Raw genomic sequence first — 54,650 nt, forward strand, 5'->3', positions numbered from 1 at the left:
TTGAATATGGTGTATTCACTTTCGGAGTTAAAAGGACAAACGATATCGGACGGCTGTTCAATCATGAGTACTTGCTCAGTGTGCAAATAGAGTCCAACACAAAGTTGCATCCAAAGTGACCTTCCAACGGGCATTGATTGCGCAGCAGTCCACAATTTCAAGATCAGGTCGTTGTTCTTATATTTATTTTATAATAAAAATAATTTTTCACTCTTAATATATTACATTAAATCATTAAAATTATATAAAATAAGATATTACACAATTATATAAAATAAGATATTACACACTAAGCTGCCGTTTAAATAGTAAAATAAAATGAGATGATTTTAAATAAAAATTAAAAATTAAATAAAATATTATTTTTTAATATTATTATTATTTTGAGATTTAAAAAATAATTATTTATTATATTTTATGTGAGAATTTGAAAAAATTATATTGATAAAATGAGATAAGTTGAGATGATTTTTAAATCTAAACCAGACGTAAAGATGATAACAACAAAATGATAAAACTAGAGTACGCAGCAAGCCGAAACAGTAATATTCATGTAACTTTAAATAAATTGGAAGCACACTGATTTGCATATTATTTTGTGCAAAGCCGAGACAGTAATATTCGTGTAACTTTAACTTGTGCATATAATATATGACATTCATACACAATATTGGCCATTGATCTTAGTTTCCTTGACATCATCATGTTATTGATCAGTTTGAAGGAACTTTGGTATTGAGGGACGAGTTATTGTTTGAATTTGCATATATACGGACGTCAGGTGCCAAGGCATGGTGTACGTCTCGTTTGGATTCATAGACTCAATTGAGATCATTTAATTCAGTTTAATTTTAAATTGAATCTAACAATTAAATATTAAACTCTCAAATTTATATTAAACTCATCTCAACTTAAAATTTATTTACACGTAGGATCCATAATCATTTTCAATTTAACACTTCATTATATGTGGGACTCACAATTTTTTTTAACTTTCTATAGATATATCTAAACTCATCTTAACATCCAAACACATTTTATCTTAAGTGGATTCTGTGAAATCACCATTTGTCCCAAAAACTTAAGTTAATTGGAATAGATAGATTTTATTATTTATTTTATATCTTAACACTCCCCATCACGTGTGGACTAGACTCTCCCTTAATGGGTGGCCCAACACGTAAAATATTTAATTAAATGAGATAGAGTGTAGAGTTAGGATTCGAACTTAGGACCTCTACTCTGATACTATGTGAAATCATCATTTGTCCCAAAAGTTTAAACTAACGGAAAGATGTAGATTTTATTATTTATTTTATATCTTAACAAACCCTATAAAATTTATTCTACCATCTCAACTCACTTTTATTCATAGATAACTCAACTCAATCTCTAAACAGAGCCTAATGGTCAAGATTTCTTTTCTACAAGAAATATATATATAAGGGGTGCCGGACGACAGTCATTCATTGGATCAAGATCCGTATATTATTCATTGGATGATCAATACCTCTACAAATTTAAATTTTGAAAATTTAGATGGAAAACAAATAATATATAAATATTTAATATTTATTTTTTAGGTAACGTTTAACATTGTTAAGAACTTTAAAACTCTACTTTTACAGTACTAATAAATATAACAAGCTTTTATATTGAACTCTCACTTAAATCTAGTAATTTACGAATTTTATGCAGAATTAATGTTTAGAAAGTCAAGAGTCTTTTTCCTCAATGGTCCAATATATACTCTTAATTTTTAATTTTTTGTTAGAAAATGATTTATATAATCTTAGAATATACAATTTTCACACACTTTTTTTTTTTAAAAAAAATATAAGAAATCTGGAACTTACATATTTTTTTTTTTAATAATGGACTCCACTTTTTTAAATAAAATTTGTAAGATTTTCACACTTCAAAAATGTTTCTAACATTATTATTATTATTATTATTATTATTATTAATATCTCGTGTCATCTAATTTAGAAAAGTGAGAAATATTGACTATTCCTGAAAAGTATACAAAAAGAATAGTATTATAGTTATAAAGAGATTTTACAAAAGAATAATGTTACTATACCGCCTCATTTTGTTTCTTATTTTGATTGCTCATATATTGATTTTTTTTTAATTTTTTCTTTTACTTATTGATTAAGGAAGTGATTATTAGTATATTAATATATATTTTTTTATTTTTTAAAAATATTTAAATATGTTAAAAAAATGTAAAGGAAAACAAATAAAAAGAAATTTGTATTTAATAATAAGGTGGTGCTACTCCCACAGAGGGAGTCCACCGAAACAACTACTGAATAGGCAAAAACAATTTTTATCTTTTTTTTTTCCGAACACTTATTTAAATTCATTAAATTTAAAAAAAAATTATTTTAAAATAATTACTTAATAATTAAGGTTGTGTTTGGATGTTGAACTGAGTTAAGTTGAGTTGAGATGATAAAATATTGTTAGAATATTATTTTTTAATATTATTATTATTTTAGAATTTGAAAAAGTTGAATTGTTTATTATATTTTGTGTTAAAATTTAAAAAAATTATAATAATGAGTTGAGATGAGTTGAAATGATTTTAGTTACCAAACAAAGTAAGTAAAAAGATCAAAATTAAAAAATTAAAAAAATGCAATCGGTGGACACAATCTTATGTGTGAGAGAAGCATTTTCCTAAAATAATAATATTTTTTGAGAGTATGAGATAAGTAATTCGAGCAAAAGAAGACATGACTTGCGTTGTACTTACGTTAGTGCTGACACGTACGAGACATCGGGTTCACTTTCCACGTTCTCACCTTTCCCTGTGTACTCCCTTCTCTTTGGCCATGTTTCTACTCAAACTCTTCCTTGTTCCTAACGCTTCCAACTCTTCCAGCACTGATCTCATCTTCTTCATGATTATGATCTGTTTGTGATTCACAAAAATAAACCAGGAGCCGTTTACCCAAGAAGAGGAAATTTAGAAATCATGGATGCTAGCTATACTCGTACCAGTGTCCTAATGCTTCCATGGCTAGCTCATGGCCACATATCGCCAATTCTAGAGCTTGCAAAGAAGCTCGCAAAGAGAAACTTTCACGTCTATTTCTGTTCTACACGCATAAAAACCTCCATCCCATCATAGAAAAGCTCTGTGAAAATTATCCACTTTCAGTAGAACTTGTGGAACTCCATCTTCCATCGTTGCCGGAGCTTCCTCCACACTTCCACACAACAAATAGCCTGTCACCCCATCTCATGTCAACTCTAAAAAACGCCTTTGACATGGCCTCCCTAAAATTCTCCACCATCCTAAAGAATTCGAGCCCTGATTTGCTTGTTTATGATTTTCTTCCGCATTGGGCATCATCTCTAGCTGATCTGGCCGTAGTGTTCTTACCTACTAATGCTACAGTGGCATCTTTTGCTATGCACATTACTTTGAACCCTGGTGTCGGATTTGCCTTTCCAAAAATTCGTCTTCAGGACGATGAGTTTCGTATGTCCACGAATTTGCTCGAATCGTCTGCAAATGATCGAGCACAAGAATGCTTAGAACAATCTTATAAAATCGTTTTGATAAAAACTTTCAGAGAGATTGAAGCACAATACATTGACTATCTCTCGATTCTGATGGGAAAGAAGATTGTGCCGGTCGGTCCACTTGTTGAAGACCCTGTCCATGAACATGAGAAAACGGGAATCATGGAATGGTTGAACAACCAAAAACGATCATCGGCTGTGTTTGTTTCATTTGGCAGCGAGTATTTTCTGTCCAAGGGGGAAATATAAGAAATAGCTTTTGGGCTTGAACTTAAGAGGGCACCTTTCATATGGGTAGTCAGATTCCTCTCAGGTGCCAAAGACACTACACTTGTAATGGCACTTCCAAAAAGTTTTCTTGATAGGGTTGGAGATGAAGGAATGGAGTAAGTGTGGGTGTGGAAGTCAAGAGAGATATGAATGGGAGGCTTGAAAGAGAGGAAGTGGCAAAAGTGGTCAGACGGTTGTGGAGAAATCTGGAGAGGGTGTGAGGCGAAAGGCAAAAGAATTAAAGGAGAAAATAAGAAATAAGGGTGATGAAGAGATTGACGAAGTTGTGCAGGAGCTGGTGCAACTCTGTAGGAAGAAAAACAAGGCTGATCTATGTTGAAATTCCTGCCCAAGCAAGCAGTCCACAATGGTTGCTTGCTACTCAACGCTCAGCGCTCAGCTACCAAATGAATGCAAAATTAAATGCATTCATATATGATTCTCGCCCATAAATTGAGGCTCCCAGCGAGAGTTTCAAACACACTCAAGAAGAAAAGAAAAGAGAGAGCCCGGAGAGTTCTGAGAGAAAAAAAGAGAGTTGAGTTGAGGAGTTTTGTTGATTGGAGTGTGTGATTCTCCTCCTTTATAATATTTTATTGGGTTCCATTATTTATTAGTAAAGCTCTTTTCTGTGGATGTAAGCAGTTGCTGAACCACGTTAAATTTTTGGTGTCACTGAGTGCATAGGTGTACTATTTTATTTCTGCTTTTATTGCTTCCACTATGTTGATTTCCCCAACAAGTGGTATCAGAGCGATTGTTGGAAGGAGTTTTTTTTACAAAAAAACTTGTTTTTAGTGCGTAGCTTAGTCTGAAGATCGGAGAGTGAGCCCACTCTCGACACGAGCCACACGCGCCCAAGAGAGGCTCGAGTGCGAGATCCCCAATCTCGACAAGCGCCACACGCGCCCAGGGAGGCTCGAGTGCGTGACCCCCACTCTCACCATGCACCGCACGCACTCCAGAGAAGTTCTTGCGCATGAATTACATGCGCCATTGATCGACAGATGGCATGTGAGTTACACACGCCTATGCGTTCCACGCTCACTAGTGATGTTTCTGCTCGTGAAGAACACGTGCCTATGTGTTGTTTGCTCATTCTTTGTGCTATCTGAGTCCGATTTTGACGAAACAAGACTCGTTTCCAACAAAATCAGACGTTCCGGACACAACGGTGCTATCCGTTTTGTGATATTCCACCTCGAAAATCTTGTACTTGTATTTAGTATTTAGAATCAGTCTAAATCCATGGAGGATTCAGCATCAGGCGTCATGATAAAGCTGACTGCCTCAAACTATAGTCTTTGGAGACCTCGGATGGAGGATCTCTTGAACTGTCAAAATTTGTCTGATCCCTTAGAAGATGAGGGGAAGAAGCTAGATGAAGTTACAGATTAAGTGTGGAAAAAGATGCATAAGAAGACTATCGGTCAAATCATGCAATGGATCGACCATATTGTCTCTCACCACGTGGCCCAGGAGAGATGCATATAACATCTGGAAAAAGTTAGAGGATATGTATCAAGCTAAAACTGCTCGAAACAAGGCCCTATTGATGAGACGGCTTGTTAACTTGAAGTTGAAGAGCGACACCTCTGTTGCTGAGCACACTAGCGAGTTTTAAAACCTAGTTAACCAGCTTAGGTCCGTCAAGCTGAATCTTGGCGATGAAGAACAAGCCCTGCTACTTCTTAGTTCGTTACCAGACAGTTGGGAGACGCTGGTGGTCTACCTAAGTAACTCTACTCCAGATGACAAACTTACCATGACGATGGTTAATGATGTCCTGTTTAATGAGGAGGCTAGACGAAAAGAGACGAGCATGAATCAAAGTCATGTCCTTGTCACCGAGAGTAGAGAAAGGCCTCAAGGTACTGATAGAAGGAGAAGTAGAGGCAGAAACAGAGGGAAGTCTCAATCACGTGGAAGGTCCAGCAGTAGTAGGAACCAACAGACGGGTAACATGAAGTGTTACCATTGTGGCAAAGAAGGCCACATGAGGAAAAACTGCTACAAGTTTTTAAGGGAGCAAAGTCAAAGCAGTAAGCTGAAAAAAGAAGATGGTGAAACTCTTGTCACTCTTTCGGGAGATGTGACAATACTCTCCACCAGTGACAAGACATGTCTGCATGTTGCAAGCCACGATATTGAGTGGGTGGTAGACACAGCAGCATCATACCATGCCACTTCCCATAATGAATTTTTCACTATGTACAAAGTAGGAGACTTTGGTATGGTAAGGATGGGGAACGCCAGTTCCTCGAAAATCGTGGGAGTTGGCGAAGTGCAGATAAAAATCAACGTTGGTTGCACCATGATGTTGAAAGATGTTCGAAACATTCCTGACCTTCGGCTTAACCTGATTTTGGGAACAACCTTTGATCGACAGGGCTATGATAGCTACTTCAGCAATGACACTTGGAAGCTGTCACAAGGTGTCATGGTTGTTGCCCAATGATATATTTGCGGTATGTTGTACAAAATCCATATGAAGATTGGTTTTGATAGCCTCAATGCAGCGGAAGACGTTGCTTCATCGAATCTGTGGCATAAGAGACTCGGATACATGGGTGAGAAATGGTTGGATACGCTTGTGAAGAAGACACTCATCAAAGTTGCCAAAGGAACAACGTTAAACCCTTGTGAGTACTGTTTGTTTGGCAAACAACACAGGGTCTCGTTCAATTCCTCTACGAAGAGAATATTAGAGTTGTTGAGTCTGGTACACTCTGATGTATGTGGTCCCATGGAAGAAGATTCATTGGGAGGTAACAAATATTTCATGACATTCATTGATGATGCTTCACGAAAGGTCTGAGTATATTTTGTGAAATCAAAGGATCAGGTCTTCGAGTACTTCAAGAATTTCCACACCCTAGTGGAAAGAGAGATGTGAAAGAAGTTGAAGTGCCTGTGAACGGACAATGGAGGAGAATATATCTCCAAAAGGTTCGTTGCATACTGCGCTGATTGCGGTATTTGACATGAGAAGACTATCCCATATACCCCTCAGCATAATTGTGTAGCCGAAAGAATGAATTGAATCATTATTGAAAGAACAAGATGCATGCTCAGTATGGCCAAGTTACCAAAGCTATTCTGAGATGAAGATGTTCGTGCTGTCTGTTACCTGATCAACAGATCACCTTTTGCACCACTGAAATTTGATGTTCCTGAGAAGGTTTGGTCTGGAAAAGATGTCTTTTACTCTCACCTGAGAGTATTTGGGTGCAAAGCCTTTGCACACGTATCCAAGGAGTTGAGACGGAAGCTCGATGTCAAGTCAACTCCATGTATCTTTGTTGGATATGAAGATGAAGAATTCGGATACAAGCTATGGGATCCAGCGACAAAGAGAATTGTTAGAAGTGGGGACGTTGTGTTCCATGAAAACCAATATATAGGAACTGAAGCTTCCTCGATGTCAGTAGAGCTTAGTTCCTATACTCCACATCCTGCACCATTACAATTTGCCATAGATAATGAGGATATGCAGGATCGAGATCCAGAAGCAGAAGAAGAAACTTAAGGTGTCGAGCAGGGGGAGCAAGAAAACCTCTCCACCAGAAGTTGGTGTACCACCACAAGAGTTAGATGGTGATGAACTTCCTTTGATTGATGAAGCTAGACCAAGAAGATCGGCAAGAGGCCGCCTACTGATTTCGTCAAGGAGATATTCGGATTCAAACTATATTCTGCTTATTGATGAGGGGGAGCCAGAGAGCTTCTAGGAAGTTCAAACTCATGCTGATAGAAGCTTATAGGTGCAGGCAATGCAAGAAGAGATGAGTGTTTTACAAAAAAATCAGACCTATGAGTTGGTGAAACTTTCTGAAGGAAAGAAAGCCTTAAAGAACAAATGAGTGTTCAAGCTAAAAAAAGATGGCTAAGGAAGGCTGATAAAGCACAAGGCCAGATTAGTTGTCAAAGGATTCCAGCACAAGAAGGGAATCGACTTTGATGAGATATTTTCCCCTCAGATTGGTAGCTAGCTTGAATTTGAAACTCGAATAAATGGATGTGAAGATAGACTTTCTCCATGGAGATTTGGAGGAGGAAATCTATATGGAGCAACCATAAGGGTTTGAAGCTCTAGGGAAAGATCACTTAGTCTGCAAGCTAAAAAAGAGTCTCTATGGCCTCAAGCAAGAGCCGAGGCAATGGTATAAGAAGTTCGACTCATTCATGATGAGTCATGGTTACAAGAAACTTGTTGCAGATCAGTGTGTCTATGTTCGAAGGTTCTAGGATGACAAGTTTGTCATATTCCTTCTTTATGTTGATGATATGTTAATCATTGGTGATGATAGGTCCATGATTAACAAACTAAAGAATGAACTATCCAAGTCCTTTGACATGAAGGATTTAGGCCCAGCACATCAAATTTTGGACATGAAGATTGTTCGTGATAGGAAAGCCAAAAGGGTGTGACTATCACAACAAAAATATGTTGAACGGGTCATTAGACGTTTCAACATGGGAGATGCTAAGCCAGTCAATACTCCACTTGCTAACCACTTCAAGTTGAGCAAGAGCTCGTATCCTTCTTCAAAGAAAGAGATTGAAGAAATGGAAGTAGTCCCCTACTCTTCAGCAGTAGGAAGCCTGATGTATGCAATGGTTTGTAACAGACCAGATATTGCTCATGCTGTAGGCATGGTGAGCAGATTCCTTTCAAATCTAAGAAATGATCATTGCGAAGCAGTCAAGTGGATTCTCAGGTACCTAAAAGGTACATCAAAGATGTGCTTGTGTTTTGGGGGAGCTGAACCAGTTTTGGAAGGCTATACAGATTCAGATATGGCAGGAGATCTGGATAGCAGGAAATCTATTTCGGGATTTCTCTTCACTTTTGCAGGAGGAGCTGTCTCTTGGCAGTCCAAATTGCAGAAGTGTGTTGCTTTATCTACAACTGAGGCAGAGTACATTACCGCAGTGGAAGCTGGGAAAGAGATGTTGTGGATGAAGCGTTTTCTCCAAGAACTAGGGGTTAGTCAAGAAGACTACAAGATACATTGTGATAGTCAAAGTGCTTTAGATTTGAGCAAGAACTCAATGTACCATTCCTGCACCAAGTATATTGATATTCGCTATCATTGGATACGCGAAGCGATGGAACAACTGCTGTTGAAGCTTGTGAAGATCCATACGAAAGAGAATCCAGCGGACATGCTGATGAAGGTGGTTATAAATGAGAAGCTTGAGTTATGCAGAGACATAGCTGGGATGGATAGCATCTAGTTAAATGGGCATGGAGGGGAGAATTGTTGAAATCCCTGCCCAAGCAAGCAGTCCATAATGGCTGCTTGCTGCTCAATGCTCAATGCTAAGCTACCAAATGAATGCAAAATTAAATGCATTCATACACCATCCTCGCCTATAAATTGAGGCTCCCAACGAGAGTCTCAAACACACACAAGAAGGAAAGAAAAGAGAGAGAGCCTGGAGAACTCCGAGAGAAAAGAAGAGAGTTGAGTTGAGTGGAGTGTGATCCTCCTCTTTTGTAATATTTTTCTGTGTTCCACTATTTATTAATGAAGCTCTTTTCTGTGGATCGAATCACGTTAAATTCTTGGTGTCACTGAGTGCATAGGTGTCTTTTTTTTTTTAATTTCTGCTGTGCTGATTTTCTCAACAATCTAGCTGGAAACTCTACTCCAAATTTTGCCTTAGGCTAGAATACTGAAGAATCTATTTACCGGTTTAATGTCTAGTGCAACCCACTTCCCGGAAGATATTTTTTTCAAGGCATTCTCTAAAATTTATTTAACAAGGATTTGGGATATGGAGACTTTTCCAGATATAGATGAAGAAGTAAATGCAATTAGTATGTGTGTATATATATATATATATATATATATATATATATATATATATATATATATATATATATGGGCATTGATCAAATAATACTTTAGTATCTAGATATGTTTAAAGGAGATCAAGACCGTACGGGATTATTGAACACCTACAATACTAATACATATATTTGAGAACAATCTCACAAGCCAAGCAACTGACAAATGCTGGAGATTTCATTTTATGGATTCTATATATGCCTGCTCAGCTCCTCGAGTTTCTTCATCCTCTGTCTCTCACTCTGGGTTAGCAACTGGAAATAATATCCCAAATAAGATATTAGAGAGGAAAAATGAGATGAGATAACAAGGGAAAGAATGTTGGTGTTTTAGGGGATAATATACTTTCAGAACTAACCTCCATTAATGTGGCTATTAGCTGAGTTTTTTCTTTGTTCTTTTCATTGAAAGCGTCTAAGGCTTCTTTGTATTCCTTCTCCTGTAGCCAAGCAAACAGAGAATAACTTTGCAGTGATAATCCAATTTCACTTCTCTACCAATCATTTGATGCCAGATCAAGGGGTATTGGGACAATGATGATTAAAGGGATGATGAATAAAACATTGATCTTCGTATGTACAAGTTCTTAGAGAAGACCAATGGAGACATCAGCAAAACTAGCAAATACCTTCTTCTGGCAGCTCTGTCCTAATGGCTTTAGATCTCGGCTAGCCATATCAATCTTCTTACGTACAGCTGCAACTTCCTTTCTCATTGGATCTGTGAGTACTTCTAGCTCCTAGCAGATTATATCAGTAGGAGGTTAAAACAAACGAATAACATTTCTGTCAAGAACTAAGAACAACAGTTTTGCATAATTCAGTGAGATACGATCATTTTCTTTCTTCCTTTCCATGAATAAGTCAGAACTTAATTCGCAATAGATTGAAATTCGATCATGAGCCCATGACCATGAGTCATGAAAAAGTGCGATAGAAAGTAGACATGCTCTGAGATGAGTTATTTTCTGGAGGTACCTCCCAAATATGTGCTAAACGCCTAGATTCTTCTTCAGCACGGCCCAACTGAAGTTCAACTTTCTCCTTAACCTCCATCTTCTTCCTCTCAATTTCTTCCTCTCTGGCTTGGAATGTAGATATGGTTAACCTTGAGATCTCCTCCTCATCATTCTCCTGATCAGTTAGTTGTCCCCCAGTACTATTGCCAATGCTCCCAAGGCTTTTCATTTTCTGCATTGGTCGACTCAATTACCGGTCACTCGGCTTCTCTGCTAGTGCTAGCCACAAAATCCACCTCTACCTATTCTTTTGTAATCCTGATCTCAAACTCCCACTCAATTGCTTTTGCTTTAAATCTCTCTCTCTCTCTCTCTCTCTCACACAAATATGCTTGCTTTGTGTAGAAAACATTTCAAAGAAAGCAAGAACAGACAGGCCTACACAACAGGATTGAGAGATTTATATATATTGTTTCTATCAAACATTGGAAACCGATTATGCACGCAAAATGATCTACATGATTGGAGTGTTGCTTGAAGCAAAATATAATAGGGAGTACTGCAGTCGCATGAAATCATGCATGCATGCATGCACATGATGATCATGACTGGGGGTAGTGCTGATTCATGCTTTATATTCATGGCTCACTTCTGCATGGGGCCGCGTATTTGTGCCTATCACAACCAGTACTGGTCCAGGCCAGCGAGGAGTTGTTTTTCTGTAAACCACGTCATTGATATGTTTTGCAAGGCTCAGAAACGTTCATCCTCGATGTAGCTGTGGGCCGACTTTTATATAGGAATTTTCAGATCTCATAATTAATGCTTGCGGTCAACTTTGATGGGTTACATAAATAATTGGAAGCAGGTAGGGAGACTTTGATTGGTATATGATTATTTTGTTTATCCTAGATTTATTTATTCTGAAAGATAAAATTGGTAGGTATATATACTATGGATTAACTAAAAAGTAATGTTAGGTACAGTTTTTAAATAGAGACTGTATTATAAATTTAGTTAATTTTATTTTGAAAATTTTTTTAAAATTACGATAATATTCTTATTAAAATAATACTTTTTTTATTTAATAAAGTGCTTGTACGTGCAATATCTATTTGGAGATTGTAAATATAATTTCTCTTAACTAAATATTTACCATTGTTTTATAGTAGTAATAAAGTTAGGTTATAAATAAGATAATTTGAATGAATATATTATGTTCTTGAAATCTTCGGACAAAAACATATATTTTCCATCCATAAAATTTTAAATTAGAGTTATTTTTTTAAATGGATAATATTAAATAAAATATTGTTAAAATATTATTTTTTAATATTATTATTATTTTAAAATTTATAAAAATTGAATTGAAATTTAAAAAATTGAATTGTTTATTATATTTTATATAAAAATATTAAAAAATTATAATAATGAAATGATAAGATGAGTTGAGATGATCAAACGGACCTGAATTGTTTTTCAAAATATTTACAACTATAATATCAAATATTATTACGGACTTTATTTTAATTAATATTACGAAAATTCTAAAAAATGCTCGATCTCTTTCGGCGCATGCTATACGCCATACACCCACCAGTAGGCAGAGTAATTGGTGCGTGCCAAAGAAGCCGCGCGGTATAAGGACAGCAACACCGGTGAAAAAAAGTTGAAGCCCCAACTGTCACTCGGTTTCGTTCCCAGAATTGTTGGCAAAACACTATCAGATACATATAAGAAAGATTTCTCAATTCTCCGATATATGAATTGTGAGAAACCGAAGCGTTAGAGGCCACCCAGAGAGAAAAAGAAAAATTTGATACAAAATTTACCAGGGATTCTAACAACTCGCGACAGAAGGTTTGAAAATCTCTCTGATCCTTGGACTTTTAATGCAATTGAAGTCGGAACCCATTTTCTTTCTTGGATCTGTAGTTGCAATTTTTGCGTGTATTTCTAGAGTTAGGGTTTTGGTTGACATTCTGCAGTGCTTGAATCATTTTGACTGTTGTGTCTTTGGATTTAGGTTTTGTAAGTCACTTATAAAAAAAAAAGGATTTAGGTTTTGTAAGTTCTTCGGGATTTGATCCCAAGCTTTGGCTAAACTTACTCGATTTTAAAAATCGAAACTTCATATTTTAAAGGATTTAGCAGTGTGTCGATTAGTGTAACCAAGGATGCAATCAAGAAAGCATGGAGATTATTCTACGCTATCTTCAGGTTCAAAGTTACGTGCCCAACACCGATTAAAATTGGGTTCTGACCCGTACACTGGTATTCTCCGTGATGCTCTGGATCGGTCTCCAGTCACCGGGCAGAGTTTGAATCCTCATAGGTTAGATGGATCCAGATGGGTTGCGGGTGCAAGTCTAAGGAGTGGTTCTACTGAAAGGAGGGACTATTCTTGGCGTTTGGGTGATGGTGGTGGTGGAGGTAGGAGTGACAGGATGAGATCAAAGTCGCCCCCTTTTGAGAAAGTTAAAAAAAGGGCTCAGTTCGACGAGGGTGGTGTTACCATGCATAGGGATTATGCACTGCCTATGGAGTTGCAGCGGACATACGAGTTGTCTGACTACACAAAGGTCGGTGATGATAGCTCGAATTCAACAAATATTTATGGATATCATCATGGTAATTCTGGGATGGGTAAAGAGAAGGACTTTAGTGAAAGCAGATTGTCAACTGGTGGTGGACATGGGATGTTGGGACAGAATTCAATGTCAATGGAAGATAAAATAGCCCGTGGTTCATATCAGCTGCCTCAAGATCTAGGTCCCACCTCAAATTATGGAGAAGCTGGTGGGCATCTATCATCCTCATCACAAAATATAGTTATACGCAGGATTGAGCATGAAAGGCTTCAGTATCAGGACCCTATAACTGTGGATAAGTTACCAATCATGGGATCCTTCAAAGATGGAGAGAAACCCACGTTTCAATCAAGGGAGGCATCGTATCCTGTTGGGTCAGCATCTCACTCCAAAGATTTTGCAATCAAACCTCCTCTAAAGGATTTGGCAAGCTCCTCTTCTAGGATGATGAGGAATGAGTATTTGGGCTCTTATCAGGATGACATTCGTTTGCCTCCTACATATGAATCTTCAAGAAGCAGTGCAAAACTTATAGATCCCATAGGTTTTGATGCATATGGACAAAGTCCACTTATAGAGTCCTCTGGAGACCCTGAAACTGGACATAGGAATCTGACATATTACCAGAGAGGTGCATATGGTCCCACCAGGGCTAAGGGTGAGGATCATCCATACCAAAAACCTTGGGGAACTGCAGATGATGAACGTGGATATCAATCTGATGACTTGTACGGAATGGTTCCACCGCGTGATCTGCTGGACTATGATCAAGAACAAATCAATTATGATCATAGACATTTGTCAAGACCTATTATAATGCATCCCGTTGCAAACAGGGTTGATGATAATACCGAAGATTCTTATGGAAATGCTCGGAAGGGAATAACATCGGACCATCCTACTTTACAAAAGCAGGCTGTTTCGGACTACCCTCATATGAATAGGACATCAAATGCATCAAAGCGAAGTGGGGAGTATGGATATAATCATGTTGAATTTGGAAGTAGAGTGTCTCGAAATTACAAAATCTCACATTTGAGTGCATCACAGAAACAGCAGGTAATGCACTCGAGACCAGATTATATGTTTGGAAAAGATGCAGGACCAAAGTTTGTAAAGGATAGGCTGCAGAGTCCTCCTATTGATAAATATGATTCGGATATGCATAGACATGCTGTAAGAATGAAGAGAATGGAGGAGCTTGGCTTACGTGAACCATTAGATAGGATGCTTAAAGGAAAGAACAGTGCTGAGGAAGAATTAGGTGGGCATGATTCTAGAAGGTTCCTGTCAAAACGGAATGCACCAGGGGAGCTTCAGGATCAATATGATAGAGGCGAAGAGTGGATTGATGAAGATGTGAGTGGTTTGTATTCATCCAATGCTGTGGGAAATGACTATAATGAATACAGAGAGTCTAAGCGGAGATATGTTAGGCTAGAACATTATCAAGACTTTGTATCTGATGAATGGTTGTCATCTCAAGATTCTCTGGCACTCGTGCAAAGGCATTCAAGTAGATTGTATATACATGGTGGTCGATTTACAAAGGCTCATCCAAGAGCTGGTTCTTTGAGCTCTAATGACTTACACCATTTTGATAGAAGAATTGGTCTTCACAAACAGCCCAAAGTTTGGAAAAGAAATGCTGATCATTATAAGGATGTACATGAAGATTATGATGACCCTTCAGAAGATTGGGTAAGTGTCTCAGACTCTGAGCCCGCTGAGGACTCTTTGGAGTTCAAGCAACTGGTACATGAAGCCTTCCTAAAGTTCTCTAAAGTTTTGAATGGGAGCCCAGCTGTTCAAAGACGATACAAGGAGCAAGGAAAAGGTGGTAGTTTGTTCTGCATCGTATGTGGCAGAAGGTTTGTTTTCTTTTGAGTTTATCCTTTCTAAATATGGACCACCTGTTTTCATATTTTGATTCAGGAGTTCCCCATTACTTCAGCCAATGCAGTAAAGTGAGTATCTTCTAACCTTTTAGATTTTATGGTTTGGGATTTGTTCGAATTTCAAGTTTTTAACTTGGCTCCCCGCTATTTTAAGGCCTAGATTATTTTTATCATTTAGATCTATGCATGGCGGTTGGAGCTGGATGCCGGATGGTTTAGCGGTATCAATTCCATATTCCAAGACCTTTTGATGAACTCGCCTTTTATAGAAGTGCCTTCATAGAGCTCATTCGAGTGCTTTTTTATGTTCTTGAACTATGGTGAAAATCAGTTAAATGATTGCTACTTTCCATTTTCCATTGTTGCTGTTCCATTGAGTGAAGGGATATTAATTGGAATAGGGTACTGATTGGAAATAGGGAGCTGATCAGAACTAACTCTCCCTGGATATTAGTGGGAACCAAGGGTGTAGGGCAAAGGAATCTGAGAAACGGCAGATTTGGTTTACGGGAGAACAAGCTTTGTCATGTACACTTTGATGTGGATCGTGATGGGTGTGCTCTACATTTTGAGTCACGCAAGAGGTGGTTAGCCTTGCTAATGATCGAGAAAAAAATAGACACTTGAGTTTGAAGATTAGCATGTGACATGGGACACAATAGCAGCAGCAGTAGCAAGGATACTAGTAAAAGACACTTAGGTGGATGAATTGTTCGTATGGTCTGATTTCATTGCATCTAGGTGTAATTTCTAACTTTCATCATTAACTCTTTGCCGAGGGCCTATGCACTTCCGAGATTAGTTGAGACTTGTTCTCAGATACCCGGAGCCAATTAAAAAAAAAAATATAACTTTCATTATGCATGGTATTTATTGTCAAAGCCATTCTAACATGGCCATAAATATAGGTACTAGTAGAATTTGTATCCAAAGCCATTATGAGTCTTGCTAGATGTATATCTATGTTTTGTTTGCATGTATCCTACTATACTTCCAATTGTTTTGTATATTTAATTAGGGAAATGGTCTTCATTGAATTCCTCGATAACAACTGCGGGTAATATGATCAATCTTGCAGATATTATGTTAATGCCAAAGAATGGATGAGTTTATTAACCCCCCTTCCCCCTTCCCACTTCCCAGGGCATCCATTTTTTTTGGTTTTTGGATTTCTCTGGGGTGTTAATAGATAATATATTTCTCTTGGGTTGGGTTCACTCACTGAATGTGCATTTTAAAGAGTATGATCTGAAGTGTTGTACTCATGGATGTGGCTACACATGGAAGACTTGTGTTTTCTCAAAGAATTAGTGTCATGGACTGAGGATTTGATAAAGCCTGATTAACCAGCTCAAATCATCATGGCGTTTTTTAAAGCTCCATGGCATTTATGTACTGATTGGAGATTGTTGTGGAACAACTTTAACCTTCAGATCCAATTGTATGACTGAACAAGCAGAAAATGAATGTCAGTGATCAAAGGTATAAGTCTGAGGATCAGTAGATAAGTTGCCTATGCAATAACCAAGCTTGCTCAGCTTGTACTGCCTAAAAGGCGCAAGGAATTTTCTAGTTACTTGATTATTGATCAACTGTTGATCTTACTGTCCGAAGCTTACCTGCAATGCTCTGTGTCCAGGCTTCTTGCAGTTACGAGAGAGAGCTGCACACATGAGAAGAGGTGTGATATTACATAAATTATGTCTGCATTTGCAGATATTTTGCCCGCGCGATCTTCAAAAAAGATTTTTTTTTGATAGAATAAAAAAAGAAAAAAGAATTTTTAGTTTGGGACTCTATGATGTCATAGATCTTTTTTGAAGTGGTAGTATAGGTGTCGACAGATAAGAGAAGGTAAGATTGCAAAGAGGCAGCAGGCAGGAATGGGCCAAAATAGTCTTTGGGTGTCCGAAGTTTCTGTTGGATATGGGATACGAGACCTGCACTTATTAATAGACAGTGTTTCGTGATTGAGGTAGATTTGGTCGATCCAAATATGGAAATAATGGTTCTTGAATTACCAATGTGTATTTTCTATTTATTGAAAAATTGTTAGTAGAATTTTTAGTTACCATCATTGGTTTACTTCTGCAAGCTCCCTTGGCAGTGGGATTATTTGTTAATTTTTATCTGCCAGCCTGTTTGAAGATTTTGAGTGGTATCTTTTTTCTTTCTTTCTTGAATACTATAAAACATAAAAGCGTCTAGTCTCATTGTATAGCCATTGAATTTTTGTTTTCATTATTAATAGCTGCTCTGAACTCACTTGTTGACGTAGATATACTGCTTGTTTGTTCTCTATTACATACTTAATCTCACGATAATAATATGGAAACATATATACAGTAGGCAATTATAACAATTATCTAATGGTATTTATAGAAGGCATACCCATAATGTATTTGGTGTTCTTTGTAGTTGTTGGCTAAAATGTATTTGGTGCATCATATTTGTCTTTTCAATGCTGTAATTAATAATGCTAACACAGTGCACTTTTTTGTTTATATAATCTGTTCTGTTACAGCGTCTCAAAGGAGTTCATGGACACTCAACGCTTGGTAACACATGCCTTTATGTCTCGCAAGGTTGGGCTGAGAGCACAACACCTGGGTCTTCACAAAGCAATATGTGTGTTGTTGGGGTGGAATACCGTTGTTCCCCATGATACAATAACATGGGTTCCTCAGGTCTTACCCAATGCAGAAGCTTTGGCTCAGAAAGAGGATTTGATACTCTGGCCTCCTGTGATTATCATCCACAACATATCTTTGTCAGACAATAATCCAGGAAAGTGGAAGGTTATCACCGTCGAGGAGATTGAGTCTTTTCTAAGAAGTGAGTGATTCGTAGGATTTATCCTTTAATATAAAATTGGTCGAAAATCAAATTTGAGTAGATTAAAAGCTATGCCTTAGGATTGTCTATTTTGTCTAAGTTTGACCATAAAAAATAAATCAAATAAAATCGAGAGATATACTTAAATACAAGGCCAGTAGCCATTTGTTGTATTGAATTGTTAATATACTTAATTTCAATGACTCTCCTTCTTGTGGCAGGGAAAGGTTTTGTAACGGGAAGAATCAAGATGTGCCTGGGAAAGCCTGCGGATCAAAGTGTTATGGTTGTAAAGTTCTTGGGCACTTTCACTGGGCTGGGAGATTCAGAGAGGCTTCATAAGTATTTTGCTGAAAATAAGCACGGAAGAGTTGATTTTGTGCAACTAACATCCAACAATAGCAACAGTTGGGATGCAGGAATGCAGGCAGACAAGGCGGAGGAACATATTCTGTATGGGTACATGGGTATTGCAGAGGACTTGGACAAAGTAGATTTCAATACAAGGAAGTCGAATTGTATAAAGAGTAAGCAGGAGATTCAGGACCTGGCAAATGCTCCTCTTAGACCTGCACCTGATGAGAGGTAGCTGTCCACGTATAACTTGTTTATGCATGGTGCTATAGTTTAGTTTAATTTTCGCCTCACGAAAACGAACACGTGGTGCTATTATCTTATCACGGGATGACATGTCATTAAAAATTAGTACTTATGCAAAGTGTTTTAATGGCATGGCATTGTAGTATTGGATGAGAGTACCGCATCATCCATCACTCATTGTGTAAAACAGATGTTGCCATAAAAACTTGTTTCCATTATAGAGGTCTGAAGATCTTGATTCAAAAGCGTGATTCAAATCAATTTGCCCCAAGTGTAGCTTTGCTGCTAACAATGATGATTCTCCTTAATTAAGGTCTATCTTGATAGCTGTGATGGCATCTTTTTTAATATTGTTTTAAGAGTAATGCTACTCATCATCCCAATTTCCATCATCCTTTCATTATGATATGGTATTAGGTGATTGAAAATTATTTATTACATTTTACTTATGAACCTATCATTTAATGCCACATTATAGGATGATGGAATAATTTCCAATCACCTAATAATGCAACATGGATACTGCAACGGGTAATTCAGATCTCCATCTCCTGTCTGGATTGTATTCCCTTGCTTGGATTGCATTGAAATACAATGGCTCTTGATATTTAGAAGAGGTTTGGATAATGAGTTGAGATGAGATGAAAGTTAAAAGTTGAATAAAATATTATTTTTATTTTGAGATTTGAAAAAGTTGAATTATTTATTGTATTTTTTATGAGGTTGAGAAAATTGTAATGGTTATATGGGATAAAATGCCCTCTCAAGCCAAACAAGGCAATTGCTTCATAGTTGTTAGTGAATTCAGAGTCTTGAGACGTTTATTATCTATTTACAATTTAATATTTTGCTTTATTCTTGTTTAGCTATATTATCAATACTTCATTATATATTTTACTAAATAAAAATTGGATAATATATGTAATTAAATTAAAGTTTAAGTTATGAAATATAAAATAATATAATTAATTAAGTTCAAGGTAGTAGAGCATTTTGTCTCCGTACACTTCATTATATATTTTGTCTCGTTAAAACACAAATCACGACACGTTCCTCAAAATATTTTCTCTCCGTACACTTCCTGTTTTTGGTTGGTTTTTTTTTCTTTTTCCTTGTTTTGTTGGTACTGGTGCGTTAATAGAAACAGTTCTTTGAAAGTTTTGAGTTTTAGTACAGTTTGGGTACAGTATTGTTTGGTTTTTATGGGGTTGTACAGGGAGGTTGTTATTGATCAGAAGGTTTTTGAGTTCAGAAAGGAGAATGAAAGGTGGTGGAGAATCACAGAGAGCAGTCGTCGTGTGGTGAAATACATCTCTTTGGATCATGAAACCATGGGATGGTTAGGCTCTATAGTGAAGGAATGCGCATCATCATTGGGTTCTGCAGAGTTCTTGAGAACTCGTAGAAAACGAAATATGGTGTTGATGGTACGGAGGGGTAGTAATTATTATGTCAGTTTTATTGCCCTCTCGGAATTTGTGCATGACAAGAGAAGATGTCTGATTGTTGTGCCGAAAGGAAGGAAGGGGGAGGGGTGGAGAAATTTTGGAAATACAGTGAAGGAGCTCAGTCCTCCTTTCTCTTCCTCTGTTTTGAAGGTGAGAAACAGAGCACCTAGTACTTTCCAGGCAGAAAACTTGAAACTGTTCAGGCAAGAAGGTGGTGCTCCATTGTTAATAACAGGTGGTTCACGGTCGTACAGTGAGGTGCTTCAAGCACAAAAGGTTCAGTCGTGAGAAGTGAGTGCTGTGGTGCCAGCCGTGGCCTGTTCAGAGATCGTGCAGAATCGTGGGGTAGTTGATAACGCATGGTCAGGGTCAAATGAGGAAAGTATACTAGGGGTGTTGAGTAATATGGAGGAAAGAGTTGGGTTTTTATTGGAAGAAATTCTTTGGCTGAAACGTAGTGTTAAGGGGAAGGAGGTGCTGCAGTTTGGGTTGGGCTGTGAAGGAGATGGGTTGGGCTTGGGCTTGGGTGCTGGAAAGGGGAAGCCCGTGATGGGCTCTGGCATGGGCCCGGGTATGGGCCAGGCCGTAGGTCCAGAGCAATGATGGAAACAGAGGACTCGGGCGAGGCCCGAGATTTCGGTCCTTGGCCCGAGTCAAACGCTGGCGGTGCCGATAAGTGCCTCGCCGGCTCCCACACAGGCACAGAAAGAACCGCCGGTGGTGGGCGACCACCATGGTGTACTGGTAGGGCCACTCCGACCGGAAGACAGGGACGACGTCGAGGTAACAGAGGAGCTTCTCATTTCGAGGGCTGCTTTCTCGACACCGTCACCTGGTTTTTTGTTGGAGAACGTTCAGTCTCTGCTGCGAGTGGTGGTCAAAGGAGCAGATGTTGCTCCCGTGCAGTTACCGTCGGCAAAGGACGGGTTTTTGGTGGGTTTCATGTCGCTGCCTTATGGGTTATCACTGGAAAATACTCAGACAAGGCCGTGTGTGGTGGATGGAGGCCCAATGGTGAATCCGATGCAGTCAGTCATTTCGGAACATGGCCTTTCATCACTAGGGTCTTCGATGGGTCTTGTTCCTTCTAGTGGGGAGTCAGATTTAGTGTGTGGATCAGAACTGGCCTTATTTGCTCCCGTCAGCACAGGTGAGGAGGGGGCCATCCTAACTCCTTTGTGTACACTCTCTCCCAGCGCTACTTTTGGGAGTTGTTCGTCAAATTGGGTGTTTAAGAAGGTAGAAGAGATTCAAGATGTCATTGGGATTTCGTTTGGAGGTTACGAAGAACAATTCAAGGCTCTTCTTATAGCACTTGAGGCTAGTCATTCAAAGTCAGCCACAAAGTGGGATAGGGAGCTTAAAAGGCTAACTTGTTCCATTAATTATGATGTGAAAGAAGGGAGTGGTGGAAGGGACAGACTGAAAGGGAGGGGCAATATAGTTTCTTATGAAGCCTAAGATTATAACATGGAATGTACGGGGGCTTAATGATCGCAATAAACGCCTCCGTATTAAATCATTATTGCGGATGTGGAAGGGTGATGTGGTGTGTTTTCAAGAAACAAAGATGCGTTTCATTGATAGAAAAATTGTGCGAAGTGTATGGGGGTGCTTGTATGTGGGATGGACTTATTTGGCTTCTTTGGGAGCCTCAGGTGGAGTGTTACTTATGTGGGACAAAAGAGTTGTTGAGTTGATCGAGGAGTGTATCGGAGAATTCTCGGTCGCGACTAGATTTAAAAATGTGGTTGATGGTTGGGAATGGGCATTTGTAGGCTCATATGGACCTAACGTGGATAGGGATAGGAGAAGGTTATGGGAGGAGTTGGCGGGTCTATACTCATTATGGGATGTGCCGTGGTGTATGGGGGGCGATTTTAATACTATTCGCTTTCCTAGTGAGCGTTTAGGACATTGTCAGAATTCTTTGGCCATGGAAGAATTCCGCGAGTTCATCTTCGATCTTGACCTCATGGATCTCCCTTTGGTAGGGGGTGAATACACTTGGTCAAATGGGCGGGTGTGGTCGAGATTGGATAGATTCCTTGTATCTCCTGCGTGGGAAACTCAATATCCGGAAGTGAGTCAGAAACGACTAGCTCGAGTCAGTTCTGATCATTTTCCTATCCTTTTAGATTGTGGGGGTATTCACAGGTGGCACCGGTATTTCAAGTTTGAAAACATGTGGCTAATAGCAGATGGGTTTGTAGAGAGGGTGCGTGCTTGGTGGACTACATATAAGTTCATGGGTACTCCAAGTTATATTCTTGCAAGTAAGTTGAAGGTATTGAAACAAGATTTGAAGAAGTGGAATTTGGAGGTTTTTGGTCACATTGATAATCAAAAGTTTGCACTGTTGGAGGAACTACAAGAGCTGGAGGATAAAGAGTTATTGGGAGATAATTCAGAGGAGATGTTATTGAGGAAGGGCATGGTTATAGCAAACTTGGAGAGGGTTTTGTTGTCAGAGGAAATTTCATGGCGTAAAAAATCCAGAGCCCTTTGGTTGAAAGAAGGTGATAGGTGTACGTAGTTCTTTCACAAAGTAGCTAATTTACATCGGCGTAATAATGCTATCGAGTCACTTCAATTAGGTTCTCAGGTGTTTTCTTCTCCTCCCGAGCTAGAAAACCATATAGTACATTACTGCGAGACTCTCCTCACAGAATTGTTTCCTTGGAGGCCGAAGCTTGATGCCTTGAACTTTGAGGCAATTGACTTGCAAAGTGTGAGAGTTTTGGAGAGACCTTTTGTTGAAGAGGAGATTTACAAGGTCATATCTGGAATGGCTAAAGATAAAGCGCTGGGGCCGGATGGTTTTTCAATAGGTTTTTTTCAAACTTGTTGGGACATTGTGAAATGTGATGTTATGCAAGTTTTCAATGAATTTTACTTTCTTCAAAAGTTTGAAAAATCCCTAAATGCGACCTTTATTGCTCTCATTCCCAAGAAACACGGGGCTTTGACTATTGAGGACTTTCGGCCTATAAGCCTGGTTAGTAGTGTTTATAAGATTATCTCGAAGGTTCTTGCTAACCGGCTTAGTCCGGTGTTGGAACAGATTATTTCCAAGTCTCAGAATGCATTTATTCGTGGGAGACAAATTCTTGACTCAGTACTCATTGCAAATGAGTGTTTGGACCACAGATTACGGGAGGGAGGTTCAGGTGTGCTGTGCAAGCTTGATATGGAGAATGCATATGATCACGTGAACTGGGAGTTTCTATTATACTCACTTGAGAGATGTGGTTTTGGGGATAGGTGGATTTCATGGATGCGTCATTGTATTTCAACCGCCCGATTCTCAGTTCTGGTTAACGGCACCCCGGCTGGATTCTTTGACAGTTCGCGGGATCTGCAGCAGGGAGATCCTCTATCTCCTCTTCTTTTGTTATAGTTATGGAGGCTTTAAGTAGGATGGTGCAGGCTGCTGTTGGGGGAGGGTTTTTATCTGGCTTTCAGGTGGGCAATGGTTCTAGTGGTCCTACTATCATCTCACACCTTCTTTTTGCAGATGATACGTTAGTTTTTTGTGAAGCGAATATAAGCCAGATCCAAACTCTACGAGCATTGTTACTCTGCTTTGAAGCAGTGTCAGGGCTAAAGGTGAATCTGGGTAAGTTTGAGATGGTGCTTGTGGGTGTGGTCTCTAATATCTATAGTTTAGCAAGCCTGCTGGAGTGTAAGGTTTCTTCTTTTCCAATAAAATATCTGGGCCTTCCGTTAGGAGCAACCTTCAAGAATAGAGCTATATGGGATGGGGTAGTGGAGAAGATAGAGAATAGGTTGGCTGGCTGGAAACGAGTGTATTTATCAAAAGGGGGCCGTCTCACTCTTATCAAGAGTACTCTTACTAACCTCCCCACTTATTTTTTATCTTTGTTTCCTATGCCTGTAGGGGTGTGAATGGAATGGAGAAAATTTTTAGGGCGTTCTTATGGGGAGGCATGGGGGAGGAGAAAAAATTTCATTTGGTGAGTTGGAAGACTGTATGTGAATGGGGGGTTGGATGTGTGTAACTTGAGAACTTTTAATAAAGCTTTACTAGGAAAATGGCTTTGGAGATATCATTTGGAGAGGGGATCATTGTGGAAGGATATTATTGATGCTAAATATGGTATTGGGCTGGGTGGTTGGTGCTCTAATGAAGTGAGAGGGGGGGGGGGGGTATGGTGTAGAATTATGGAAGTATATAAGGAAGGGGTGGGCATGCTTTGCAAATCAAATTCGTTTTGTAGTTGGTGAGGGCAATCGAATCAGATTTTGGCGAGACGTGTGGTGTGGAGATTAGGCATTGGAAAGGGTTTTTCCGGCTCTATACCGTATTGTAGCTAATAGGGAGGCCTCAGTGGCGGATGTGCGGTTATTTTCTCATGGTACGCACCAATGGAATATTCTGTTTAATAGGAATTTCCATGATTGGGAATTACCTAGTGTCTCAGTTTTTTTCAGCTTATTATATTCCATGGAGACTCCTAGGTCACAACGAGATAGCTTGAAGCGGAGGTCTAATAATCACGGGATATGTACAGTTAAGGCGTATCTTGACTACACATCTTGACAATACTCCGTTCCCATGGAAGAATATTTAGAGAGCTCGTGTGCCTTCTAAAGTAGTTTTTTTTGTTTGGAATGCTGCTCTTGGGAAGATATTGACCACGGACAATTTGAGGAAGAGGTTGTGTATTGGTGGATTGGTGCTACATGTGTAAAAAGAATGGAGAATCTGTGGACCATCTCTTATTACACTGTGAGGTAACAAGGGCGTCGTGGAATGAGATCTTTCAAAGGGTTGATGTGGCTTGGGTCATGCCTATGAGGGTGGTGGATTTGTTGGGTTGTTGGACAAAGTTGCAAGGCTGTCAACAAGTGACAGTAGTGTGGAAGATGATTCCGTTGTGCATTATGTGGTGTACTTGAACGGAAAGGAATGCGAGGTGCTTTGAAGATAAGGAGCGCACAATGTCGAGTTGAAGAATTTTTTTCTTCACACTCTAATGTGTTGGTTTTCCACTATTGTTTTGCATGGGGACAATATTCAGGATTTCTTGTCTTTAATTTATCGTTCTTAGAATGTATGTAGGAGCACTTATGTATACTTCCTGTGTATAAGGGCTATACATTTTTCATTCATATATATAATATCTATCTTTTACTGATAAAAAAAAAAGTAGAGCATTTTGGTTTGAATAACATTTTTTTTTTGGGTTTTCCAAACTCATATTTTTGGTTACAAGGATTAATAAATGTTATTAAATTTTATTTAGACACATAAAAAGCTCTTGGACTCCCTCTCAACTTGAGCAAAATTTATTTAATATATTTAGTAGCCTATAATATTTTTTATTTAATGTATTTAGTTATTTCTACACATTTTGCAAATATGTGGCTGGTACTTGGAACTGGAAAAAAAACCGAACGAGGAACAATATCGGTTCCCTCTATGCATGCATGGTCGGATTTGATGAAATCCTGACATCCAATTGGAGATCATGTCCAATGTGTTCGATGAAATGGCAGGATTTGATCCAAGCTAGAGACTCTGAGAATTTGTCCGACAAGAATTTCAGTTTCTTGAAATATATTTGAAAAGAAAGATTAAATAACAATAAATGAAAACACCCTACAAATAAAATAGTAGTAGCGTTCAAATTAACTCAATACACAATCTTGCATGCAAAATCTCATGAGTGCTGAAACTTCACTTTCTTTTTATCTCCTTTGGAAGTTGAGGAACTTGATGCCATAGGCAAAGACAAAGAAGAAAAGGAGGGAAAAGCCAATATGGGCAGCAGCAACCGCTCCAAGGAAGTCATGATCAAAACCCAAGTGCTTCTTTAGGTAGTCCTTCACTTGAATATCAGCTTCTCCAGGTACCTCAATCAGAGTTGTCTTGTCTCCCACCTGAGAAGTTACAAGGCCGTAGAGTGTCCAAGCCACTGGAGAAGCCCAGTAATACCACCTCCACCATATTGGAATTTGCTGCAGATGTAAAGCCGTTTGATTTCAGGCTTCTTTCTATGCAAAGCACTTGAAATCATATCATGATCATGAATGGTGCATGTGGAACAAGATGAGAATTTTAAACACAGATTCCCATCCCATACCATGTGGAATATATATGTATGTTTTTTCCCTTGGCGTTTGAATAAGCAGGTTGTTCTTCATAACATGCCTCAGTTTTAAATGTTAAAGTGTTTTGGGCAATTTTTATGTCTCTATCTCAATCAGTTAGTTTAATGTTTTGATAAGCAAAGAAATCAGATATCATGCAAATCAAATCCTGTCGCGTCAGCAATGTGGTGTGTGTCCTCATAAGTAAAACTCGAAAACAAATGTGCTTCTGTGGACTATACTCATTTAAGTCGATATATCATACTCACCTTCCTTGGGATGAGGAAACCAGAGAACAGGTTCCAGAAGTTCAGGAAGAAGGACATAACAATGGCAGCAATTTGGTGGCTGGGAGTGAGAGCTTGAATCATCATCCCGTAGAAGGTGAAGTATACAAAGCACATTAATATGAAGAAGTAAAACCAAAAGAATTTATCTGCTTTCCAATCGAATCCGATCATCGAGTAAAGGATAATGGTGTAGACAAAAGTTTGGACGATAAGGTATAATGTCTCCACAGCCACCTGTTGGAAATCAGATATAAATGCTCATTATTTTTACTGCAAATCAGTCTTCCATAGTTTTTGTTTCATTTGCTTGGTGTTGTAAACTCATTATTCTTACATGGTATAACGACTTTCTTTTACCTGACCAAATGCATACGGCAAGGCCGAGTACATTCCTGCTGCTCTTTCACGGTAGAAGACTGTCCTTTCAATTGCCACAACAGACTGCACTGTAGAAGAGTTGATGCCTCCAAGGAAAACAACTGCTGCAAACATTGCTCCCAGCAGATTCAGCAGGTCTTGTTCTCTTTTCCTGTTTTCACCAATAGTTTAAAATAACTCAATAAGCTTTAGAGATAAAGAAAAGGCACAGAGATAGTTCACTTGATGGCGTATTCCAACTAAGAAAAACGTACTTGTTGATGTTTATGCAAACCATGTAAGATCCTACTGCATGGCTAACTTTGATCAAGTTAGTAGCTTTCTTGGACAATTATATTTTCCTAGTGCCTTCTCAATATAAGATAACATGAATAATTTCATTTAATTTCACCTACCCCATGGATTACTAATATTATCTTTACAAAGGCAAATAAGAACTTTTAAGACTTACGTCTGATGATGTCCTTTGTTCCAGAATACAAGTCCAAATATAATACCAGTAACTATTGTCAACAAGAAACGGATTGCATTGTATTGAGGGTTCCTCCAATAGGACCAATATTGCTTCCTGAAACAAGCGTTGCATTGAGAAGTAAAGGATTGGGAATATTTGGTGGGGAAGTAAAGTTCTGCGGATCCTGGTGATGGAGTACTCAGCTCTTGGATGAGTTCTTGATTCCTCCTGCGTTAAGTGAATTAATAGATGAAAACACAGTATGGTTGAAAGATAAAATTTCAAATAGATATAGGTGAAGAGGGCAGGAATCGTTGCGAAATTTGGAATGTTCTCCTTACTTGTACAGATCAGAGTTGGCATAGATTTCTGCAAAATCCACATCATGTTGAACCTCCACAGCAGGAGAACTGACTTCTAGCATCCACGTAGCAGGATTATAGCCCTCTTTGATCTTAGGAACATTTGGGATAGACTACAATGGTAATAGATATTAGTTTGTGCCTAGGATTACTAAGAGTGATAATTTTGATAGGCTGAAATGGGTATAAATATTTACTTTCTGATGGAGACTTCTTAAGATTTACGTTTATAGACTGCTACCATTTTATAAACGAGTGTAGGATGAGATAATCACCTCGAAGTATTCTACAAGCTTGTGAGATTGGCGACCAAGGGGTCCAGCATAAATGACTTGTCCACCCCTCTTCATCAACAAAAGCTGTGCACAGGTTTGTTTAAAATTGAGAAGTGTTAAGAGGATTAGAACAATCAAACAAACAGGTTGAAGTGCAAAATGTTGATATTATCCCAAATACCTCATCAAAAGCTTCAAAAATGTCAATGCTTGGCTGGTGAATTGTGCAGACAACTGTTCGCCCTGTATCCACCGTATTTCTCACTGTACGCATAACAATTGCTGCAGCTCTAGCATCAAGGCCTGATGTCGGCTCATCCATGAAGATGATGGAAGGATTGGCAACCAATTCCACGGCTATGGTGAGTCTCTTTCTCTGTTCAGTGGACAGACCATCTACTCCTGGGAGGCCAACTAAAGAATTCCTCAATGGGTTTAGCTCAACCAAATCCATAACTTCCTCAACAAACATCTGCAGCACAAATAGTGAATGCACAATCACTGGGCAGCAACATACAATCAGGCACATATTTGCAATTGAAAAGGCATCTTTCATATGAAGAATAAACTTTAAAAGGTTGGACACATAAGTATTTTAAGCTGAGATTAGAAGGATGAAAGTGCCAAGTTTGTGTATATCTTAGCAAAGGTAAATTGACCTATCAAATTGTGCATAAAATACAACGAGTTCATCCAGGACATACATTCAGGGGTAATCAGAGAAATAAATGTTAAAGATGAAGTAGACATAACAGCTTACAAAATGAAGGAAATTAGATTTAGGACAAAGCAAACTTGCCTTTCGTGTTTCCTTGTCAACTTCCATGGCAAGACGCAGCCGGGCAGAATACAGAAGAGATTCATAGACGGTAACATGGGGTGAATGGATATCGTTCTGTTCACAATAACCGCTGACCCGAGCAAAAGTTGCTTGGTTCTTTGGATAACCAGATATGCTGATACTTCCTTCAATGTACCCTCCAGTTTTTCTCCCTGCTAGCACATCCATCAATGTGGTCTTTCCAGCACCACTTACACCAACCAATGCTGTTAGAACACCAGGCCTGAAAGCACCACTAACATCTCGTAAAAGCTGGAGACGAGTCTCTTCAACTCCTTCATTCTTCATTTCCTGTTGAAGAAAAAGTGTTCAGCATCCAGATTTGAAAACATGGGAAAGGTTCAACAGTTTATGAATTTCTCTTATATTTCAAGATGCTACCCTGATATTATGCATAACTTTCTATACGTGAATTATTAAGGTAACAGTCACAATGGAGTTGTTCATCTTTTTCACAGAATGACAATATCTTGATAAGGTAAGAAGTTGAGATTTTTATTTTCCCTCACTTCATCTTCCTCCCCAATAAGGTGATCCTGCAAGATGGAAAGAGAAATGTGGGAAAAGGGACTTACAGCAGGCATATCGACATAGTAGTTTACATGACTAAATGCAAGTGACAAGGGCTGGAAAGGCAACACCATTCCCCTTCTAACGGGTGCTTGCACTGCAGAAGTACCAATTGTGGAGTCTGCAGTGTTATTCCCCGCCATTTCAATACCTGTACTCATTCAAATGTTATCATCATTAAAAATGGTTACAAGTTTTTCTCCCTTTTAACTATTTACGAGTAGAACTGTAAGTTCTGGTACCTTCAAACAGTGGAGCAGTTGAAGCTGTACTCATTTCCGTGGTCATTATTCTATGTTGGCCATTAGATGGCTGCTTTCCACTCTTCTTCTTATCATCCTCCTCGAAAATGACAGATTTAGAATCTCCTAAAGCTGCATTTGATTTTCAAAGCAATGTCAGGTACATATTTCATTGCAATACTAAATGGATATTAGCATGAGAAGTAATTGCTTACGATTTAAAAATGTGAGTGCTAGTATAAAACAGATGTTGAATAGCAGAGAAAACCCAAGGAGTGCCCCAACACAGATCCAGAACCAATAGTCATCTTTAAACATGCCCCTGGCCCTGAGAAGAACCTTTCCCACAGTAGGTTCAGGAACATTTGGGTAGGGATTGGGCTGTTAAAAAGAAAAATGTAAGATAATAAATGAAGGTAGTTTTAATGGAAAAAATCATTATTTTGCAAAGGAGATCTTACCGCACTCCATCTTTCATCGAGAAACTCATTCATGACTATGGCATTCTGTCCATACATCATGGGAGAAACATAGTAGCCCCATATCATCCAAGGTTGAATGTCATCTAAACAAAGAGTAGGAGTTAGTTGTTTCCTTATCTCAAATATAGAACCCAGGCATGAGGATCTGAGCACATGAGGATCTCAAAGAGTAGGATCTGAGCCCCATATCACCTCCGTTGAGCACTAAGGACTTGTATATAACTAAAAGATTAAAATACTGACCTTTGGCAACAATAAATCCCCCGAGGACAAAAATGGACAGCAATGAGAAGGTACCAATTGTATTTGCCACAACTTGTGTTCTTCCAAGTGCTGCAATAAAGCGGAAGAGTGATAGGGCCATCTGATGGACACTGAAGAATGCCAATAACTGACGAAAAAACCTATAAAATTCCAACAAGTAACCAGGTAAGCAATTCCATGCAGGGGAATTCTACTCATTTTTCTTAAAGAATGTTAAGTGCATGCACGTACCTACTAGCAGCAGGAGCAAACCCAACAGTGTAATACGTGAGGCAGATCCATATTCCTGACTCCATCAATGAGAGGGGAATCCTGAGGAGCCAAATTGGCAACGCAAAAGCCCATGCTGGATAGAACAAGAAATCCCGCTGCTTAAAAAATACAGGAAGCCTAAAAATAGTCAATGCAAGTTCTGCCACTCCATTAAACATCACGTTGGTGAGACTGAAGAACATTGCACCATAAAATTTCCCTCCATCTTCTATTCGACCATGCTTCATTTCTGTTCTCAAGAACACTGTCATGGCAATAATTGACATGATGGTGATCTGGGTTGTCTTGAATATATATACAAAAGAGTTGCGCTTCATCAATAGCCACTCTCTTGCAAGGCATGCCTTGAAGAGTTCCCAGTTCGAGATTCCATACTTCTCTTTTACTAATGCAGCTGGATGGGCTTTGGACCGATCGTAAGGAATTCCAAGCTCTTCAGAAATTTTCTGGCCAATGTGAAAATTTTGGAAGCAACTTACGAATTCAGGGACACTGATATATCGGTAAGGCTCATTGTTTTTGCACCAGTACTGCTCCTGGTCCTTTTTTGATGTAATCTCTTGCAAGAAGTCTGCAACTCCTTTCCTTTCTGGGCACTTGAAGCCCACATTTTCAAAAAACTGAAGAACATTGTCACGTGGACCTTGATAAACAATCTGACCCTCTGAAAGTAAGATAATGTCATCAAAAAGATCAAAGGTTTCAGGCGCAGGTTGCAGAAGAGATATTATCATTGTCACGTCCATGATATGAACCATCTGTCTCATAAACCTGACAATTTGGAAAGTTGTGGAACTGTCCAGACCATTTGATATTTCATCCATGAAAAGGGCCTTTGCCGGTCCAGCCAGCATTTCTCCTACATTCAGTATAATCATTATAAAAAACTGTTTGGTCGACGGCAAAAAGTACTGCCACTTAATTTTTATATGCAATGCTTTATGTCATCTTTTACATACCTGTAGTAACACGCTTCTTTTGTCCACCTGATATGCCCCTTCTCATATCATCGCCCACCAAAATGTCAGAACAGATATCCAATCCAAGAATCTGCAATACATGTTTTTAAAAAGTTATATAAGAAAAATCCTTAGGAGCTTGGTTTTAGGATTTTTGTTGTAACTCCCCATGTTCCCTTTGTATATTGTATTCATCCATCTGTCGTAAGCGAGTGTTATCAGTAAAATTAAGTAGCGTCATCCTTTTAGAAAATGAAAGGTCAGTTACCATTAAGGCAACATACCTTGAGAATATAGTCTGTAACAAGACTTGCTTCTTCGCCTGTCATTGCTGTAGCTTTCATGAACGCATCTATCTCAGGATCTGGTTTGATTCCTGCTTGTTTTTCCCGTCTTGATAATTCTGCCAGCATCTCGTACCTGGTTCCAACTCCCAAGCAACGTCCCGAAAAATCCAATGTCTCCCTGACCGTCATTTCACCATGATGAAGATCTTGTTGGCTAATATAAGCACATGTTCTCTGAGGAACAAACTCTGACAATTCATGACCACAGTATGTGACTCTGCCTGATACCTTTGCATAGTAAGTTGTCAATGACAGGGTTAGGATTTCAGAATACAAGACAAATGATTCTAAAATTATTCAGGATTTAGCAGATACTTCTGGAGTCTGTTGTGGAAGAGCTCACATATCAAACAGTAGTTATAGAATTAAGAAACATTATGGGGCATATTTGAAAGAAATGAATAATACTTCAGGAACTTTTGGGACAATTTCCAAACAAAATTAAACAAACCCATATAACAAAATCGCATATAAGTGTAAATAATAATGAACAATTCAAGACAGAGAAGTTTTTGGCAGACATTTCCTGGTGAGATGAGAGGAGGAAATGACACACCCTGAGATCCTTGTTCCTCTTCCCAGCAAGTGCCTGCAGCAAAGTCGTTTTCCCTGATCCGGGAGGTCCCAGAAGCAGCGTCATTCTGAACAAAAGCCAGTAAATTAATCAACGAAACACACACCATAAATCAATGCTCTGATATATATAAGTTTGCAAGAATCCAATACCTCGATGGCTTCACTATTCCACTCACATCTTGTAGAATCTGGACAACCCTTTTCTTTGATGGGAAAAGCTTGAGTACCCCAAGAAGAGCCTATTATCACAAAAAATTATAAACAAAACCATTCATCAGTAAATATACCAAACTGTAGAGCAAATTGAAGCAATATTTTCTCTTTGAGATATTGACATGAACAGTTTTGAACATTCTCTTTGCGAAGCGAAATTATATCCAATAATTCTTGCTGCATATCCCAGTCTAAGACCCAAACTGTCAATTTATATAAAACCAAAATTAAAACTCAAACCAATTTACTTTTTGAAAAAAATCAATATCCAGAAAAAAAAGAAAAAAAGAAAAAAAGACAAATGTTTCGCCATTGTGTATATACCGAGTTGTGAAACCATTCTTAGAGATCCTTTCCACAGTAAAAGTAAGAAGGAAGGGGAGAGAGAGAGAGAGAGAGAGTGGTAATTGTTCTCAGATTTTGAAAAAGAGAGGACACAAGCAAAGCTGGACTATGGAGGATAGAAAACTTTGTTCTATAATCCCCACTGGATTGAAAGCTAAATTATTACCGAACAAAGAAAATATAATATATGGGGGGAAAAAATACCTCAATTGAATTCAAGGTTGAGTTGAGCAGAGTTGGGAGTGCCCTGGTTCCAACGTACGCATCTCCTTCAATTGATACATGCTCAAACCGGATTTCAATAGTTGGAATCTCAATTCCCACCCTGAAGCAAATAACCAAAAGATCTTAAGAAAATAACAAATCCAAACCAACAAAGCCAAGAAAAAAAAAAGGAAACAAAGATAAACATGATAGAAAAATACACAACCAAAAGTACTATAGCCTACTCCAATCTCACCTGTCAGTCCTGTTTCTAAGCCTACGAAGAAACTTCTCATTATCATCTTCAACAACCTTGAGTATACTCTCAATGATATTCTTCTTGTCCTGCATCCGAAGTTTGGTAACATCAACCTCTTCATAACCAACTCTCCCATTATCCAAAACCTGCTTCAGAAATCCCTTCCTCAACCTGTCATACGTGGGAAGCCGCTCTAACGCTGCCCACTGCAGCTCCTCTTCGTCATCTTCCCTACCACTCCTCTGAAACACATCCGGTTGTCCCGTCCAAGCCTCGCGGAAGCTGGCCGAGAAGTTTTTCTTGCTGGCCGACCGGAAACTCGCTCGCCGGTTGCTCATGGACCTCACAAGCTCATCGCCGTCCAAAGCAGCCGCCATGACGACACACTTATCAATTCCCAATACACACAAGAAATTTGTGCTAGCTCCTACAGAATCTAGCGCCTCAACAAAAAAGTTCTAAAAAAAGTTCAACGTGCTAAGCATGCAAATGTTGAATGACCACCTTGTAAACTGCAGAATTATTGGAGGATATGCATGGAAATGAAAGAACGCGGCTTTTGGTGAATTCAGAGGTGGGTTTGGGCATGGGATTATGTAGGAGAGGAAGGTGAGAAGGAAGAGTAGGGTGGTGACAGAAATGGGTAGTAGAGAGTTCAGAGAAGTCGAAAGGCTCTTTTGCATGAAATGAAGCGACTTTTTGTTTTAAATAGCATGGGTGAAAGGATTCGAATATTTTTCCAATGCAGACTCAGACGGCTTTGCTTAAAGAGGACAACCTTATACACTTCCCATTCTTAAATCTTCCCCTACGAACTAATCTGTAATTTGACTGTATTTTCCATCTTTCCAATAAACCAGAAAAAATCACATGATCATGAGTATGCAATTTTCCAAATTTATGATATATCACTGGACAAATTTTGCCCTTTAAATTGCCAGGCCAGAGACATTAAGTAATTTACGAGAAAAAGAAATACAATCCTTTTTAAATTATAATTTCCTTTTTTTTTTCTTACTAAACAAACACAATTGTCATACACTTACTAAATTACCAAAATTATTCTAGTAGTACGTACTCTGATCTGTCACTACTACCTGTCATGCTGGGTTTTGTCAAGGCATATATGAAATTTTACGAAAAAAAAAAAAAAAAAAAAACAAAATGTTTTATCTACTTTTCATTGAAGAGTAATAATAATCTTCGTAGTTAATTTTTCATCCTTGATCACATTAGTTAATATGACACATTGAAGTAGTTAAGCTTCTTTGATATGAGTCGCCCGGAGGAAAGCAACATTGTGGGCAGTCATCCAACCCACTTCAAGACGGTGGCTTTAAATTCTAGGGATTGTAATTACAACATTAAAATGGATTGTTATTTTAGTTTGTCTCTTTGAAAGGATACTAGACTGAATAAGATGCTATACTATATCAACTTCTATCGTAGATGAAAGTAGGTTTTCTAGAATTAATGCGGGAAAGATCCTGCCAATTTTAGCACAAACGTTCGAACTTAACTAGTTTACGATCGAACGTAATTCATAAATGTTCGAACGTGTAAGTGTTAACATGTGAACATGTTTGAAATTAGGTTCCCGTATAATACCAAAGACTTAATGTGGGAAAGGTGTCGCCAATATTTTTAGAAACGTTCGAACCTAACTAAAAAAAATGCCACTACTTAATTAATATCTGTTTTTTTTGTCGGCGTAACCATCCGCCGGTAGTGGGTGGTCACTATTTTCACATACCAGCATTTTTTCAAACACCGGTACTTGAAAATCTCATTCGCGGCGTTTGTATACAATTTAGCAACATTTCTTGAAACGCCGCCAAATTTCCTAAATTAACAGCGTTTATCAAAATACTACCCTTAGTTTGTTGCCATCCCATTGCATAAAATAACGGCGTTACAATAAACGCAGCTACTGGTACATTATCGGCGCATCATATAAATCGACGGCATTTATTTAAACGCCGCCAATAGTACATTTGCGACACATTGAATATATTAACAACATTTATCTAAACACTGCCACTAATTAAAATAGCGGCGTTACTATAAACACCACTGCTATTACATTGCCAGCACATCATATAAATTGTCGTTATTTATTTAAATGCCACTAATAGTACGTTGGCAACACATTGAATAAATTAATGATGTCTATCTAAACGTTGCCACGAGTACATTGCCACCGCATTGCATAAATTAATGGCGTAATGTAAACACCGCCGCTAGTTCATTGCCTGCACATTTTTTAAATTAACGGCATTAATATAAACGTCGCTACGAATACGTTGTTGACACATTGCATTAATTAACGGCGTATAGAACGCACCAATAATATGATATACCACAATCAAAAATATATAATATATAAATTAATAATCAATATGATATAATAGGTCATTATTCATATAATAAAAAAAATTACAAATCAAATCACATGAAAGTTCTTCTTCATAGATAATTCTTCTTCTTCACATTGTGTTTGTCATTAGCTTTAGGACCATTTCTTTCATGGGTAGTTCTTCTTCTTCTTCTTCACATTTATTCAATAGTTCTTTGAATTGTTATGCAATCGTTGAGCCTTGAAAAGATCAGAAAAGTCATACTATAACATAGAGTTCACTAAATTATCAGATTGCATATTCTCCAAACATAGAGTTCACCAAATGATCAAACTTACCGTTCCCTACTTTATGTTAAGAATTAACTAAGAGAAGCGTAGTATGATGGCGAAGTAGCTAAAGACAAAAAGAAAGAAAAAGGAAGTGACATAGATCAATAGATCACACTGGAGTTGCTGAATTATGCATATATGGCAAGATTATTGACAATAAGGATCACATAAACCATATACCAAGTCCACATATGCACTAAAATCGAGTCTTTCCAGAATATGCAAGGACTTGGTCCAGTTGATCTTTTCTGCAAAGAGATGTCCTCATAGGCCATTAAGGGGCTGACTACTAGATAAGCACATAGCTAGAGTACTGTACATCGTGGCAAACATAGGCAAGGTGGATAATGGTTTACGTAGGCCAGAATAATGGTTTATATAGGAAAAATGAATTTTTGTTGCCATGCTTAAGTAACATTTGTTTCAAACCTAATAAATGATCAACTATAGTCAAATAGGGCTTTAAAAAAAATAAAGTACTGCTTGAACTATTCACAAGCAAGAAAGTCAGATTGATGATGTTGCATGGTCATGAATTAAGGGTACACAAGCAAGGAATTATATATCTAGCACCAAAGGGAATAGCTTATATCTATAGGTAATCCAGAATCTTAAGAGAAAAGATCATTTGAGGTGTTTTTGTTTCATTTGATGGATCCATCTATAACAACAAAACAATTAAATGAGTCAAGTACCAACACAACCAAATAATATCTAAACCAAAATTTAAGTATAAGAATAGCGAGATCTGATTTAATCACTAAAAGACTAAAATAACTTTTGTTTCATTTCCGTGACCTGATCTATCAACGAAAGTTTTTAACTTTTTATATTTCAACTTTCAACTACCCTAAGCGAAATGCAATGTTGAGCAGAAAAACACCCAAAGAACTCATGAATCAAAATTATAAACTTAATACCTTGAAATGCCGGTGAGGATTTGTTGAGGAATCAGATGAGAGTCTGCGTGCAGGGGAGGGGTTGGACAGAGATGAGAGTCTGAGGGAGTGTGTGGGGGCTAGGGGGCTCGACTAGGCATGGGGAGGCTAGGGGGAGGTCGTGGGTGAAAGCATTTGCAAATCACCACACCTTTTACGTTGGTGAGTATTTCTATTTATAATATATTGTTCCTTTGTACAATCTAATGACACAGCTATAGTATCTACAATAAAAGGAAATAATGAAAACAAATTTGTGTGTCATCTCCTACAATCAAGGAGGATCACGTGGGTCAATGGAAGAGGATTTACAGGGATTCTCAATACCCCCCCCCCCCCCCCCGCGGGCGGCGGCAAGCTAAGCGTGGGATTGGAGCCGACGCGGAGCGTGGATAGAAAGAAGGTGAACAATAGCAGGGAAACACTTTTGGTAAAGATATTGGCGACTTGCAAGTTGGAGGGAACATGTTGAGTGCAAAGAGTGTCGACAACAACAAGTTCTCGTAAGAAATGATAGTCAAGGTCGATGTGTTTAGCGCGCTTGTGAGAAACATGATTCAAGCTTAAGAAAATTGCACTCTTGTTGTCACAAAGTAATAGAGGCCGATGTGTGAGGGTGACCTTGAGATCACGTAGGAGATGAGTCAGCCATAGAACCTCAGCAACGGTACGAGCGAGAGCACGGTACTCAGATTTGCAACTAGAGCGGGAAACAGTAGGTTGCTTTTTAGCACTTCAGGAGACAAGATTGTCCCCAAGATAAATGGAATAACCAGAGGTGGAGCGCCGAGTATCAGGACATACTACCCAGTCAGCGTCAGAATAGATCGTGAGACCAGTAGAGGATGATGCAGAAAAAGTTAAGCCAAAGTGAAGAGTGACTTTGACATAGCGCAGAATATGCTTGACGGCCTGAAAATGTTCTTCAGTTGGAGCATGAAGAAATTGATTGATAGAATTGATAGACTGAGCAAGCTCAGGGCGTGTGATGGTCAAATACTACAAGGCACCAACCAAAGAGTGATAAAGTGTAGGATCCAAGAAGGGTGCACCGGTAGAGGAAAGGGTGTAGCAACATGCTTACTGTCAAGTAACTGAGCACGAGCAAGGATGTCATGAGCATACTTGGTTTGACTAAGAAAGAGTCCATCTGGAAGAGCGGAAACCTCGAGGCCAAGAAAATAGCTCAAGGAGCCTAAGTCGGTGAGGGCAAATTTCGAGTGTAGTTGCTGAATGAAGTGGTTGAGAAGTGCTGAATTATTCCCTGTAACAATGATGCCATCAACATAGAGCTACATATAGATGAGATCAGCATTTCTACTGAAGATAAAGAGGGACGTGTCAGCATGGCTGCAAGAGAAACCAAGTTGGGAGAGAAATGTACTTTACCAAGCCCGCAAAGCTTGTTTCAAAACATAAAGAGTCTTTTTTAGTTTGCACACATGGAGAGGAAGCCAAGGATCAACATAGCCAGGAGGTTGTTTCATATAAACATCTTCACAAAGAATACCATTAAGAAAGACATTCTTAACGTCAAGTTGATGTAAGGGCCATCGATTAGACACGGGTAGAGAGAGAACAACCCTAACGGTGGCAGCTTTGACCACGGGACTAAAGGTGTCAGTGTAGTCAAGTCCAGGAAGTTGGGTGTAACCTTGGGCAACGAGACAAGCCTTGAAGTGATCAACGGAACCATCAGAATGATATTTTGTCCTGAAAACCTATTTTGAGCCCACAATATTTATATTGGATGGCCGAGGAACAAGAACCCAAGTATCATTCTCGAGTAGTGTTGTAATTTCTGCATCCATAGCGACAAGCCATAAAGGATCCTTAGTAGCAGAGAGAAAACCTTTGGGCTCATAAGTACTGGGCAAGGCATGGAGAAGGGCCGGAGGTTGCACAGAGCTGAAAAAAACTGGATGCTTGGGCTTGAAGATCCCAACTCAAGCTCGAGTAACCATAGAGTGACGAGCAGGTGGAGCTGGAGTAGGCACGGAGGTGGATCATGAGGCTCATGTGCAGTTGGATCCAAAGCTGAGGATTGGCTAGAATCATGCATGGACTTAGAAACAGGAGAATCATCACAGATGGTGCATGGGTCAATAAGGGGCCATGTACTAGTGGTCACAGGAGATGGAGCCAGAGAGGTAGAAATGGAAGTGCATGGTTCTAAAAAATTAGAGAGGACCTTTTCTAAAGAGGGATGTGCACGTGAAGAGTCTAAAAATAGAAAGAAGACTCATCAAATTGAGCATGCTGAGTAATGTAAATACGACAAGTAGCAGTGTCCAAGCAACGAAAGCCTTTATGAGATGGATGGTAACCAATAAAAATGCAAGGCAAACTATGCGGAGCAAATTTATTAGAAACATAATCACGCAAACAAGGATATACCCGACAGTTGAAGGGATGAAAATGCTCATAATTAGGAGACTTACCATATAGAACCTTAAAAGGTGAAATGTCGTCAAGGATCGACATGGGCAACCAGTTGATAATGTATGTGGCAGTGCTGAAAGCATCAAACCAGAAACGAGTGGAAACATGGGAATGAAAGAGAAGAGCAAGACCTGTTTCAGTCACATGACAATGTTTGCATTCAGCACGTCCATTCTGGGATGGAGTGTAAAGACATGACATTTGATTATGAATGCCATTGTCCTGAAGATGAGATTGAAATAGAGTAATGGTGAATTCAATTCCTCCATCACTTTGAAATTTTTTTATTTTTGTTGAGAGTTGATTTTCTACAAATTGTTGAAAGTGGAGGAAAATATCAAAGAAATCAGACTTTAGCTTCATGGGATAAAGCCATGTGAAACGTGAGTGGTCATCTATAAATAACACGTAATAGATAAAACTCGCATTTGATTTAATAGGGGATGGACCCCAAATGTCACAATGAATTAGGCCAAGCAGAGAAGCATATTTACGATTGTTAGAAGAAAAGGGCAAGCGATAACTTTTTACTAATTGACACGTAGAGCACATATGTGGAGTGGGGAGCAAAGAAGTAAGAGTTAAATGACCTTTTTTATTCAATAAAGATATAACAGAATTATTGACATGTCCAAGTCTAGCATGCCATAAATCAAATGAGGCATGTAGAGATTTTTTAGAAAGAACAGAAATAAAAGCCTGATTTCCGCGTTCCAGCACATAAAGACCACCTTCACGTTTACCGATTGCCACTACCTTTCCTGTTATGCAATTATGTACATAAATTGATCATTAGTAAATATAACAGTGAATGAAAAAGCAGTTGTTAATTTACTAATGGATAAAAGGTTTTTGGTAAGGCGAGGGACAACAAGCACATCTAACAGTTGAATATTTTGAGAGGGGTAAACACTACCAGTGTGGGTAATTGGAAGAAAGGCTCCATTGCCTACAAGTACACGGTCCTTACTAGATTATGGTTCTGATTTGTCCAGTTTACCCAGGTGAGGGGTCATATGTGTCCATGTACTAATAAGATTCAACTTCAGTTGAAAGAGAGCAAGCAATAGTGAATGCATCAGCAAGTTGAGCATCAGCCTGATCATAGCAGTTTCAACAACTATCAGCAGTATGGCCCTCGTTTTTGCAGATTTGGTAACGGGGATTATATCGATGACAACCTTGACCAAGTCCACTGATTCGCTGATGCCCTCCACGACCACAAAATTGTTTAAGGTGACCACCTCCGTGAGAGTTAGAAGAAGAACCATGGGTAACGGTGAACACAGTAGGGGCAGCAGGGGATTGCTCAAGAGATTTTTGGAAAATTGCAAAGCTTTCAGCCTTAGAAAGTAGATCGGTGAAAGGGGGAAAGGGTTGTGAGTGACATCTGGGTAGTAGAAAAGGTGGAAAAGTCAGCATCTAACCCCCTTAGAAACCAATGAGATTTGTTCGTATCATCAATCGGATGACCCATCGTTGAAAGCTGGTCACATAATGCCTTGAATGAGCGAGAATATTCGAAAATGATGTGGGTTCCTCATTTGATCAATTGCAACTCATCTTTAAGATGGAGTTCACGTGTTTTGGAATGATGGCTGAAAGAATTTTCCAAGGCAAGCTAGACGTCTCTGGCAATGGTGAGACCGAGCACTTCTACCATAGCTTCTTTGGTGAGGGAGGAGAGAAACAAGCTGAGGATGCGCTGATCTTGGAGCTTACAAGTCGTGTATTTCTGGGTTGATGTAGAAGACTCTGTGGCAGAGATGGAGTTTTTGGGTGGAGCAACGAGGGACCCATCCACATAGCCAAGAAGTCCCTGCCATTTAAGAAGAGAAATAAACTGATTTCGCCAGAGAAGGTAATTTGAGGAAGAGAGTTTAATGGTCACCATATGAATCATGGTGTTGAAGGAAAGGGGAGAGGTGGAGGAATCGGCAGCCATGGGGATCGGTGGGAGATTGAACTTGTGTCCTGCCTGATACCATGAAAGGGTTTGTGTAAGACCCAGCTCACTACCAGACCCATGTACATGGAAAACGTTTCTAGATTCTGTCACACGGGTTCACGCCATCTTTCCTTTTTCATACACGTTCCCCTTCCCTTTGTTTTAGGTTTGTTCTGTTTTCTATTTATAGCCTTTATATATGTTAAGCTTTTCTCAACCCTAAATTTATTTCCTCTGTTCTCTTCACGCCTCAGCCACCCAAACCTTTTGGTCATCACTCTCCACTATGAACCTCGGTCCAAACCTCACCACCGTGCCCAGCCACATGAAGCTGCCGCCCAACGCCATAGTAGCCTCTGTTGCAAGCCTTGTCTTCCACTATTTTTGATAGCCAAAAACAAAGCAGTTCAGCCACCTTAAGCCGCTGCTATCACCTTCCACCGAAAGCTCATTCGTGTTGTGACCCCACAGTAATGGCCGGCGAAGACTACCGTCACCCCCAGTCCGCCGCACGCCACCTCAGTTTTCTTGATAAGCCACTATCACCCCAGCGCCGTGTCTCCCCCTTCGGTTTACTCTCCCTCCTTCTCCTCTCTCACATACCGCTCCCTCATTTGCACCTCTCTCTCTCTCTCTCTCTCTCTCTCTCTCTCTCTCTCTCTCCCTGTGCGACGCTGTCGAGGAAGACACTACCACCTCAACCCAGCATCCGTCTCGCTCCCACGGTGCCACTGCCTCGATTTTTCCGTGGATTAGTCCCTACCGTCGCTCACTTGTTGGCCTCTACTGGTTTTTATTTTTTGTTGTTGTTTATAGTTACTTAAAAATGAAATGTTGGGTCACGAGTAACCAAGTAGATGAAGGGTGTTATTACCCTTTTGCCCTCTTTTTGTTTGAATACATCAACTGACTGTGTATTTTATGTGTGCAACATGGGCTACATGTGATTTATTTATTTATTAGGAGTTAGGCACATGTGGGTTTATTTTGTTAAGTTGGTATTTTTTTTAAGAGACTGATATTTTTATTGAAATATTTATTAAGTAAGTATTGATAAATTTTTGGAATGATCAGTTAGTGCAAAATTTTATTTTGAATCCTTTAAAAAGATTTTTTTTTATTTAAACAAAAGTATGATTATCTATTTATAATGATTTAGATATAGTTATGTTATTTAGTTTTATAAATTATAGTAAGATCTCAATCGTAAATAAGTTAGAATTTAATATTTTGGTCGGAGTTATTATGTTGGATATTGATGAGTTTAGAAAGTGATGTTGGTATTTTAGGAATAATGAGAATTTTGGGTTTGAGGAATTAAAAATGGATTATTTTAGAATTTTTAGGCTTGAATATTAAAATACGAGATTGATTGGAAATTTATGAAAATTTTCATGATTATCTTATAGGTGGCGATTAATTTTTGTTCGGCATTGTTGAGGAAATTTTCGAAAAGCTAAGAAGTCCAGGTAAGCAAGGTTCCTATGCTAGATTTGTATAAAAAAAAGGAAAATGAACTGAGGTTGGTTTGTAAAATGTGCATGATATGTTTTTAAAAGAAAACATGAAAACAACCTCAGTATATGTGTTTTGCATTCACCCATGAAAATCTATATGAAAGAGAGAAGAAATGTTTTTGACATGAATTGTGTAGACATAAGCAATATTTGACATTTTTATGAAATGTGCAAAAGAACGAATACGATATCTGTGAATTTTTGTACATATGATATGAAAATGATTTGGGTTTGTTTATGATCAAATGGAAATGATATGAATATGTTTCAGCACGTGGTTTGATATGATATGGATATGAAAAATCTTTGGCATGCTTATCTGTTCTGATTCTGAATATGGTTTTGATATGATGATACGGATTCACGTGATATGGTTGGTACCAACATGATATGATATGATATGATATGAGTGCATCTACTTTGGAAACAAAGTGGTCTTTTACGTGTTCTTTCTTATGTGTACACTTGGGACTCTGAGATTGAAAAATGGAAAGTTTTACAATATGATACTGCCTGGTTTGGCCACCGGGAATAGCACAACCCCACCACGGGGGTTAAACATGGTATATGATATGACATAATACAATACGATATGATATGATAAGATGAAGATGTTTAGTTATGTTATGCCAAATCGTTCTTGAATATGAAAATAGTTTTTTTTTAAAAAAAAAAAAATTAAAAAAAAAGGTCTTTGATTATGAAACGGATCTTTGAACATAAATAGTTGGTTTTTGAATAAGAAAATGGTCTTTGAATATGAAAAATGTCTTTAAATATGAACAGTTGATTTTTAAGTATGAAAAGTCGCTCTTATTTCTGATAACACGTTTTTAAGATTTGCATATAAAAATGAAATGTTTTGTTTTTTGCATACTGAACTTTCTGAAAAGGCTCATGTTTACATACTAGTATATATTCTCTACCTACTGAGTTGTTGATAACTCACCCCTTATCTCCACATTATTTTTCAGATGATTTGAATATTTCAGTTGAGGATCAAGAATATGGAGCATGGGTGAGAGGAGTTAAGAATGATGGTTTAAGTATAGAAGGTTTATATGAGTATTAAGGATTTTTATCCTGTAAGCTTGTCGTGCTCTGATGATGTGATTTGTTGGGAGGTTGATGTTTATATTGAGACTTTGTATTGTCTTAAAATAATTATACTGGAGTATTTGATGTGAATTAATGAGTATTTTGTGTGATAGAGAAAAATTAGAATATATACTGTGGATGGAAAAATGATTTTTAGGTGATATGGGTTAACTCTCCAGACTCTTGGGGACGGGGTGTTACAGTTTACAAATCACCACACTTTTTACGTTGGTGAGTATTTCTATTATAATATATTGTTCCCTTGTACAATCTAATGACACAACTATAGTATCTACAATAAAAGGAAACAATCAAAACAGATTAGTGTCATCTCCTACAACCAAGGAGGATCTTGTGGGTCAATGGAGGAGGATTTCCAAGGATTCTCAATAGTGGGTAGTCAGGGGAGGCTCTTGGTGGCGACTAGAGGCCTTGGGTCATGGAGGACCCGTGTGAGAAGAGCTATGTGCGTGGGGCTAGGAAGTAGCTACGGGTGGCGGGGTTCCATGGAAGTGGTCTACGACGAGGTTGGTGGCTGCTGGCGATGGTGCGGTGACAGCCACGGTGGCATTGGGTTGTGGTGAGAGAGAACCTGTGTGAGAGGGGCTTGGTTTCAAGAAGGAGAGAGGGAGAAAGGGGCTACGCCATAGGGGTTGGGTCCAATTGGAGGGTGCTTGCCGGCGTGAGGGGGAGCTGTCGTGGTGGTCTGTGGCCAGGGGTGACGCACGGGGGGGTTGGGCTGAGAGAGGGAGATCGAAAGGGGGAGGGGTTGTCACATGGGCTAAAGGGAGAGGGAGGAGAGAGAGGGAAAGTGGGAAAAGTGAGGGAGCTAGGGTTTTAATCCTAACCATTTAGTTGGGGTTTTCAAAACAATCTAACGGTAGACTTTAAATACTGATTTGAAAATACATAAACACTAACATAATTGAAAACACTGAAAATAATTAAGATAGAATATAATTTAAACTAAACTTTAGTTTATAAAATCTAGTCTTTCATCATTCATTAAATGATGAAGTTTTGCTAGTTACTTTTAAGAGAAAAAAATCATTTAATTAATTAGAGTTTTCAACTTAATTTAAATCCTATAACATTTTAAATAACTGAAATCATTTAGATAAAATGATTTTCTACAATTATAATATTTTTGGAGCTCTTAAAAAATATTACAATTGTCTTTCTTAAAATCAAACTTGGTTCAATAACACTAGAAATATCCCATAAAAATATTTTCAGAACATTTAAAATATTCGAGGGCTTTAAAACACCAGGCATACTTTAAAAATCAACTGCTAACATTAAAAATACGCCTTCGGGGTTCAGCATAAGGGATGAGACTCGCAATCGCTAGAGAGAAAGAGCGGGATGTTACATCATTTCCTCCTTATAGTGATATCACTATAGTATCATCTAGTGATATAACATTAGTATAACTACTAATATTATAATGATTTATATAGTTGTTTTATGTTTATATATAGACTTAAAGTGCATTAGTAGATTACTAGTACTATTATGTATTTATCAAAGATTTAAATGAATATGTTGATAATTTATTAGACCATAAAATGTAATTAATATATTTCTTGTTATTAGTAACATATGATCAAACAATATAAACGCTGAAAAATTATTAATTTATCGGCGTAAAATTAATCAATTGTAGTTATTTTTTTAAACAATATAAACGCCAGAAAACTCAATAATTTACCGACGTAAAATTGATCAATTGTCGGCGTTTTGTTAAACTCTGAAAAACCTATATATTATTTTTGGCGTAACAATATAAACGCCGGAAAACTCAATAATTGACTGGTGTAAACTTGATCAATTTTTGGTATTTTTTTAAACACCGCCAAAGCTATATATTATTACTAGTGTAATAATATAAATGCTGGGAAACTATTAATTTACCGGCATATAATTGATATATTTTTTGTTTTTTTTTTTAAACATTGCCAAAGTTATATATTATTACCGATGTAACAATATAAACACCAGAAAATTCAATTATTTACCTGCGTAAAAACTAAACGCCTACAATAATATATTTTTACCGACACATAAATAACCGCCGATAATATAAACGCCGGCAATTCTTAATTTTTTTGTAGTTGCATGCTAGAATGTTCGAACGTTCAGATGTTGACATGCGAACATGAATGAAAGTAGGTTCCACTATAATGCCATAGAATTAACGAGGGAAAGGTCCTGCCATTTTTTCAAAAGCGTTCGAACGTTTATTTAAATGTTCCCACATACACCATTCATCGTTTGAACGTAAATTTATTTGTTCGAACGTGAACCATATATATATATATATATATCTTTAATAATGGTTTATAAAAGGTTATAGTTATACAGTATATGTAACATAATTATATAACATAGTAATGTATATAGTATAGTATATAATGTAATATATAGTATACTATAGCAATCTAATATATAGTATAGTATATAGTTAGTATAGTAATCTATATAATTAGTATAGTGATCTATATAGATTAGTAATCTATAGAATATAGTTAGTGATCTATAAAGTTAGTATAGTATATATCATCTAAGTAAATTGTAATCTATAATTTTAATTAGTTGCTATAGTGTATATATATATATATATATTATAGATTATTATATTAATATATTAATAATCTATAATAAGTATATATTATATATTATAAAATAGTATATTATATATTATAGATTATTAAAATAATATGTATAGTATATATATTAATTTACTATATTACTATATTTAAGAAAATATACAATATATAATATTTACATATAAATATAATATATATAAAAACTTAATTCTGTATACGTTTGAACGTACAAACAACCAACATTCGAATGTTGCGAGTATTAAATAACGTTCGAATGTACATGTTGAAACCTTCGAACGTTACGTGCATATAAGATGAGCGTCCAAACACGAAGTGTCATTTCAACCCACCTCAAAATCCTTGAACAGTCGCATTCCGCCATCAAAATCGTCAGCACCATTGTCAATCGCCACCACAACTATCACAGAAGTAGTTCGCGTCCCTCTCTCTCTCTCTCTCCCTCTCTCCCTCCCTTTTGTAGTTTTTTTTTTATTGATTATAGGGATTTCAGTTCAAACCCATTTGGTGGCCGGAACTTCTTCTTGATTTTCCAGCCACCATGAGTGGCCAATGGTTAAATGACCACTGTAGATAGTTTACACTCAGTGTATACATCATTTCTATAGTGGTCATTACAAAATTAACATTGTATTTGAGGAAATCAACAATGGTTGAGTCGACTCAACCATTTCTGGGTTGTAACGTTTGAACGTCCCACATGTAACGTTCAAATGTTGTACTTCGAACGTATGTTATAATACGTTCGAATGTACTTTTTATGTTCGACGTTGAAATATAAAACATTCAAATGTAAAGTTTTCATGTTCGTTCGAATTCTTCATTTGAAAGTAACCATTATTTAGTTTGAATGTTTGTTTTACATTCAAACTATATGAACCAATGTTCGAATGTAAAACCTTTTAGTTTCTATTAGTCAAAATGTTCGAACTTAGACTTTAATACGTTTGAACGTCTTAATAAATACGTTCAAGTTCACCCTCACTTTCAAACTTATTTATATTGTACGTTCGAATGAAATACCTTTTGGCTTATTTCAGTTGTAACGTTCGAACGTAGACTTAGTTTTGTTGGAATGTCTCGTCAATTACATTCAAATGCATCCTTATGTTCAAACGTGTGGTAGTGATACGTTCAAATGTAAGGTTGAGTGGGTCTTTTGAAATGTAACGTTTGCGCATTAAAATCTACACGTTCAAATGTTATCCTTTTACGTTCGAATGTTTTTCCGAAACAGTTTTAATTTTCATGTGTGCATGTATATTATTTTTTTTTTAATTTTTTAGGATATGGCTCATCTTTTGACAACTAAAAAATAGAAGAGGGAAGGAACCGGCCATGACACTTCTAGGATAGGTTGTCGCATTGTTATGGTTGAACACGAAGTGTTTATCAATGAACTCAACTAGCTTATATGGGAGTAGAAAATCCTAAGAAATGTCTTTGTTCTTAGCTAGAGGCTGGACCAACATCTGCACACTGAGGGAGAGGATATACCCTTCTATGGTTCGAGAGTTTTATATGGATATGTGCTCCATGTCTCAGGATGCATTCTCTCACACCGTGACTGTACGAGGTGTTCAGTTCAAGGTTTCGATAGATGTCATCGACGAGCTACTCGGGATCCATTGCGTATTTGAGACATCGACTACAATTGATGCTCAGGCTGAGGATGCAGCAGATGTAGGCACATCAGCATCATCTACTGGCATAGTCGAGTCTATGGCCAGAGATGTAGACCGGTCAGAGGGCGAAGGTACTGATCAGCTTGAGAATGATGACCGTGATGAGAATTTCTACATCCTCACTGGGGAGACTGCACATCGGTAGAGAAGAAGAACACATTCTCCCAGACGTTGCTGCTACCATTTTCCACATGTTGCATCTTATAGTTGCAACAAAATTAGATTCTGTGGCACATAAGGCCACATTCAGTCGGACTCGCGCACAATTTCTCATACGAGTGGCACGCGAAAAGTCCATCGAATTGCCCCTGCAGATTTTTGAAAGGATCCTTATGAGGCGAGCATCATCTCTACTGACAACATCCCATATGGAGTGATCACTACTTGGCTATTACTGGACCGGAGAGTGCCACCCCAAGTGGAGGAGTGGTTGACTGAGAAAATGCGCCTACTCGACATGACCGCACACCGTCGGAGCATTGGACAAGAAAGGGGGAGTGCTCGGCGTAAGTCTGAGCCTATCCCAGATCTTGTTCCTCCAACCCAGTCTAGGCTGGTGTTGCTCCCCATAGTGGGAGTACCAATAAGCAACCGATGCGTACATCGGCAGGGGATGTGCGCCTTGCTTGGCTCAATGCATGACCTGCTTAGGTTGATGCGATAGTCTCAAATATTACAGCACAGATCGTACATATACATTAGAGTGTCACCGATGTTAGTCACCGTGTAGATATTCTAAATGACAAGCTCACCACATTGACTGAGGATTTTCATACATTTGTAAACAACACGTTCTAAGTATTTTGAACTTTTATCATATTTTGAATTTATATTTTAATATATTTCTTTTTCTATACTTTATGTAATGAACATCATTATTTAATATATCTAGTATTTTTGTATTTGAATTCTCAATCTTTTTTAATTTGAAATTCGATTTTTAATTTTAAAACAATTCACGTTCGAATGTTAATGACTATCGTTCGAACGTTTAGATGAATAACTTACACGTTCGCACGTAAGTGGGCTTAATGTTCGAACGTAACATTTTATATGTTCGAATGTAATCATTCCAAGATGACATATTTTGGCTTACATTCAAATGAAACAATATTATAGTTTGAACGTAAAATCATTTCTCGTCTACCTTTAGCGACGGTTGCCTGAAACTGTTACAGAAAATAATTTTTTGTGATGGTTCAGGATTATCACAAATTCAAAACCGTCACAAAAACTCAATTGTGTTGTATTGCTTGTCCCTGAAAAGAAACGAGGAAACTTGAGTGAAGGATATATAGCATGCAAATCAAAACCTCTAAAGAGTTTAGCGATATCGTTGAGCAAGCAATGATACGTATTATTCTATGTGACAAGAAGAAGATTTTCTTGGTTAGATTGATTATCGGGATTCCTCCTCCGTGGCCAGATGAGGAAATCAATAATAATTCATCATTAAGATTCCCGACCTCTTCTTGATCTCTTATTGATCTAAGCGATTGGACTCGCTTAGAACTCAAGAGCTCTATTACACAAACGACCTTTTGCATCTGCCTCCAGTACTCATCATATGGAGTATTTGATAATATTATTCGAAATGATATTTGAGCATTATAGAGAAATGATATTTGCAGTACTCTTAAAGTGTACAAGTCTCACATACTTTGTTTAAAAATTTGGATAAATTTGGGACAAAAAAAAAAAAAAATTTAATGGTAGATCTCATTTTTTTTAAATAAAATATGCAGAACTTACACATTCTAAAATTATAACTAGCCTTACTCTTAATTATATATTGCATTTAGGGTTGTTGAAATTCGTAGACGCAAATATTTAATTAGCACTCTTTCGCACTAAGAAAACAATTTGTGCATTTGAGTAAAAAAAAAAAAATTGTGCATGCATATGATATGAGTCATATCTATCATTTTTTTCATTAAGTTGGTACGAGTAGTACTCGGAAGTCGGCTCTTTGCATGGCCTATATGGACGAAAGTTAGCTGTTTGCATGGCTTCACAAGTAGTGCCGTACGTACATTTTAATTGGAGATGGTAGGTATGTATGAAGAGCTGTGCTAGGGATCAGTCATTGTTCACAACTGATATGTAGCACACATTACGTATCCATTATTATTATTATTTTAAAAAAGCAAAATGTTTTCCCCTCTCCCACCCGATTCCCTCTACTCCACTTGATTCCCTCTACTCCACTCGATTCCCTCTCTCGGCTCACTGCCTCACCCAGCTCTGCTGTGTGCCACCTGTAGTGCCACCGCCCACCACTATCGGCTCCCCCTCACGTCGGCAACCTCCAGTCACCTGCAAACCTCTACGGAAGCCCCCACATGAAACCTGAAATGGGTTCTCCTATATGGTTTGTCGTTGCTACCACCGCCATCGTTAGCCTCCAGCCCTACCTTTGAGGACCACCAAACCCCTTGACCTCCCCCTAGCCTCGTCAAGCACGGTAGCCCTCTCCCTCTCTTTCTTGAAATGGGTTTCACCTAAGGGTGTAACTGGTCCGGTTCGGTCTGGTTTTGGACAAAATCTAGGATTGAACCGGTATATACCAATTTTACATTTTTCAAAACCGATTACGTCCCGGTTACCCACCTAAACCGATACTTCCGGTTTTACCGATTTCCAGTCCGATTTTTTTAAAATGTAAAAAACATATAATAAAATGTTACTTCTTATGATAAAATGTTAGTAATAATTTCATATATATATTATGTTTAAAGCATATGATGAATTAAATTTTTATCTTTAAGATTAAACTTTTATTTTATAATTATAATAACATTATCTTATATATAATTTTATTAATAACATATGATTAAACAAATTACAAATGGTCATATTTAAGATTAACATTTTATGTTATAATTTATAAATTATAATATGAAATTATTTCATAAATGATATATAATTATATCTATTATATATCAAAATTTAAAATATAATTATATATTACATATAAAACTTATATATATATAAATATTTTGTATAATATATAAAATTAATTTTTATATATATATTTTTTCTCCAACCGGTCCGGTCCTAGAAACTATGGAACCAAAACCGGACCAGATCTGGCCGGTTTTCATAATATGGGAACGAGTCCTGGACTGGACCGATTTTTCGGTTTAAATTTATACCCCTAGTTTCACCCATACTGGTTCTGCCCTTTACCGAGCCGTACGCCACCACCTCAAGCTTCCATCAGCCACCACCAGCTCCATCGCACCTCCCTCAGCCCTCAATACTCAGTCATGCCTCTCATTTGGCCTACGGGGGGTATGTGTAGGGGAGAGGATGGCGATGCGGGTTGCGGGTGGGGGAGAGGATGGTGACGTCGGGTGGGAGTGGGGAAGAGGATGTCGACGCGGGAGGGTGGTGGGGGTGGGAGGAGAGGATGGGCGAGGGGTGGGGACGGGGGGGCTCGGGCGACACAGGGTAGAGAGAGGAAGAAAAATGAAATGTGTGAAATGATAGGAAAATGGGTTTTGTTGTGGGGTGTTTTTAGTCATTTTACTTAGGGACACATAGGGTATGATCCGGATGACCCAAAATAGTGGTTGCTCCCAATATTATTTCATGTATAAATTATATAGGAAAATAATACTATTCTGCCTAGTTTGTCTCTTTAAATTTAGGATAAATTATTTTTTAATATTAAACTTTTTTTTTTTTTCAAAATAAGTGTGCATGACTTGTATAAGATTGCCATTAGGGTTGTTGAAATTTGTGGATGCTAATATTTTAGCACTCTTTAATTCGTACGTTGACAACAATTTTTACGGAGCAGTGCTACTCTGCCACCCGAGTAGCACTGCTCGGTTTGACCACTAGTTATAAAATTAGTTTTTTTTATTTTTTTATTTACATTTTTTTAATATATTTAAATATTTTTAAAAAATAAAAAAAATACATTAATACATTTAAAATTACTTTCTTCATCATTCGGTTAAAAAAAAAAAAAAAACCAATCAGTCAAACCGAGGGATAACATTTGGACGGTATAGTGGTATAGTAGACTTTTCCATTTTTACGTGCATGTGATGAGTCGTATTATATATATAAATATAGGAAAATACTATTTCTACATAAAATTGTTACCGAAATTTTATATCGAAATACATTTTATTTTATTTTTTAATTTTATTTTACTTAATGATTAAAAAAATGTTTTTAAATGAATTTGTGATTTTTTTGTATTTTTTAAAAATATTTAAAATGTTTAAAAAAATGATTGAAAAAAAAAACAAAAAAAAATTAAATAAAACATTTGCCTTTCGGTAGAAGATTAAGGGTGTGTGTGGATGTTGAAGTGAGTTGAGTTGTGATAATAAAATATTGTTAGAATATTATTTTTTAATATTATTATTATTTTAAAATTTGAAAAAATTGAATTGTTTATTATATTTTGTATTGAGATTTGAAAAAGTTATAATAATGAGTTGAGATGAGTTGAGGTGATTTTGGTAACTAAACGCATCCTAAATCTTCTACGGTTGTAGTAGTTTCCATAAATATATATATATATATATATATATATATATATTCCATTAACTTGCTACGAGGAGTACAGTACTACTCGAAAGTCAGCAGCTATTTGCATGGCCTATAAGCTATTACAAAAGTCAGCTGTTTGCATAGTATCGTACGTATATATTAATTATGCAATTAATAGAATTATTCATGAATTAATATATTTTCGAGGATATTCAGACGACTCTGTATTCTTCATTAATTTTCCGTTTAGTCGTGGAATGCCTGGACCGGCGTAAATTTTAACCAGAAAATGGGTCTAGACCGGCATGAACCAATAGAATGAATAAGTTTTTAAAATATTGCCAAAATCGGTTGATCGATCCGGTTCCAGTTCTATGATTTTTAAGATCGGATCAAACCGATTCATTATATTATATATTTAAATTATTTTTTTAATATTATATATAATTTTTATATATAATAATATAAATTATAATTATATATAAGATAATATTATTATAATTTATAACATAAAATTTTAATCTTAAATATGAAAATTTATTTAATCATATACTTTAAATGTAAAATATATATATTAATAACATTTTATGACCTATTAAATTTTAAAAAATATAAAACTAGTGCATCCCTCCAATTTAATCTTAAATTTTATCTAAAATCATATTGAATTGGACCGGTTAAACCTCTATATATTATGACAATATTGACTTTGAAAGCCCGATTTGACCTTCGAAGAACTCTGAAAAGTTCCACGTTGGTCCAAATCAACATTCACTTTTCAATTTTCATGACAATTCTAAAGTTTTAGATGGAGTATTTGTCTTATAATTGTAAGCAACACGGTCTCATATAAGGCTGATTTATAGTTGGGGTATAATATAATATTTTAGAACTAACGTGGCTATTAGCTTCTTTGTATTAATTCCTTCTCCTGTAGCCAACTTAATTTGTTCTTTCGGCTTCTTGTGAAAAATGATGAAAAATAAAAGAAATTAATCGCACGTCACAAATATTTACATAGTTCGACAACATATCTACATATGATTTTATTCTCTTAAAAAATGTCAAAGTACACTTGTGGGTGAAACAACAATGCTTAGAACGATCATATTGTTCATAATAAATATATATAGGATTATATGGTGAAATCTTAAATTTTTAATTATCGCCTTATTTGCTTGAGTGAGTCTTAACTATCAAGTAAACTTTCTGTCAGAGTTTCGCTCGAATGATTGTTGCAAAAATATCGAGTAAATTTTTTGTTACACGATTCTGAGTCAAAAATCAAGTGAAAATTTTTTTCCGAGGACTTGCCCCCCGAAACCCCGGCACGAGACTTCGCCATTCAGCCTCATTGAAACTGCACAAAATAACCATGATAAATACTCCTCGGATCAAGATATCAAATCCGGCCAATAAATAAACTAGACTCCATACACAGACCCAATAGGGCTACCCATGTCAATCTTCTTACGTACAACAGTTGCAACTTAATTCCTTTCTTATAGGATCTGATCGAGTACTTCTGGCTCCTAGCAGATCATATCAGTAAAAGGTTAAAACAAATGAACAACATGATCTGTCAAGAACTAAGAACAATTTAATTTGCTTAACTCATCATTGAGATATCATTTTATTTCTTCTTTTCCGTGAATAAGTCAGAACTTTGTAATAGATTGAGATTCGATGAGCGCAGAGCATGAGTACTTTTCGAGGGGAAAGAATAAAATGTGGAAGCTTATTTTATG

The 54,650-nt window shown here is 37.6% G+C and overlaps 4 protein-coding genes and 1 pseudogene across 4 annotated transcripts; 3 read left to right on the top strand and 2 right to left on the bottom strand.

Moving 5' to 3' along the window:
- The first annotated feature begins 450 nt into the window (after positions 1-450).
- On the top strand, positions 451-22,577 carry LOC121241221 (exodeoxyribonuclease-like). The gene is made up of 3 exons (XM_041138907.1): positions 451-488; positions 5,447-5,451; positions 21,104-22,577. Exon 3 carries the CDS (start codon positions 21,446-21,448, stop codon positions 22,529-22,531), a length of 1,086 nt encoding a protein of 361 aa, XP_040994841.1. The 5' UTR covers positions 451-488; positions 5,447-5,451; positions 21,104-21,445; the 3' UTR covers positions 22,532-22,577.
- LOC121241449 lies at positions 2,746-4,147 on the top strand (annotated as a pseudogene).
- LOC121241222 lies at positions 9,702-11,055 on the bottom strand. The gene is made up of 4 exons (XM_041138908.1): positions 10,643-11,055; positions 10,294-10,404; positions 10,024-10,104; positions 9,702-9,919 (listed from the first exon to the last, which is right to left on the bottom strand). The coding sequence occupies exons 1-4, from the start codon at positions 10,859-10,861 to the stop codon at positions 9,857-9,859; spliced, it is 474 nt and encodes a 157-aa protein (XP_040994842.1). The 5' UTR covers positions 10,862-11,055; the 3' UTR covers positions 9,702-9,856.
- On the top strand, positions 12,311-18,788 carry LOC121241218. The gene is made up of 3 exons (XM_041138904.1): positions 12,311-15,085; positions 17,637-17,947; positions 18,169-18,788. The coding sequence occupies exons 1-3, from the start codon at positions 12,801-12,803 to the stop codon at positions 18,534-18,536; spliced, it is 2,964 nt and encodes a 987-aa protein (XP_040994838.1). The 5' UTR covers positions 12,311-12,800; the 3' UTR covers positions 18,537-18,788.
- A 2,970-nt stretch (positions 22,578-25,547) lies between the features above and the next one.
- Positions 25,548-34,152, bottom strand: LOC121241453 (pleiotropic drug resistance protein 2-like). Its single transcript, XM_041139233.1, has 21 exons — positions 33,444-34,152; positions 33,188-33,308; positions 32,576-32,664; positions 32,406-32,490; positions 31,787-32,077; positions 31,503-31,593; positions 30,502-31,402; positions 30,250-30,410; positions 29,986-30,089; positions 29,740-29,905; positions 29,525-29,656; positions 29,288-29,403; positions 28,671-29,003; positions 28,053-28,343; positions 27,872-27,955; positions 27,576-27,709; positions 27,232-27,462; positions 26,760-26,931; positions 26,382-26,636; positions 25,665-25,980; positions 25,548-25,631 (listed from the first exon to the last, which is right to left on the bottom strand). Exons 1-20 carry the CDS (start codon positions 33,821-33,823, stop codon positions 25,711-25,713), a joined length of 4,407 nt encoding a protein of 1,468 aa, XP_040995167.1. The 5' UTR covers positions 33,824-34,152; the 3' UTR covers positions 25,548-25,631; positions 25,665-25,710.
- Between the last annotated feature and the right edge of the window lie 20,498 nt (positions 34,153-54,650).

The sequence above is a fragment of the Juglans microcarpa x Juglans regia genome, chromosome 7S, assembly GCF_004785595.1.
Source record: "Juglans microcarpa x Juglans regia isolate MS1-56 chromosome 7S, Jm3101_v1.0, whole genome shotgun sequence".
Classification (NCBI taxonomy): Eukaryota; Viridiplantae; Streptophyta; class Magnoliopsida; order Fagales; family Juglandaceae; genus Juglans; species Juglans microcarpa x Juglans regia.

Excerpts from the sequence above, each read along its gene's own strand:
- LOC121241222 (XM_041138908.1), bottom strand. The coding sequence starts at position 10,861 with ATGCAGAAAATGAAAAGCCTTGGGAGCATTGGCAATAGTACTGGGGGA. Across the intron at positions 10,105-10,293 it reads GACAGAGCTGCCAGAAGAAG|GAGAAGGAATACAAAGAAGC; the intron begins GTATTTGCTAGT and ends GCTTGGCTACAG. Across the intron at positions 9,920-10,023 it reads TAATAGCCACATTAATGGAG|TTGCTAACCCAGAGTGAGAG; the intron begins GTTAGTTCTGAA and ends TATTATTTCCAG.
- LOC121241218 (XM_041138904.1), top strand. The coding sequence starts at position 12,801 with ATGCAATCAAGAAAGCATGGAGATTATTCTACGCTATCTTCAGGTTCA. Across the intron at positions 15,086-17,636 it reads TGCATCGTATGTGGCAGAAG|CGTCTCAAAGGAGTTCATGG; the intron begins GTTTGTTTTCTT and ends GTTCTGTTACAG. Across the intron at positions 17,948-18,168 it reads GATTGAGTCTTTTCTAAGAA|GGAAAGGTTTTGTAACGGGA; the intron begins GTGAGTGATTCG and ends TTCTTGTGGCAG.
- LOC121241221 (XM_041138907.1), top strand. The coding sequence starts at position 21,446 with ATGAAGCCTAAGATTATAACATGGAATGTACGGGGGCTTAATGATCGC.
- LOC121241453 (XM_041139233.1), bottom strand. The coding sequence starts at position 33,823 with ATGGCGGCTGCTTTGGACGGCGATGAGCTTGTGAGGTCCATGAGCAAC. Across the intron at positions 32,665-33,187 it reads CAACCTTGAATTCAATTGAG|GCTCTTCTTGGGGTACTCAA; the intron begins GTATTTTTTCCC and ends TTGTGATAATAG. Across the intron at positions 28,344-28,670 it reads TTGACAAGGAAACACGAAAG|ATGTTTGTTGAGGAAGTTAT; the intron begins GCAAGTTTGCTT and ends TTTGTGCTGCAG.